This window comes from Betta splendens, chromosome 5 (assembly GCF_900634795.4).
Source record: "Betta splendens chromosome 5, fBetSpl5.4, whole genome shotgun sequence".
Taxonomy (NCBI): Eukaryota; Metazoa; Chordata; class Actinopteri; order Anabantiformes; family Osphronemidae; genus Betta; species Betta splendens.
Window position 1 is genome coordinate 4,088,815 of NC_040885.2, and position 72,089 is coordinate 4,160,903.

A 72,089-nucleotide genomic window follows, 5' to 3' on the forward strand; every position below is an offset into this window, starting at 1 on the left:
CACTTTTTGCGCCTTTGACCTGGCTGGTTACGGCAGGCTGAGTGCCCCTCCCCCACTCATCGTATATCAGCGGAATCAGTGCTTTCTCTTCTACACGGCTACGTTGGCTGTTTTGTTCCAGCATTTACGAGGTTAACTCTAGAGGCCTTTGAGTGGAGGGAGGGGGGGGGGTAGGGTTTGAGGTCATGTGCTAGGGGTTGCCATGGTGGGGCCAATGAACGGAGGTTTACGGCTCAGTTGGTGTCGTTCGAAGCCGAAGCCCGGGAGCCTCCATCTTGAAAAGTTCCCGTTACTTTCGCTTTTGAATTTAGCGAGTTATGGCTCACAGAAGTTGGAAATTTTTTTTTCGCTCACGAGTTGGAGCAGAACACTTGTAGTTTTTGGACCAGTGTGGATGTACCGTGTGTTTTGGATCGAAACGCTTTATTGGATTACATTCTCTGGATCGTAACGAACGAAAAGAGACCAAACACAACGTGATTGAGCGCGATTTGAAGCTCAGAAGTCGTCAAAAGTAAGTGATGGAAATTTTATGGATTTATGGTTTTTGTTTTTTAAACATTTGGTGACTGCGCTGTGGTTGTTGTAGCTGGAAATGGTTTATATGGTCGGAAAGACGAAAGTCTAAGCTTTCCAACGGTGTGCAGCTTGTGTCGCTGAGGTTTAGCAGCTGCGCTGTACACGGTCATAACTCGCATGATGCCCTCAGGTGTCCCTCAGGAGGGACAGTAGAACATGAATGTTCTATGAAAGTTAATTGAATGCTTCCTAATAATCTCACCTAGAGGAGACATGTATAGGCTGAACAGAATTGGACCAAGCACGGAACCCTTTGGTACTCCATAGCTAATCCTTGTGCATGTGGAGAATTTCTCATTAACATGAATAATCTGGAATCTGTTCAACAAATAGGATTTAAACCATTCCAGTGCTGATCCTTTAATTACGATTCTGTGTTCTAGTCTCTGTAATAGAATGTTATGATCAATTGTAAAAGAGAAGATCATTAGTGACTCAGAACCAGAGCTGTTTCTGTGCTATGATGTTTTCTAAATCCCCACTGAGAATCTTCATACAGGTTATTCCTACTCAGGTGGTCAGATAATTGTTTAGCCACAATTGTTTCAAGAACCTTAGAAATAAAGTGTAAATTTGAAATGGGCCTATAGTTGGCTAGTTCTCCAGCGTCGAGAGTAGTTTTTTTCAGTAAAGGCCATCTTCAAAGCCTGTGGTATATAGCCTATATATAAAGATTGGTTGATGTGATTTAATATGGACAAGCTGATTAAGGGTAGAACTTCTTTGAGGAATCTGGTTGGGATTGGATCTAAAAGATAAGTGGACGACTTGGAAGAGTTGATTATTGAGGTTAACTCCATGAGTTATGGGGAAGAAGCTGTCTAGGTAAGACAGAGGATTTGGTAAATTTAAAGTTGATGGATCCAAAGAGTGCTTTCTGTAATTTGGGGGAAGTCGCTGCTAAATGTCTTCTCTATTGGTAATCATTTTATTAGTAGTAGTTCATAAAGTCATTGCTGCTGAGATTTAAGGGGATAGTAGGCTCAACACAGCTATGACTCTTAGTCAGCCTGGCTACAGTGCTGAAAAGAAACCTGGGGTTGTTTTTTTCTCAATTAAGGAGGAATAATAGGTTTTCCTAGCAGCATAAAGTGCTTTTATATATATTTTTAGACTGTCTTTCCATGCAATGCAGTTTACATTTATTTTGTTGGAACGCCACTGCCTTTCTAGCTGTCTGGTCCTGTGCTTTAGGCTGTGTATCTCTGAGTTATACCATGGAGCTAACCTCCTCTGATTCACTGCCTTCTTCTTCAGAGGAGCCACTGTGCCTAACATTGTACGTAGAGAAGCTCCAGCATCATCTACAAGACAGTCAACCTGTTCATAAGGATTTAGGTGATTGTTCTCCTCTGTGTATCTACAAGACATTGAGGCAAAAGATGATGGAATCATGCAGATGGAGCATTTTTTTTCGCTGATTTCGGTCGACTGTCAGTGCCCTTTCTGACGCTGCTCACACACTTATCACACCCTCATGAGCCGACTGTCAACAGCCCCCCTCCTTGGTCTGTCTGGGGAAGGTGTTAAAAATGTTAATGAGGCCACCCCCATTTTAGCACCAAAGACGCAATTCCAGGGTAAAACCAAAAGGTGGAGCTTTAGTATCTGACCTGTAGATCTAAGGTCAATTACTAAGTATAGGCACAGTTCTGAGAACAGGACATAGATATGATAATGTCAGTTCTACACTGTTTGCTAGAGCAGACAGACAAACAGACAGACAGACAGTAGTCTGTCTAAACAGTCAACTAAAAAGTTGAGAAAACTTGAAAAGTTGACTTTATGTCAGTATTGAATGTTGTACTAACTTTTTTAAATCATAGATAAGCATTGGCAGCTCACGCTGCCACAGCTGCCAACCTACCTTCTGGAGGTTTATCAGTTACTGGCTGTATTAGGTTGAATTGGACTTTAGTAATGTACCTAATGAAATTCATAAATTCTCATTCTATAAATTCGGCCATATTCACTTGGATGTAGTATGCGTCAGTCTGCCTGCTTCGGGACCTGTTTTAAATTAAAAAAATTAGCATGTGAATCTTCTAATCAAGCTTAGATGAACATAACAATAGAGAGCCTCTTTTCAGACAGAACGACCACTAGTTAGACTGGTTTCACACCATCCCCTTCTCCCCATCAGAGTCCTGCAGTGCTGTTACCTGATGTGATGTAACCAGATACATTTGTAAACTACTTAAACAGAAGATTCTTCAGAGATCCATCACTTCAAAGAGCCTAGTGGTTAAAACACACAACTTCCCACCCTTTTTAAACAAGCTGTTTTTGTTACTTGGTGGTTTAATTTAAGAAACTTTTAAATCCGGAAAGCCACAAACTTAACACTTTCTTTTTAGCAAGTCTTATTTACAAATTTTATAAACACCCAGATCATTTTCTAAACCAGGTTTTCTAGAAGTTAGGTACATTCTTTTAGAGCAGAAATGTTTCTCAAGGAGCTTCTATATTATACGTCCTTCATGGGGGACGTGGTCTTCACACATTCTCAAAGTCCTTTGTTCAACTGATGAGCCAGTTCTTAACAGGTATGAAGTGAAGCCTATTGTAAATAGAGGATAATGCCTAACTTCACTCAGGCTGAAGGTTCCTGCACTTTTTACATGGTAAGCACTGATGTGCTTTGCCTTGTCTGATTCTTCTCGCCTTGTCAACAGAAAATGGGGTGCACTGATCTTTGTGTTTTGTGTCACTTGAATTTGTGTGGTAAACAAAAGACACCAGAGGCAAGTTTACACCAGGAGTCTCTAGCTGGGAGCTTCTGTGCCCTAAATACTAGGCTGTTGGTCCTTTGAGGGTGACCTACTGTATGGACAGATACTAGATTCCTTCATACAGCATTATGTTAACAAAGCCTTGATTTGAGCGGTACCTTTAAAGTTATGGATCCATGAAGAATTTTCTTGTTAAGCAGTTTACAAATATATCTGATTTTCATGGCTTAGGTGAAGTTGTGTGGAAGTTGAGTCATGTCAACTCTTTTAGTCTGGTGTCCTTCTTGGGGGAGGGTTCATCACACCTACTCACTTTTGTGTCTTTTGTTCACGTAACTAGCCAGTTCTTTGCAAATGTGAAGTGAAGCCAAACTGGAGGATAATATGAAACTTCCCTCAGACTGAGGAAGCTTTTGGTCTTTGTCTGTTGTCATTTATTCCTGGCTGGTTGAAAACAATTGCCAGTAATTTTAGTGCTAATCATTACAATACAGTAATACATAGTATAATTGGAAGAAATAGAATATCCATGTGGATGTTGACTGAATGTTTGTTTTAAAGGGCATTTTATTCAAAACGGCTGTAATTTTACTTAGACATAAATAACTTTAAGTTAACTACTTATGTTTAGGAGTAATTAATAAATCTGAGATATGTAAAAAAATACACTTTATTATCTTACCGTTACTTTGTTCTGTAAGAGGAACTGTTTTGATGTTTATTAAATTCTGATAAGTCAATCCTCTTTGATTTCTTTGTGACTTGTATAGTTTAGGTGGTCGGGGAGCAGACACAGTCTCAATGCGATTACTAAGATTAAGAGTCGGTGGCGACTGTAGAGACTGTGACTCAGTATCCTGGGCTCCACTCTGAGTTGTCAAGGAGTGGGGAGGCTAAGCAACATGGCCATGTTACTAGAGAGCAGAGAGGCTCTGTTTAACGTGGGATGGACGTTGTCTCTTCTAATCAGCCCAGGTTTTCCCCAAAAAGTGCTCTGATTAGCCACAAAGCCCACATCGTTTGCAGGGCACCACCTAGACAACGAGAGTTGGAGCAATGACAGCCGACTATACATGTCATGGCTGGTCACATTGGGGAGGGGTCCAGAGAAAACTACGGAGTCTGACATTGTTTGTCTCCTGCGTGTATTCACGTAACTTCACGTTTCAGACTATGGAGTCACCAATGATCAGAGTGGGTTTCTCAGCGGGTGTGTTGCTGAGTGTGGAAAATCTGTTTGAAACGTGAAGCAGTTGGTGGTGAACCGTGGGCGCCTACCTAAAGCTACGTTTCTTACGAGCCGTAACCCAGTCATTACCCAGCTGCCTGGGGCTGGCCGGGGGACTGGTAGCAGCTAAGCTAGGAGGCGCCGCACCGGCTAAAGGGACCTGGCTAGCTGGCCTGTTTTTTACGGTGCGAAGCCGAGACTCTAAGTCTAACGACCTCGCCTCCAAACCTGCAACTGGCGTACACTTATTACAGATACCATTACCATCACTGAAGGAGGCAGAGGATAAGCTAAACATAAGACACATCGAGCACCGAACAGAGCGAGAGGAAGAGGAAAAGGGAGAAGCCATAGCAGGAAAGTAAGCTAGGAGCTACGCTAGCAGAGAAAACACTTAGATAACAGTAAAAATTAGCAGGACATTTAATGAAAGGAAAGGATGCTTGAGTGTTACAAGGTTGTTTTGCAACTCTTAGCTGTCTCTACCAGATATAAAACGATAATATTTAGAAAAGAGCGGAGAGTAACGCCGTACACACACAGCGGCAGCAAACCTCAGTAACCGGAAGTGACGCGATACGCTTACCGTCAGTCAGCCCCACAACTTATGAAAAAATCTACACTTGGATTAATCAGTCACAAGCTTAAAGTACAGATGAAGCGGCAAATTTTCGCTGCCTCGCTCCTGCTGGATTTCACGCTGATCTTGTCATGACATTAGCATGACTTAGGTACCATTCCACCAAGCCCCCCTACACCAGTCATGACCCCCCACTGTGATGTACCTAATGAGTAGCTGCCCTGTTAACGCCCCCTAAACCTTTTTTAGGAAATGACCTGCAATTGCACATTCCTGCACCAGGGGGAGCAGTAATGTGTAATCCAGGCCCCATTGGTAGACTGGAAGTGCATGAGGTTTGTGTATAAATACACACTCTATTCTCACCCTCAGCGGGTGGTCTCATCCGCTTTCCAAGCTCGGGTCCTCTACCAGAGGCCAGGAAGCTTGAGGGTTCTGCACAGTATCCTTGCTGTTCCTAAGACTGTACTTTTGTGAACTGAGATGTTGGATGTTTTTCCAGGGATCTGTTGTAAGCACTCCTCCAGTTTGGGGGTCACTGCCCCCAGTGCTCCGATCACCACAGGCACCACTGTGGCCTTCATCTTCCAAGCCTTCCAAGCCCAAATCTTCTCTGAGCCCTTGGTATTCCTCTAGTTTCTCATGTTCCTTTTTCCTGATGTTGCCATCGCTTGGTATTGCCACATCCACCACTATGGCTTTCCTCTGCTCTTTATCCACCACCACAGTGTCTGGTTGGTTCGCCATTACCATTCTGTCAGTCTGTATCTGGAAGTCCCACAGGATCTTGGCTCGCTCGTTCTCTACCACCTTGGGAGGTGTTTCCCACTTTGATCTTGGGGTTTCCAGTCCATACTCCGCACAGATGTTCCTGTATACTATGCCAGCCACTTGGTTATGGCGTTCCATGTATGCTTTCCCTGCCAGCATCTTACACCCTGCAGTTATGTGCTGGACCGTCTCAGGGGCCTCTTTCTGGTGTGGTAGATCTGGGCCTCTATGGCTCTGGTTTTCAGGGCCTGCTCCTGTGCAGCCAGGATGAGTGCCTCTGTGCTGTCCTTCAGCCCAGCCCTTTCAAGCCATTGGTAGGATTTGTTGAGATCGGCCACTTCAGTTATATTCTGGTGGTACATCCCGTGCAAGGGCTTGTCCTCCCCCAAAGTCGCATACCGGTGCTCCCTTATTCGAACCCCCGTTAGGGCGAGAAAGCATCCAGTGTGGGTCCTTGGGCAACACTGTATAAGCAACTGCCTACCTCAGTGGGCGAGCAGTGGGCTACTGGAACAAGAAAGAAATGGCTGAGAGGCTCTGTTGGAATGCTACTACTCAAGTAACCCTAGTCAAGGGGTTACATGCAAAGAATGTGCAGTGAATGGGAACGGAGAAACCCACATTCAAGGCTGACGGCGAGGCAACTAGTAGCTCAGTTTTCCAACATCCACATCACAACTTGAGATTGACTGAATGAGCACAGACACGCTGAGCGAGGCAGTGACTGACCTGAAAGATAAGATCATGGCAAGATTGAACAGGCAACTCCAAAGCCAACTACAACGGCTAAGTGAAGTACCATCAGAAAGTCTCATGGAAGATGTGAATGCAGCATTGAGAGCAATCCTAACCAATGAGCTGATATACATTTCAGCATCAGTGATCCTAGAGCTGCTTGGCTATAAGAGCAACCATGGGAGCCATGAGAAACAATACCCACCATGGAAACAAAGGTTGGAGACAAAAATCAAGACAGCTCGGAGGGAAGTGAGCCAAATGACAGAGGTCCAGAGAGGTGCAATGAAAAGACCGATGCCCAAGAGCTACAGCCAGATGCCCATCGCAACACAACCTGCAAAAGTGTACTCTCAATGGCAAGGTAATAACAGCAGAGCAGACCCACCAAGGCTGGAAACTGAACAGTACTGGAAAGGCATATGGGAGAGGGAGGCGTCACACAACAGCGATGCACAGTGGCTGGTGGATCAACCTCCCTGAACAGAATCCAGTGACTATCACAGTGGCAGACATCCAACAAAGAGTCTCAGGTATGAAAAACTGGACAGCCGTGACATGATCCATGCCTACTGGCTAAAGAAGCCCACTGCAACCCATGAGCGCCTGGCAGCACAAATGAACCAGCTGCTAAGGGATGGGACTCACACTGAATGGCTAACCAAAGGGCGATCCTGATAATGAAGGATCCCTCAAAGGGTACAGTCCCATCCAACTACCGGCCAATAACCTACCTTCCCACAACATGGAAGCTCATGTCAGGCATCATCGCAGCTAAGATAAGTGGGCACATGGGTCAATACATGAGCGAAGCACAGAAGGGCATTGGTAAGGAGCCAAACACCAACTCCTGGTTGACAGAACAGTCGCCCAAGACTGCAGAGTGTGACACACCAACCTGTGCACAGCCTGGATCGACTACAAGAAAGCCTATGACTCAATGCCACACACATGGATCACTGAATGCTTGGAGTTGTACAACATCAATAGAACTCTAAGGGCTTTCATTGCAAACTCGATGAGGTCATTCGGACTCGAGAAATGTGGGAGGATGGTAACAAAGAGAGGCAAGATAATCCACACAGAAGGGGTCTCACTCCCAGAAAGAACAATAGCAGACATTGAGGACAGTTACAAGTACCTTGGAATACCACAGGCGAATGGCAACCTTGAACAGGCAACAAGGAATGCGACAACATCCAAATATCTCCAACAAGTAAGGCAAGTCTAAGAAGGCAGCTTATTGGCAAGAACAAATCCCGGGCAATAAATGCCAGTGATCAGATACCCTGCGGGAATAATAATTCCAAAGGAAGAGATCCAGACCACAGATGTTAAGACACGAAAGCTCCTCACCATGCATGGAGGGTTCCACCCCAAATCCAGCACCCTGAGACTGTACGCTAGCCGCAAAGAAGAAGGCCGAGAACTAGTGAGCGTGAGAGCCACTATCCAGGATGAATCACCCAGATCCATCATGATCATGGGAGGACAAGCGCTTACACGGGATGTACCACCAGAACATAACTGAAGTGGCTGGTCTCAACAAGTCCTACTGTGACAAACCGCAGGTTTGTTTCACGCTGAGCAGCACCGGACTGTGCGCACGCGCACACACACACACGCACCAGCTGATTGGCCGCAGAGAGCGGGTGCACACGCAATCGTGCGGGCATTTGGGCATTTCACCACCATCACATCTTGTTACGCCGTTACATCCTAGACTAACCACATACACTTTCACTTTTGTTGGTTTTGGTTTTTTGTTTCATCACTTACGTGTCGGGAGTAGTCGGACTCCCGCGTCGCGCCGGAAAAACCGGACAGCTGGGCGACGCTCACTTTTGACGTCATTGCAGTGTCGCCTCGCCGCGAGGCGCGGGTCCAGCGAAACCACTATTGTTTGTTGTTATTATTTGGTCCTAGTCATTATTTGTGGGGTATTCTTGTGTTATGTATCTGAGAGTTATTGTAGGAATATGGGTGATTGTTTTATACCTGTTTAAAGGTGAATATTGAGGTTATATATGTTTAGTTTCCAGAACTTTCTGGAGAATGGTTCCACCCAGTTGAAGGGGGCGGGGCCAGGCCTTTAAGAAGAGTGGCCAATCTCCCTTGTGGGGGAAAGTAGATTGGATGGAGAGCGAGTTGGTGGGCGAGAAAAAGTATTGACGAAGAGAAGAGACATTCCTTGTATATGAGCAGGGTTTTTTTTGGGTTGATTTCCACATTCATAGTTGTCCTTATAATTCCGTTTTTTCTGTTTGTTGCACCCGCAGGGTTTTGGAGCAACTGTAAATACTGCACCTGATTTTTTTTGCACTGTACTTTTGGACTGAATAAACTCACTATCTGCGAGCAAGCCATCATTCCTTTGGTTGTTTTTTGCACGGCATTCCACGTCTCGAGTGAGCAGCAGAACTCACTTACCACACCTACCGATGGCTTGAAAGGGCTGGGCTGAAGGACAGCACAGAGGCACTCATCCTGGCTGCACAGCAGCAGGCCCTGAAAGCCAGAGCCATAGAGGCCCAGATCTACCACAACAGACAAGACCCAAGGTGTAGACTGTGCCAAGAGGCCCCTGTGACGATCCAGCACATAACTGCAGGGAAAGCATACATGGAACGCCATAACCAAATGGCTGGCATAGTAAACAGGAACATCTGTGAAGAGTATGGACTGGAAACCCCAAGGTCAAAGTGGGAAACACCTCCCAAGGTGGTAGAGAACGAGCAAGCCAAGATCCTGTGGGACTTCCAGACACAGACAGACAGAATGGTAATGGCGAACCAACCAGACATTTTGGTGGTGGACAAAGAACAGAGAAAAGCCGTAGTGGTGGATGTGGCAATACCAAGCGATGGCAACATCAGGAAAAAGGAACATGAGAAACCAGAGAAATACCAAGGGCTCAGAGAAGAACTGGAGAAGGCTTGGAAGGTTAAGGCCACAGATGTGCCTGTGGTGATCGGAGCGGATGAGACCACCCGCGTAGGGTGAGAAGGGAGTTTTGTTTATATAATGAGTACACAAACCTTATGAGTGTCTTAAATGTAAAGTAGTTAACTTAAAGTTATTTATTTCTAAGTAAGTAAAAATTACAGCAGTTTTGAATACAATGCCCTTTAGTCAAACATTCAGTCAAGATCCACATTGATATTTTATTTGTTCTAATTATACTATGTATTACTGTATTGTAATGATTAGCTCTAAATTTACTGGCATTTTTTTTCAACCAGCCAGGACAAAGACCAAAGCTTCCTATGTACAAAGTACATAGTGAAATGTGCTGTACATGTGTTAAATGTGAAATCTGAAGGACTGAGGACACAAGAGCTGTATTTATACCCTGTTACAAACCCCCACATTAGCTTTTGACTGGTCTTTGATATACATGAGTGCAGTAAACCCCCCTTTACTTCCTTTAACAATGTTCCCGTGGTTACTACAGTGAAACCCCCACCATTTGATAACCAAATGCTTGATGACCCCCCAGGAACAACCCTCAGCCAGAGGCACAGCATCTTATGACAAACACAAAATTTCCCACATATGCCAGCTGATATATATAGCATATATTACACTGAATGCCATATTGTGATGGACAGCATTGCTTTAACAAGAGGGGTGTATATATAAAATATATACACTCTTCTTGATTAATGGTTTATTTAATGTTTTATTTAGCTAATCCTAAATATGTGTGATGTTGCTGTGTTGGTGGACAGGTTAAGCTTCTGCTTTGGGGTGTGTGTGCGGGAGGGGGAGGGCGCAACCAGCTGCTAAAACCAAACAAATCTGTTAAGTAAACAATCGATGCAAAATAAATAAGCCGGGATGTACCTTAGGCTAACACATTTATAAATAAACAACTGTTGTACTGTGGTTTACCTTGGAGATTAATACTAATACCAATAATAGTATTAAGGTCCAGTACAGTTGAAAGTGACTAGCGTTTTCACTGCAGTACCATCGCGCTGCCGCTGATGGCTTAGTTATTTTCTGTTTACTGCAAAGTTATAATTGTTCTGTGTAGTTTAGAACAGACCTGCGGCACAGCAGCAAAACCTTCTTGTTTTCATTCTCCTCAGCTTTTTCGTGTCTTTAAATAGCAGGCGTCTCTTAAGAATACGTACAGAACAATCCAGACATCATACAAAACAAAAAGGCAATACACTTTCCAACTTGGCATAGCAAAGGGATAACACATCTGAAACATGTTTTCACAAGAGACAAGTTTACCTCTTTTGAAGAATTAGTGTCCCACTGTGAAATCACTAGTGCCAATTTCTTAGAATACCAACAACTAAAGTCAATACTTAATGCAAAAAGTAAGAATACTCCCATCCACGTGCAACCACCACCAGTAATAGAGCGATTTATTGATATACCAGGGAAAAGGACAGTATCCAAAATCTATATCTTAATTTCCAATGTAGACCAGACAGTGAGCCTTCCGATCTCTAAATGGGAAGCTGATCTCAACATCACCACTAATTACACATTCTGGAATAATATATGTTCTAATTTATTCAGAATGACAAAAAAATACAAATTTACAACTAATACAATACAAAATTCCCAAGGGGCAGAGTGGTTCTCCCGGAGATTCTTTCCTTTGTGAAAACATTTTGTCCAATGCGCTGAGTGACCAGTTGATTAGCTCCATGTTCAAAAATGTTATTCCAGAATAGCAGATCAGGGTGCTCAGAAAAAGACAAGACAAGGACACTGCAAGCAAAAGCAGAGTGGGAGCAGAGAGAAAACACGTCTGCACTCCTCAAGAGGCGGAAGTAGAAGACGTAGAAGACGAGTAGTGCGTTGCTGACTAAAGATTTTTAATCCTGCAGCCGGCAAAAAAAAATCAGGATGCTAGTCTCATTTTAACCACCAGGTGGCGCAGCATTGATTAGAAGCCTCCAAAGCACTACAGCGTAAGTGAGGTCCGACTGTTCATTTCTACCTGTAACATACATATATTACACCAGACCTATTTTAGTGCCCTAGGGAGGAGTGTGAAGGGCTACAACTTGTTGATGGCTTAGCTATTTTCTGTCCACTGCAAAGTTGTAATTGTTCTGTGTGGTTTAAAACAGGCAGCGCCACAGCAGCAACCCATTCTTGTTTTCATTCTCCTCAGCGTTTTTTAAATAGCAGTCGTCTCTTATTAAAAATATGTACACACCCACCACTCTTGTCAGCGCCTCATTGATATGACGGACCCACATGCACAGCTCAGACAGAAATAGCTCAGAAATACTGCATTTAATCATTGAAACATTGTTGGAATTTATTTTGCTGATCTGCTCAAGCCTTGTTAGCTGTGCTATAGCCTTGAAGTTTTCTCCCTTCTGCTCTGCAAGAAATAGGGAGTACCAGTGTGTAGCATCCTTATCTGATTTGCCCAATGCTTGCTTTGTGCAGAGAATATTTCCTACGTACTGTGTGACTATGCACCTCCCAGAATGCAATACATATTATGAGCTGAATCCTTGTCTTCTCTTCAGTGAAAGGAAGTTGCCTTTGCTGTAAACTGCTCACTCCTTGCAAGTAAAATCCTGAAGAAGGTCTCAACTGATTGTGTCTGCTTTATTTAAGATTTACAAAGGGAACTAACAATTTCCCTAACATAATTGGGGGCTCGTCCGGGATCCCAAGATCCTCTCTTTGCCGGGACATCGAGTCGGCGACTGAAGTCTGTGCACAGCCAGGTTTGGAACCTGCAGAAAATCCTGGGAGGTGAATTCCTACGCAGGTCAGACGTCGGCTGGTGGTCCGACGAGGCGAGGTGACGGGATGCTGAACCAGGGCCAGGACACAGATCAGGCGAGTAAAAAAGAGTAAATCCTAAGGTATCTTAAATTCCGTGAGTGGCTCACGAGGTAAAAGAAGACTGGGTCTTCAGAAAAGTTCCGTGACGAGGTCACGAGGTAAAAGAGGACCGGGTCCTCATAAGAATTCCGTGAGTGGCTCACGAGGTAAAAGAAGACTGGGTCTTCAGAAAAGTTCCGTGACGAGGTCACGAGGTAAAAGAGGACGGGGTCCTCGTAAAATAGATTAATGATAGTTTGTCTGATTGAAGCAGCGGCAGAGTGGAAACCTGACGGAGTTAACGTAAACTCTGTGATCAGCTGGATTAAATCAGACTATATACAGTAAACAAGTGTTTGTCAGTCTCTAAGTGAATTTTAACTTCTTAGAGGAAGTCTCAGAGACCTTTTGTGTTGTGTGTCCAATTGAGATCAAAATTGAGAGGTTGGTTTACTGAGACAGCTCTGCCCGCAGGAAGCTAGTTCCTGTAGAAGCTTGGCACAGTCGATGCTCTCTGTCAACACTGTGACTGATCGTTGATCTCAATCCTCGTAATAAAGCAAGTTAAAGAACACTAAGGGTGAAAACCTTGAAGGTGATTCCAAATACATGTCTAAAAGACATTCTCAGTCGACTATAATAATATATACTGGAAAAAGAAATTTGGATTTGATGGAAATTTAAAAAAGTTGTGTTAAAAATTCGATGGATAAAATAACTGTGATAACTGAAACAGTTAAAAGAACGAGATGGGGAATATAATAAAGGGGCCAGTTAAAAAACCCAAGCAATATGCACAACAAGGTTTTGAATTAAAAATAAACACTAAAGTGGTGTAAAACTATGGAATAAATTAAGTGAAGACATAAAAAATATTAATGAAATGATAGAAATATAATAGAAACTATATAATAGATATAATTTAATAATTGTTTTATATTAATATAAAAAATAACCTATAATAGAACAAAAATAATATAATTGATGTGCTTAAATATAAAGGCATGCGTCAATTAAAATATAGGAAAGAACAAGCTCATTGATTAATTAGATGGAATGTTGTGGAAGTGGTGCACGAATATTAACATTCTGTTATAATTCCTTTTTGTTAAAATACTTTATGTGGTGTATGAAACTAACAGTCTATGTTCAGATATTGAATACAAATCAATGAAATGAAGCAAAAGCAACAATGTTTGTTGTAGACAGTGAAGAATGCTGTTGGCAAGATAACAGTGGACAGAGAGGACGTGACAGAAAAAGGTTTAGAGGATGTGGTGGACGACCATTTAGGGTGAGAAAAGTGAGAGTGACGTTGATGAGGAAGAACCTCAAGTAAAAGTGTACTTTGAAAGACTGCATGATTACCCACAAGTGACCCTAACCATATTTGTCAAAAAGGAAATGAAAAGAGTGTATGATTGGAATCCAAAACAAGTGTGAATACAGCTCAATGACGGTGTGAAAGATAATAGCTCTGAACTGGACAACCCAGACTGTGCCCACAGCCCACCTTAGAGGAAATCAAAAATCAGCAACAGCGTGCTTTAGGTTTGTTAGAGAGACGCTGCCCATACTGCACGGCTGAGGCCACAGACCAGCTGACTGTCCACAGAATCATTCTGCTGGAGCAAAGTGATGGGCGAGAGGCCGATGGGGTTCCAGTACCATTGTAGATAACACTGAGGAGGGAGGTGAATGCACTGACACACTCCACAATGAAGATACACACACACGCACGCACACGCAGACGCACTCACCGATGATGTCACAGCTAACAGCAATGAAGAATGCTTGCTATGCTTAGACTCAGAAATGCTCACAGCTAACTGCAATGAAGAACGCTTGTAAGGCTTAGATTCAGAAATGATTTGACAATGTTTTTCAAATGTAGAAAAAAAAACAACTTTATAAGTCATGTCAGAGACAATATTAGACTAATACACTCAGACCTGATGCAGAACAAGAAATGGCACTCGTCATAGACTCCCTGTTAAGAACTAAGATTGATGACTAAGTGTGATGACTCTCCTTGCGATACTCCCATATTCCTAGTAAAGAAAGCTCCTACTTCCGCTGGCTGGAGGATGGTACAAGACCTTCAAGCTACAAATAAGGCTGTACAACCAAGAGCAGTCGTGGTACCAGATCCCTACATTCTGTTGAATAATTTACACCCAGATAAGCAGATCTTCTCAGTTATAGATATTAGTAATGCCTTTTGTAGCATTCCAGTTCCCCCAGGTTCACAATTTTGTTTGCGCTTACTTACAAAGGTCAGCAATGCACGTACACCAGGCTACAATAAGGTTATTGTAAAAGCCCGACTAGTTTCTCAGTGTATGCCAGCAAATCTTGCTAAATTTACACCCCCACACAGTAGTCAGATATTACTGTACGTAGATGATGTTCTGGTGGCGTCACAGACTAAAGAATTATGCAGTAAAGATACTGTAGCACTTCTTTCATTTCGGCCAGAGAACAGTCACAAGGTCAGTAAAAACAAACTGCAACTGTTGAAGAAAGAACTTAAATATTTAGAACAAAGTGGACAAAAATTGACCAAAATAGAGTTTTTAAAAGTAGAGAACCTAGACCAGATTTACAGGACAACCCAATACCTGGTTCTGTATTTGTCTTTGTGGATGGACCAAGCACAAAGTCTGAAACTAGAAAAACGCAAAGTGGCTGTGTGCTTCTGACTGATAGTGAGCCCTTGAAAGCAGAACCGCTACCCCCACACTACAGAGCACAAGCAGCAGGAAATAATCGCACTGACAGAGACATGCAAACTCAGGTCAGATAGTTACCATCTATACTGATAGCAGATACGCACAATGAACTATTCATATATTTACCAGTCAATGGGAAAATACAGGCATGATGACATCAACGGGAAAGACTACATTGCAGGTGTAATGAATGAAATTAATAAAAGATTTGTTAAAAGCTGTGCAACTTCCAGCAAAAATAGCCATTATATGCACTGCACTCTCAAAAGTGAAAAAATAAAGAAATAAAGAAATAAATGGACTCAAAGGACAAACTGCTAGAAAAGTTATTACTATGTTTGACGAGGGGAACCTGTTCTACCAACATCCCTCTATAAAGGAGCAGCAATATTAAGACGTGGGCCTTGCCATGTCTCAACGGGGGGGATGGTAAAGATAATAAACAAATACTATACTGCTTATGGATTTACAAATTATTCTAAAAAAAAATTGTTCCCGATGTATCACATGCACTAAATATAACCCTCAAGGAAATATTGACAAACCAATTTAACAACCCTTCCAATGCCTTCCATATGTCAAAGGTGTTAAAACATCACAAGAAATGTTTTTCTGAAAATGCTTTTCAAGATGTGCCTTGTCCACAGGAGGGACCACTGCAGGTTGGTGACTGGGTGTTCATCAAAGTCATAAAGCGCAAGAACTGGACCCCACCCCAATGGGAGGCCCACACAGAGTGACGCTGACAACACCTACAGCCTGCAAAGTCAAAGGCATCTCCCGGTGGATACACAACACACTGCAAAAGACAACAGGTACAGGCAACCGAGTAGTATTGTCCGTGAGAAAAAACCCAACTGAGGGAGGGGAAAAGTCTGCCTACAAAGGGGGTCAGCAGCATTTAGAGCACTGGTCGTCTCAACGGCAGTGAAGAAACCAGCGGTACCTTCTCTCACTTAGGGGGACATTCTCATAAGGAGATACTATGAGGGGACACTGTCCAGCCATGGGAGTTGTACTAACTGCCCTTGTACTGTTGATTGATGCTAGGACACTCCCTGACCTCATCGAGGATGAGGAGAGACCTCCTGACCAGTATCACACTAACTTGTGGTATCGTTACATGAAGTTTCTTGCTAAACAGAGCACTCATAACTTTACTGAAAGTGGCTGTTATGTGTGTGGAAACATGCCCAAATCTGTTGCAAAACCCCGATGTACAAATTCAGCCTGTAGACCCACAGCGAGAGCAATTATATCCAGACACTTTACGTTCACTGGTGTCACCTGATGCTTTCTATGCCTCTTTCCGAGGTCAAACGAAAGGACTAGTTCCACGTCCTCCACCATACCAGGGTTGTAATTATACACGGTATTTGAGTGCCAACTTCTCCACAGACATCTTATTTGATCATGTTCCTTTTCCTCCTCAGTTCAAGGGACACTGTTTCCAGAGCAGCAGCTTTTCTCTTTTAAAGAATAAGGATTTAGCCATCTCAGTAGGGGAAGTTCCCCTGAAACACTGCCAGACTGTGAAGATGCCTTGCACTCGCAGTGCCACCCATTTCAACACTTCTGAGGCACCAAAGGGAGTTCAGTTTGTCCCTTATTATGATGGTCCTGATTTCATGGGGACTCTTCCACAGTCTGATATCAATTATGTTTGTGGACACACAATCTATGTGCATCTTCCACCCAATTGGGTAGGACGCTGTGCCCCTGTTTATGTTTCAGATGGCTCCTACGTGATAACACCACAGCAGATGACTTCCAAGGGACGGCTACGGAAGCGAGAGATTGATCTGAAGGAAAGTGATCAGATCTGGGGATCAGACGTCCCCATGGACAAGAAGCTCTGGACTACAGGCCAGAAAGTGGCACTATCCCTTTTTCCATGGTTGGGGGTAGGAAAAATCATGCTAAGAGTTGAAACCATAAATTACCGCATGACCCTGTTCTTCAATGTCACGGTAACGGCCCTTGCCAGTATAGATCGTCGTCTCACCGCCCTAACACTCCGTGAGTTACAGGACCGCCTGGTGTTAGATCTGCTCACTGCAAGCCAAGGTGGAGTGTGTGCAATAGTGGGCCCCAAGTGCTGCACATACATTCCAGGAGACGACCAAGACGCAAAGGTCACCCAACAGGCACTCCGTGACCTACAGCACATATCCAATGTGCAGGCGGCTGATGTAGTGAAAGACAAATCCTGGTTTGATTGGTTTAGGTCTGGCACATGGACTGACATTCTGATGAAGATTTTTGGACCGATTCTACTGATTCTTTTGGTTCTGATGCTGATTGTGTTGTGCGTAATTCCCTGTTTGAGGGCCATGATCATCAGGATGGTGAATCAAGGCCTTCTTAGGGTGTGCGCAGTCATGCACTCTCGGCAAATACTCTATACACCTTTGAAGCTCGATAACTGTGAAGAGGATCTCCACGATTTCGACGGAAATGGACGCTAAGCTGTACATATTGTGCTTCTGTGCTTTTGACCCTGCCTACGACGTTGCAACATTTATTTCATGTTTTATGATGACTGCACTGAAAATCGAAAGAAGTTGTGCTGTTCTGATGTATGCATGATTGTCTAATATATGTTTCAATGTTAAACAGGAGGGAAATGTTGGAGAAATACTGCATTTAATCATTGAAACATTGTTGGAATTTATTTTGCTGATCTGCTATAGCCTTGTTAGCTGTGCTATAGCCTTGAAGTATTCTCCCTTCTGCTCTGCAAGAAATAGGAAGTACCAGTGTGTAGCATCCTTATCTGATTTGCCCAATGCTTGCTTTGTGCAGAGAATATTTCCTACGTACTGTGTGACTATGCACCTCCCAGAATGCAATACATATTATGAGCTGAATCCCTGTCTTCTCTTCAGTGAGAGGAAGTTGCCTTTGCTGTAAACTGCTCACTCCTTGCAAGTAAAATCCTGAAGAAGGTCTCAACTGATTGTGTCTGCTTTATTTAAGATTTACAAAGGGAACTAACAATTTCCCTAACACTTGGCGATGATAAATGAGGATTTATTCCCAAACACAGAGTTCAGATCAGGCAGGGTCATACACAGGTAGGCAATACTAAGTAAACAAAGGATCAGGCAGAATCCGTATCGTGGGCAGGCAAGGTTCGTTAAAAAGTAAATCAAGATCACAGTACCATTCCGTCAGAGGCAGGGTACTCGTCAAGCTAGCGTGCAAGGTCGTTACCAGACAGGTTAAAGGAGTAAGGCAAACAGAGCAGACAGGGACTAGACAGAGCCGGTATCTGTGTTCAGTAGCAGGGTCCAAGATAACAATGCTAGACTGGAATACAGGACGCTGGAAGGTGGTGGAAATCACGCAACAATCTGGCAAGGTACTGGGGTACTTAAATTCTCGTTGACTGATTACTGATGAGATGCAGGTGTGGATAATGAGGACCGGTAACGGCAGGGAACAGCTGTGAAGTGTCATGAACAGGAAGTCCTTTCAAAGTAACAGCGGAAGTAGACCTAAGACATGACATGAAACACAGCTGTGGTGTGAGTGGCAGGAAGACCTTCAAAATAAAACCCGAGAATAGAACCAGAACATTACCGACAGGAAGGACTTCAAAATAAAACAAGGAGCAGGACCAGAAACTGTGACAGCTCTAACATCTGATACAACATATTGGCTTCACATAATTCCGTGATTATGCGTCGTAGTTTAATTAATATAATTTGAATGCACATGGCCAAGTAAAGACGTAGAGCGCAGTCCATCTGCGACTACAGCCGCTTATTTAGGTTTTACACTTCCACAACTTGTTAATAATTGTTTTCCAATAGTTGTAGATTTTACGTAAATAACCGTAATAATCATAAGTTATTAAGAAGTTTGTTTTACAGCAGTTGTCAATTGTAATTTTGACAGGACGCCAGAAATCAGCAGATCTACAGCGACGCATTACAGTAACATGTTTGTTCGTACGTGTTTACTCTGTGTTTGCAGAACTGACTTGTTTTGACTACGCGTGTCATTGTAACTGTGTGGATGAGATCACTCTTAATCAGCCCGTGTACATTTCAACATTTTCTTTTCCCATCCGTCCATCCAGCCACTTTCACAGCCGTTTTCGTTTCTCTTGCGATGAGCGGCAAACGGATTTTATTTAATCCGTTAATACAAACCAATAAACCAGGAAAAAATGTTAGTTTTTTACAAAAAGACACGGAATTGGAGTTAATATGTTTTTATTGTTTAGAGACAAACAGAAAACAAAAAAGTCATTCTCTCGTTACCTCTGCTTACAATTTGTTTTGGTCTTAAAAGTTACACAAACACGTGACGTGTTTCGGAGTCATGTGTCCAGACAGAGAGTGACCAATACACAAATGTATGGATGTGCAAATGCAGGCTACGAGAGAAACGGGGGAGTGGCGCACTAGATGTAGCGAGAATTTGGCAGCAGTCTCAGCGGAGAGCTCCAGACTGCCGCTTGAATGAAACACGAGATCGAATGATTTTTGATGTGTTTCATACTCAGATGACTTGGATCTGAGTTTGACCAAGCTTTTGTTTGTCTCATGTTTGCTCACAGTCGCAATAGCAAATTTCACATCCCTTCCCCTCTTTTGTAGAGGCGCATAGACATGCTAATGTGTTGCTACTACTCGATCAGCAGGTGAGAAATACTTCAGCTCTAGGACAATGCTATTTATGTCTAAGTAAGTAGAAGATTACTGCAGTTTTGAATACAATGGTCTTCAGTCAAACATTCAGTCAAGATCCACATGGATATTTTATTTGTTCTAATTATACTATGTATTACTAATAAATAAACAATAAATGACAACAGACAAAGACCAAAAGCCTCCTCAGTCTGAGGGAAGTTCCATATTATCCTCGAATTTGGCTTCACTTCACACTTGCAAAGTACTGGCTTGTTACGTGAACAAAAGACACAAAAGTGAGTAGGTGTGATGAATCCTCCCCCAAGAAGGACACCAGACTGAAAGAGTTGACATGACTCAACTTCCCCACAACTTCACCTGAGCCATGAAAACCAGATATATTTGTAAACTGCTTAACAAGAAAATTCTTCATGGATCCACAACTTTAAAGGTTCCGCTCAAATCAAGGCTTTGTTAACATAATGCTGTATGAAGGAATTTAGTGTCTGTCCATACAGTAGGTCACCCTCAGAGGACCAACAGCCTAGTGGTTAAGGCACAGAAGCTCCCAGCTAAAGACTCCTGGTGTAAACTTGCCTCTGGTGTCTTATATTTACCACACAAATGTAAGTGACACAAAATACAGATATCTGTGCACCCAGGCATCAGTGCCTCAAGAATGGAGAGACGTTGGGCCTGATTTACAGCAGGAAATCAGCATCATCATCTATCATATCAAGTAATAATAAAGGACATCTGAATACTTTAATGTGTTATGAGTTAGGCCAGCTGATATTCTTTCAGTTCTGTGTCATTTCAATCACCTTTACTGCCAAATGTTACCACAGTCGGCTGATTGTGACGGCTCAATACATTTTTAAGTTAACTCAGACTTTTCCTAAAGTAGAAACATTACCAAAGGTGCAGTAAACTTTACCATGTAAAGAGTGCAGGAACCTTCTGTCTGAGTAAAGTTAGGCGCTATCCTCTATTTACAATAGGCTTCACTTCACACCTGTAAAGAACTGGCTCATTGAACAAAGGACTGTGAGAAGGTGTGAAGACCACGTCCCCCACAAAGGACATATAATGTAGAAGCTCCTTGAGAAACATTTCTGCTCTTATTGAATCCATCCAACTTTCAGACAACCTGGTTTAGAAAACGGTCAAACCAACTGGATGTTTATAAAATCTGTAAAAAAAACTTGTTAAAAAAGAAAGCGTTAAGTTTATGGCTTCAGGATATAAACGTTTTTAATATTAAACCACCAACTAACAAAACGGTTTGATTAAAAAACTGTGGGTGGGAAGTTGTGTGGGAAGTTGTGTGCTTTAACCACTTGAAGTGATGGATCACTGAAGAAGAATCTTCTGTTTAAGTAGTTCACAAACGTACAGATGGAGCGGCAAATTTTTGTTGCCTCGTTGCTGCAGGATTTCACACTCATCTTGTCATGACATTAGCATGACTTAGGTATCATTCCACCAAGCCCCCCTACAACAGTCATGACCCCCCACTGTGATATACTTAATGCGTGGCTGCCTTGTTAACGCCCCCTAAACCTTTTTTAAGAAATTACCTGCAATTGATTGGAAGTGCATGAGGTTTGTGTACTATATATATATAATATATATATATATATATATATATATATATATATATAGAGAGAGAGAGAGAGAGAGAACAGAAATGACCGTCTTAAATGTAAAGTAGTTTATAACTGAACTTAAAGTTATTTATGTCTAAGCAAGAAGTAGAAAATTACAGCTGTTATGAATACAATGCCCTTTAGTCAAACATTCAGTCAACATCCACATGGATATTTTATTTGTCCTAATTATACTAACTATTACTGTATGGTAATGATTAGCACTAGAATTACTGGTAATTTTTCTCAGCCAGCCAGGAATAAATGACAACAGACAAAGACCAAAAGCTTCCTCAGTCTGAGGGAAGTTCCATTATTATCCTCCAGTTTGGCTTTACTTCACACTTGCAAAGAACTGGCTTGTTACGTGAACAAAAGACACAAAAGTGAGTAGGTATGATGAACCCTCCCCCAAGAAGGACACCAGACTGAAAGAGTTGACATGACTCAACTTCCACATAACTTCACCTGAGCCATGAAAATCAGATATATTTGTAAACTGCTTAACAAGAAAATTCTTCATGGATCCATAACTTTAAAGGTTCCACTCAAATCAAGGCTCTGTTAACATAATGTTGTATGAAGGAATTTAGTTACTGTCCATACAGTAGGTCTCCCTCAGAGGACCAACAGCCTAGTGGTTAAGGCACAGAAGCTCCCAGCTAGAGACTCCTGGTGTAAACTTGCCTCTGGTGTCTTTCGTTTACCACACAAATTCAAGTGACACAAAATACAGAGATCTGCATACATATGGGTTATGAGTTATGCCAACTGATATTCTTTCAGTTCCGTGTCATTTCAGTCACCTTTTACTGCAAAATGTCACTGCAATCGGCTGATTGTGACTGCTCAATAATTTTCAAGTTAAATTACAGACTTTTCCTAAAGCAGAAACATTACCAAAAGTGCAGGAACCTTCAGTCTGAGTAAAGTTAGGCACTATCCTCTATTTACAATAGGCTTCACTTCACACCTGTAAAGAACTGGTTCATCAGTTGAACAAAGGACTGTGAGAAGGTGTGAAGACAGTGTCCCCCATGAAGGACATATAATGTAGAAGCTCCTTGAGAAACATTTCTGAACTAAAAGAATGTAGTGACCCAACTTTCAGACAACTTGATTTAGAAAATGGTCAAATGAACTGGACGTTTATAAAATCTGTAAATAAAACTTGTTAAAAAGAAAGTGTTAAGTCTATGGCTTTAGGATATAAAAGTTATTTTAAACCACCAACTAACAAAAACAGTTTAATTAAAAACTGTGGGTGAGAAGTTGTGTGCTTTAACCACTAGGCTCTTATAAGTGATGGATGGATGAAGTAGTTCACAAATGTATCTGGTTACAACAGGTAACAGCACTGCAGGACTCTGGTGCTTTGGGGAGAAGGGGGTGGTGTGAAACCAGTCTATGTTCATCTAAGCTTGATTAGAACATTGAAATTTTCCTTTTTTTTAATTTAAAACAACTCCTGAAGCAGGCAGACTGACACACACTACATTCAAGTGAATAAGAATAATATATAGAATGAGAATTTAATAATTTCATTTGTGAAGTCCAACTCAACCTAATACAGCCAGTAACTGATAAACCTCCAGAAGGTAGTTTGGCAGCTGTGGCAGCGTGAGCTGCCGATGCTTATCTATGATTAAAAAAAAGTTAGTACAACATTCAATTCTGATATGAAGTTAACTTTTCAAGTTTTCTCAACTTTTTAGTTCACTGTTTAGACAGACTATTGTCTGTCTGTCTGCTTGTCTGTATGCCCTAGCAAACAGTGTAGAACTGACATTATCAGATCTATGTCCTGTTCTCAGAACTGTGCCTATACTTGCTGTTTGACCCAAACTCTACGGGTCAGATACTAAAGCTCCACCTTTTGGTTTTACCCTGGAATTGCGTCTTTGGTGCTAAAATGGGGGTGGCCTCATTAACATTTTTAACACCTTCCCCAGACAGACCAAGGAGGGGGGCTGCTGACAGTCGGCTGATGAGGGTGTGATAAGTGTGTGATCAGCGTCAGAAAGGTGACTGACAGTCGACTGAAATCAGCGAAAATGAACCGCTCCATCTGTAGAATGAGAATTTAATAATTTCATTCGTGAAGTCCAACTCAACCTAATACAGCCAGTAACTGATAAACCTCCAGAAGGTAGTTTGGCAGCTGTGACAGCGTCAGCTGCAGACGCTTATCTATGAATAAAAAAAAGTTAGTACAACATTCAATTCTGAAATGAAGTCAACTTTTCAAGTTTTCTCAACTTTTTAGTTCACTGTTTAGACAGACTATTGTCTGTCTGTCTGTTTGTCTGTATGCCCTAGCAAACAGTGTAGAACTGACGTTATCTGATCTATGTCCTGTTCTCAGAACTGTGACTATACTTGCTGTTTGACCCTAACTCTACGGGTCAGATACTACAGCTCCACCTTTTGGTTTTACCCTGGATTTGCGTCTTTGGTGCTAAAATGGGGGTGGCCTCATTAACATTTTTAACACCTTCCCCAGACAGACCAAGAAGGGGGGCTGCTGAGAGTCGGCTGATGAGGGTGTCATAAGTGTGTGATCAGCGTCAGAAAGGTGACTGACAGTCGACTGAGATCAGCGAAAATGAACCGCTCCATCTGTATCTGGTTACATCACATCAGGTAACAGCACTGCAGGACTCTGGTGCTTTGGGGAGAAGGGGGTGGTGTGAAACCAGTCTAACTAGTGCTGTGGATTGGTCGTTCTGTCTGAAAAGAAGCTCTCTATTGTTATGTTCATCTAAGCTTGTTTAGAAGATTCAAATGCTCATTTTCTCATTTAAAACAGCTTCTGGAGCAGGCAGACTGACACACATTACATCCAAGTGAATATGGCCGAATATATAGAATGAGAATTTAAGAATTTTATTAGGTAGATTAGTAAAGTCCAATTCAACCTAATACAGCCAGTAACTGATAAACCTCTAGAAGGTAGTTTGGCAGCTGCCTATGCTCATCTATGATAACAAAAAGTAAGTACAACATTCATCTCTGACATGAAGTCAACTTTCAATTTTTCTCAACTTTTTAGTTGACTGTTTAGACAGACTACTGTCTGTCTGTCTGTTTTTCTGTCTGCTCTAGCAAACAGTGTAGAACTGACATTATCATATCTATGTCCCTTTTCTCAGAACTGTGCCTATACTTAGTAATTGACCTTAACTTGACAGGTCAGATACTAAAGCTCCACTTTTTGGTTTTACCCTGGAATTGCGTCTTTGGTACTAAAATGGGGGTGGCCTGAACATTTTTAACACCTTTCCCAGACAGACCAAGGATGGGGCTGCTGACAGTCGACTCATTAGGGTGTGATAAGTGTGTGATCTGACACTGACAGTCGACTGAAATCAGCGAAAATGAACCGCTCCATCTGTAAATGACCAGATTGTGAACAGCTGAGTAAACACGTGACTGAAACGTTAAGTTTTGAATTGAAAAACTACGCCCTGTAGGACCTTGCCCGCGGCGCGGCACGCCAGGAGGAGATGCTATCCATTCTCTAAGGCTTTGGCAGTGCGCCTTGGAGCTCCACAATGCTTCTCGGAGAGTACAGGTGACTGTCGTGCTTTCATTACCCAATGTGAGATTCAATTCGAGTGGTGGCATACGCAGCCTCGCACCTAGCCGGTAGGCCGAGTCTTGGGCCACCGTGGAGTGGCCAAACCGATCTATGTGTATGTCTACGTACGCCAGCTTCTCTGCTGCACTAAAACAGATTTTCCAGGAGGTGACGCCCGGATGAGAAGCGGCGCAGAGGTTAGTTTTGTTGGGGGACCTCATATATTATTCTGTTATTAACAAAATTTATATTAAGGTCATGATCAAACAAAGGAGGTACTGCGGTCTACATGTAATGTCCTCATCCTGATAGTAGTAAGTGGAAACAAAGCGATTTCAAATCTGAGCACCAAAACCAGGCACCAGGCTGGGGAACCATACCTGGCAACCCCGCTGAGATGTCCAAACTCCCCGCTGATACAAGTGACAAACAGTGGAGGAACTTGGACGTCAGCCATCCCCTTATTGGTCTCCGGTAACAGAGACCAATAAGGGGATAAGGGAACAGAGCCAACACATTGGCTGGAGGGGGCAGAACAGCCGTTTATTCTATATACGAACCATAAGAACTTGGAGTATTTCAGGATGGCAAGGAAATTCCCGACAGGCCCGCCGGTCATTGTTCTTTGGGAGGTTTAACTTTCGTCTGTCATATCGCCCAGGGTCCAGCAATGGCAAGCCTGACGCCCTGTCCAGGATTCACGAGGTCCAGGTGCCATCAGCTCATGCGCTGCTGCTGAGTTGGCGCCGCACCTGGCTTCGGGCGCGGAGGATCATGTTAAAGACACAAGCCCGCTTCAAAGACAATGCCGACCTTAAACGTTCTCAGGACTATGAAGTGGGGGACCAAGTTTGGCTCTCCACAGAGGACCTGCACCTTAAGGTCCCTTCACGTAAGTTGGCACAGAAATTTATTGGGCCATTTACCATCATAAAGGTTAATCCAGTCTCTGTCAAGCTCTCCTTGCCCAGGACTCTGGGTATCCATCCCACCTTTTATGTTAGTAGACGCAAACCGTTCCGGAGCAGCCCTTTGGTTCCACCTACTCCTCTTCCGCTGCCTCCTCGGATGGTGGATGGGGGGCTGGCCTACTCGATCAAGACACTCGGCGGGAGTGAGGCCGCCAATACTTAGTGGACTGGGAGGGGTACAGTCCAGAGGAGCATTTGTGGGTTTCCTCTAGACTCATTTTGGATCGCAGCCTCATCCAGGAGTTCCACCGGTCGCACCCAGATTTTCCGGGGCCATCGTCAGCTTAAAGAAGACAGTGACTGACCTGCGGCCCTCCTCCGATCCTCCCTGTTCAGTCATACCCTTTTTCACATTTCAGTCAAGTGATTACTCAGCTGTTCACAATCTGGTCATTTACTCTAGTACTTAAGCACCAGCACTTACCTTAGTTCCCTGCCAGATTGTGAGTTTTGTAACCCATTCTAGAATTCCTCATTTTTGCCTGCCTGTTAACGTCTTGCCTGTTTTTTGACCACGTCTTTGATAATTTGGATCATCCCTCCCGGTGTTTGACCTGATTACCCCTTTTTGACCATCCGCTTGCCTGCCTGTTGTGTACCTTTGCCATTCTGCCTACCTGGTTTTAACATGTGCCTGTACCTTAACTATTCTGAACATTAAGGCTTCTGTTTACTTACCTGGACGTCTCCTGAGCTGTGCATGTGGGTTAGTTATGAGACAAAGAACAATATACACTAAGCTAACTGCTAGCTAAATAAATCATGTAAACATTGTTTACATTATCTGTTATTCCTACATTCTGGAACGTTATCGCATCACGCTGTTACTTTCTAGCCCTCCTACAGAGCTTGTCTAAGGTAAATTATGTGTCTGCCATTTGGTCACGTTTTCTATCGCACCGAGGTCATAAAACGCGATCAGTCATTATTCGTGGCTAAGTCCTTTCAATTATGTTAATTATAAACATCATATCAGCAACACTCATTTCACATCTCACAAGTGCCCTTTATTTTATGACATTATTTGCATTCAAATACACTTTGTGGTTGCAGAGATAAATTCATTTGAATGTAGATATGCCATTTTCCAGAAGACCCCCCAAAACAGGCCTTTGGGTGTAAAAGGAGCTGTTAGGACATCCTATGGGTAAGGAGTTACAGTAGTCCAGCCTAGAGGTAACAAATGCATAGATCAGTTTCTCTGCATCGCTCTGAGAGAGGATGGCAGGAGGGGCTTGTATGATATAAGGCCAGGAGTAGCACCTCTTCAAGTAGAGGAAATATTGCCTGCAGTTGCGTGTAGACCAGCTGCTGGACACATGATAGCTACAGACCTTACCAGCTATTATTTTCTGTGTACTTTCTCTTTAACTTGTTTGTTTACCTACTCTATCTTGGTGATGTATTTTTTGTTGTTTTGTAAATAGTTTTTCTGTAATAAACATTTAAGCCGGTGAGGACTACAACTGTGTCCCTGTGTGTGTGTGTTCTCCATTGTTTGGCCAACCCTTACAAGCATAAACTGAAATTTCACAATAAAATAACCATCAACACTTCATCTAACTACAATTAATAATAATGCAATAATATTTGCTATTGTAGATTTTTTTCATCAACTAGTAGATATGTATTCATGAAAGGTTTCACACAACTTAATTGAGATTTTAAAGTCAAAGTCATAACATCAAGTCAGTCACTCACTCATTATCTTGCTGCTTATTCCTCCAAAAGGGAGATGAGAAAATGCAATAACTGCTTGGTGCCACATACAGTAACTTCACATTTCATCATTTGCCAGTCAATTCTTTAAAAACCTCACAAAATGTGCTGCTTAAATACCCACTGTAGTATCCAGAGACCCATTCAAAAACACCTGTGGTTTAAAGCTACAATCAGATCAACATCTTTGAGGATTTTATATAAGTAGATATTTTAGCCTTTTCAGCTGTAAGATTATGTTCAATGATGAAATAATCCTGATTGTGTAACATGTAGATAGCAGTTGTTTTCTTTCATTAAATGATATTAGGTAACTTACTTTATCTAAGATATGAGAAGCAATAAAAAAGGCTGAATAACAAAATAAGATCATGTCTATAAACCATCATAAGAACTGTGATAATCTGAAGATAACTGCTGTTAAAATAGTCCTTTGATTTCAGCACAAACATGTCACAACTAATCACTAAAGTCGTCTGTGTGTTGATATATATAATTTCAGTTAATGAAGTATTACTACAATGAGCTATATAAATTTTAATCACAGATACATCGAAGTTTTCTGGAGATATGAACGTCCTGTTTCTCTAATTTATTTTTCTGAATAACAAAAAAATTAAGAATAATACAATAAAGAAAATATCATCATGTTACACAACCAATAAAGAATCAATGTTCTAGGCAGAGATACAATGACAAATGTGACAATCACAGAAACATAAAAATTAAAAACACCAACATCTAATCTGTGCACCATTGTGGCAAATTTGACGGCAATTCCCTAATAATCCTTTGATTAACTTTACGACAATGTGATTTACCAACAATGTGATTTATAAGATAAGATGAACAGATCACATCCCCACCACAGCACATCAATTATTGTTTCTATTACATATACAGTATGTAAATAACTGAAAAAAAAAACAAAAAAGTAAAAAAGTATTTGTTGTTTATCGTTTGTTAATAGGGTGTATCACACAGTAAATATTGTAGATACTCATGCTATAGCTGTGAAGACTTTATTGGTACTGGAAATGTGAAAAAGAGCAGCAATACAGTTTAGCTATTAGCAAAACAAAGATTAGTGTACTGAGCAACATTTTATCAAATTAATCTGCCTGTGAACAAAGCACCATTCACACAGAATGATGGTTTGATGCCATAAGCATAAACCATAAGCAGAATATGAAAATCATTTATTGCATTTATAATGTACAGTGGCAATTTTCACAATATCTAATAATATAAGCAAGGTTTCACAATACTAAGCTGTAACAAGGGAATTATCCAAAAATAACTCTGTAGTTCACAACAGTAGGTAATATTTATTATATGTGTACTGTTCACATGGCTGTAAGGACTGAACATTGCCACCAAATTGCAAATTATCTTTGTCAATTAGTTTTAATCCAACTTATGTTTCGAGCACCACATAATGATTTTTTGGTGCCTTTTGATTGAGAGTTTCTACACAAGACTTTGTCCTAGTCTGTTTCATTACCACCACATGAGCAGTCATAGAATAGTTGAAGTCTTGGGCAGTTTTCCTTTTTCTTTCACACCCTCTTCACTGAATTAATTCAAACTGCAGGCTGCATGATCCTCACTAAAAACAGATTTGTTGTTTGTCTTTCATCTTCTCCACAATAAATCTTTAATTTCCTGTTAAGCCACCTTTATTAATTCTAAATATTCTACTATGTTTAGAACTGAACCAACATAGTCTCTTAACAGCAGTTCTACCTACAATGTTTTGCCTTGTCCTACATAAAAGTGGGGCGATTAGGTACGTCATCCAGACTCCCACTATGTCAAAGTCTTATCTGCTGAACTTTGCCACTAGCTATTAGTCATTAATGTGTAAAATATAAATCGGACCCAACTCCATCAACCTCTGGACTCTGCTGCTGTTTGTCTTGAAGAAAGGTAATGCGATATGTAGATTTATAGCATATATTCTCATTTAGCTAAAATTTAAATAATATTTACAGTAAACATTGTAATGTGTTTTTTAGCAACGTTATATAAACCTGCAAATGAGAATTTCTTATTAATTCACTCTTATTTATCAGTTACTCTTCAGAAAATTGGATCGCTAACAAGCACAATTATGAGACTCATTAGAGGTAAAGACATATATTTAATGAATTTGTGCATTTATAAAGCCATTTTTTATGTATCTATTCTTCGCTGAAACTTTTTATAAAATAATGCAAAACCTTTATATTGTTATAATGAAATTATACTACCATTCAGTAGACTAGCAATAGTACAGAGTATAATTTGTAACAAAATTGCATACTCAGTTGAATTGTAAAATATTGTAAATAAATTACTATGGATGTTGTCTCTTGTTTTTCAGTGTTGGGCATCCTGCTTGTTTTACACATTGGTAAGTATTTAGTGTGTCACAGGGTTTGACTCCATCCGTTTTTCATTAAAAGTGTCATTGCTGCTTTGCTTTCATCTTTCTTCAGCTTCATCCAGTAAGCTGGTGTGTCAGATGACCAACTGGGCCCAATACAGGCCCGGCAATGCAAAATTCACTACAGACAACGTTGACCCTTTCCTATGCACCCATGTCATCTACGCTCTGGCCACCATCAACAACTTCAACCAGATCGTTCCCATTGAATGGAATGATGAGCAACAGTTTGGCACACTTTCCAGCCTTAAGAAAGTGTGAGTGCGAACAGTCGGCCAACATTCAGCTGCTGAGCAGTGAACGCTACTTAAGACGCTCTGCTGTACTGCCAAAACAAGACAGAAAGCTGGACTTTACTGTCATGTTTCACAGCTGCTAATCATCTCAAAAAGTTGTTCAAGCTTTGACTTCACTTGTGTTATCCTGCACATAAACTAATCTAACCCAAATCAAAGTTTTTCTTTAAACAATAGAAACTCAAAACATTTTTTGATTTAAGCACAATGTTGTTACACTTATACAAACTGTTACATTTTAGGAAACAGGTTATTGTTGAAATTTCTAGTTAAATTATGCTGTGTCTGTCTTCCTGCAGCAATCCTGATCTAAAAACTCTACTGTCAGTTGGTGGCTCAGTCAATGGAATAAGCCCGTAAGTTCAAATTTCTTCCACATTTTCATACATTACAAACCTTCCTACTGTATATACAGAAGTTCCAAAACAGACATTACAGGTGATTTGTTCAACCCTCCAGATTTATCGGCATGGTTGCCAAACCTGAGAGTCGTGCAGCCTTCATCAAATCAGCCATCAGCTACCTGCGCACTCATAACTTCGATGGCCTGAACCTCGACTGGGAATATCCTGGACACAATGGCAGTCCCCAGGAGGACAAGGAGAGGTTCACGCTGCTGATCACGGTTAGCATCTCCTGTATTATTCACATACAGATGGAGCGGCAAATTTGCGTTGCCTCGTTGCTGCAGGATTTCACACTGATCTTGTCATGACATTAGCATGACTTAGGTATCATTCCACCAAGCCCCCCTACACCAGTCATGACCCCCCACTGTGATGTACTTAATGCGTGGCTACCTTGTTAACGCCCCCTAAACCTTTTTTAAGAAATGACCTGCAATTGCACATTCATGCACCAGGTGGAGCAGTGATGTGTAATCCAGGCCCACAGGCAGATTGGAAGTGCATGAGGTTTGTGTACACAAATATATATAAATATATATTTATATATATATATATATACACACACTCTATTCTCACCCTCCGCGGGTGGTCTCATCCACTTTCCAAGCTCGGGTCCTCTACCAGAGGCCAGGGAGCTTGAGGGTTCTGCGCAGTATCCTTGCTGTTCCTAGGACTGCACTTTTCTGGACTGAGATTTCGGATGTTTTTCCAGGGATCTGTCGTAGCCACTCCTCCAGTTTGGGGGTCACAGCCCCTAGTGCTCCGATCACCACAGGCACCACTGTGGCCTTCACCTTCCAAGCCTTCTCCAGTTCTTCTCTGAGCCCTTGGTATTTCTCTAGTTTCTCATGTTCCTTTTTCCTGATGTTGCCATCGCTTGGTATTGCCACATCCACCACTACGGCTTTCCTCTGCTCTTTATCCATCACCACAGTGTCTGGTTGGTTCGCCATTACCATTCTGTCAGTCTGGATCTGGAAGTCCCACAGGATCTTGGCTTGCTCGTTCTCTACCACCTTGGGAGGTGTTTCCCACTTTGACCTTGGGGTCTCCAGTCCATACTCTGCGCAGGTGTTCCTGTATACTATGCCAGCCACTTGGTTATGGCGTTCCATGTATGCTTTGCCTGCCAGCATCTTACACCCTGCAGTTATGTGCTGCAGTTATGTGCTGGACCGTCTCAGGGGCCTCTTTGCACAGTCTACACCTTGGGTCTTGTCTGGTGTGGTAGATCTGGGCCTCTATGGCTCTGGTGCTCAGGGCCTGCTCCTGTGCGGCCAGGATGAGTGCCTCTGTGCTGTCCTTCAGCCCAGCCCTTTCAAGCCAAGGTAGGATTTGTGCCTGCCTGAGACATTCACTCAGCACGTCATCTGTCGGGGCCTCATCCTTGATGTACTTATGGATCTTGGATGTTTCATCCCGGATAGTTCTCACGCTCACTAGTCCTCGGCCTCCTTCTTGCCGTAGCATTTGTGTTGTATCTCGTCAATCTCAAGTTGTGATAGCAGTTGCCGTTTGTGGGTGTTGGAACACTGAGCTACTAGTTGCTTCGCCGTCAGCCTTGAATGTGGGTTTCTCCGTTCCCATTCACCACACATTCTTTGCATGTAGCCCCTCTGACTAGGGTTACTTGAGTAGTAGCATTCCAACAGAGCCTTGTTCTCGCATCTCAGCCATTTCTTTCTTGTTCCAGTAGCCCACTTCTCGCCAAGGTGCTCTGGTTCCCCAGCACCTGACGCAGACCTTGTTAGCCCTAACGGGGATTCGAACCGGGAACTCCCCGCATGCAAGTCCTGTGACTTTACCAATTGAGCTATCCAAGTAGTTCACAAATGTATCTGGTTACATCACATCAGGTAACAGCACTGCAGGACTCTGGTGCTTTGGGGAGAAGGGGGTGGTGTAAAACCAGTCTAACTAGTGCTGTGGATTGGTCGTTCTGTCTGAAAAGAGGCTCTCTATTGTTATGTTCATCTAAGCTTGATTAGAACATTGAAATGTTCTTTTTTAAATTTAAAACAGCTCCTGAAGCAGGCAGACTGACACACACTACATTCAAGTGAATAAGAATAATATATAGAATGATAATTTAATAATTTCATTAGTGAAGTCCAACTCAACCTAATACAGCCAGTAACTGATAAACCTCCAGAAGGTAGTTTGGCAGCTGTGGCAGTGTGAGCTGCCGATGCTTATCTATGATTAAAAAAGTTAGTACAACATTCAATTCTGAAATGAAGTCAACTTTTCAAGTTTTCTCAACTTTTTTAGTTGACTGTTTAGACAGACTATTGTCTGTCTGTTTGTCTGTCTGCCCTAGCAAACAGTGTAGAACTGACGTTATCAGATCTATGTCCTGTTCTCAGAACTGTGCCTATACTTGCTGTTTGACCCTAACTCTACGGGTCAGATACTAAAGCTCCACCTTTTGGTTTTACCCTGGAATTGCGTCTTTGGTGCTAAAATGGGGGTGGCCTCATTAACATATTTAACGCCTTCCCCAGACAGACCAAGGAGGGGGGCTGCTGACAGTCGGCTGATGAGGGTGTGATAAGTGTGTGATCAGCGTCAGAAAGGTGACTGACAGTCGACTGAAATCAGCGAAAATGAACCGCTCCATCTGTATGATGAAATGTTTTGCAATTTCCTTTAAACTACCAATACATGTAGTGAAATGAAAAACCCTAGATTTGAAAATTTATGGCTGTGGAATGCATCAGTCCTACATCAAATTCAGGCTTGGTTCTTTCATATAGGAACTGTCCAAGGCCTTTGAGGATGATGGTAAAGACAACAGAAGGACTAAGCTGCTGCTGTCAGCCAATGTGGCTGCACTGGCTTCTACCATTGACAGAGCCTATGAAGTGAACAAGATATCACCGTAGGTTGATTTCATTTAGTTAGTATTCCATTTTTAAATATACAATGTTTGTGGTAGGTAATGGTTTAAATAAGCTCTAACAGTTAATTCCATAGACAAATGTTTGACCATTATTTCACATACAGTATGTGGCCAAACTGGCCATAAAACTTTTTTTTCAGATTTTTCAGTGTTGTCAGTGAACACATTAGTCGTCATTCACTCAAATATATATTTGTAGCTGCTCAGTTGTACAGGAATGCACAGTAAGTGCTTTAAGGAAATAGAGATGAAGGGAAGAATGAAATATCACAACAGTGATACATGAACAGACTCTTATTTAAAAAAAAGAATTATGCTATATTACATTAAATCTAAATACGGTATCTTTCTTATTCTGTGTAGTTTCTTATTTTGTGGACATTTCTTCTATTGTCAATCTAAAAATAAAACTTTACACCAACAGCCACTTGGACTTCATCAACCTATTGACCTACGACTTCCATGGATCCTGGGACCCAGTGACTGGACACAACAGCCCACTGTACCCTAGCGCTGTGGATTCTGGCTCACACATTAAGCACAATATTGTAAGATTGGCAAAAAAACACATCTACAGTATATCTGAATTAAAATGTGATGTTGAAAACATTACATTTTAAAAAATGTTGAAAACATCACATTTACATAAGGACTATTTACATATTTTCTTATCTGGCTTTTCATGGTAATTTCATGTTTAGAGTCCATTTGTTACCAAATCCCTAGAATGAATCTGCCTTTGTAGCTACAAGATCAGTACGTAATAGTTTACAGTAAATGCTGAAGAATTTACAGTGAGGTTGGCACATACACAGTTTTGTTGTTTTCACACGTTTATGTTCTTTGTCATTAGGAATCTTCTGTGTCTCACTGGATGGTTTTGGGAGCACAACCTGAGAAACTGTTGCTGGGTTTTCCCACTTACGGGCGCACGTTCCGTCTTTCCACTGGTAATTCCGGCCTTGGAGCACCAGCTAATGGCCCTGCAGAAGCTGGCCCCTATACTCGCACAGCTGGCTTCTGGTCCTACTATGAGGTAGTATATAATCATGTCTATTATATTCATGCTTGATATTGTGAGCTTCCCATTTAGCAATGTGCTTATGTCTTGAAGTTTGACTTAGATAGGCATACCCAGGTTTTGGATTTACTTAGCAAATACTTCAAGGATTTTTGAGATAAAGGCTACAGTGTTGGGTAGAGTGTAGGTTTCTTCTGTATTAAAGCAACCTTGAAAGCTTGTACATAGCATTGTGTTGATGAGTTGGAGGACATCATTACTGGGGTCAACTTAAATTGACTAGTGAAGTAAAGCAGTCTAAATAAGACTGAAGTCAAAGAAACCTAAAGCTATTGTTCATAACAGTTACAGGAAGAGCGACGACAAGCGGTTTGGATTATTGATGAATTATTGATTAGATGATTTGTCATTGTATTCTAAAGGGTTATTGTTGAATTGTAAATAACCTCAATTCACAGATGTTAAAAGTGGAAATGTAAAATAATTCCTTCAACATACAGTATAAACATAGAATAGAACAGAATTCAACACATGACCTCTGTAATGAACCCTTCATTTCGCTGTGCCACCAGGTGTGTGCCTTCCTCCCAAGTGCTACTGTTGAGTGGATCTCTGAACAGGAAGTTCCATATGCCACCTATGCTAATTCCTGGGTGGGCTATGATGACCAGCGCAGCTTTTCTTCCAAGGTAAGAGATCTATTATTACCTGCCATTAAAATGGATGGTTAACTCATCTTGCTTTGTATGTTCTTGTAAAGCTCCTGTCATGTTTTCACAAAATATTTCAAGTCCTCTATTTCAATATCTTTTGCTGATGTGCTTATTGTGCAGGTCCAGTGGATGACAGCCAACAACCTCGGAGGTGCTCACGTGTGGACTCTGGACATGGATGACTTCAGTGGATCTTTCTGCTCAACTGGAGCATACCCTCTTGTCAACCACCTCAGGATGTCCATGGGTAAATACCAACTGATGTAGAATGTTAAGATGAGACAGTGTTGTTATGTGTTGGATTGGCCTCTTTTATATTTGTAACATTTCTACCTCCAACTTGGCAGGCTTTCCCCCGAAACCTACCACCGCTCCACGGCCCACCACTACCAGAGATCCTTTGGCAGACTTTTGCCGTGGTCGCCCTGATGGCCTTTATGAGAACCCAGCTGATAAGACCACCTTCTTCCAGTGCCACTCAGGAAACACTCACCTGCAGCACTGCCAGCCTGGCCTCATTTTCTGGGACTCCTGCAAGTGCTGCCACTGGCCCTGAACAACAGACTCATAAACATAAACTACAACACATCTAAAGTTTATGACTATTAACACATAGTTGCTTTACAGTAAAAACTTATTTTTTGCTGCATTATTCAACTACCACCCTAATGATGCTGAAGAGCAACAAAAAGTAAACCAGTGAGGAGATTGTTGTAATTTCAGGCTTCTTTTATGCAACTCATTTATTTGCAGTACTAAACCAATAAACAGAATTACACTGTATCATTTCATTAGCTAATGAAAGATTTGTTTGTTTAATTGTATAGTTTGTCTTCTAAAAATAAATGTTGCCAATGTTGCCAAACAGTATATACAATTGCATGGTTACAATACAATTATTTTATGCAGTGTTTCCCAGCACTGACTTCTAAGTCCAATGAAAGAGGTTTTTGTTTGTATTTACAAAAGACAAACGCATTTCCGCATTGTGGGATAAATAAAGTCTATCTTATCTTATTGCAAAATAAACTCCCTGAATCTAATCTCTATTTGAAAGAAGCATTTACAGTCACCTGACAAAGTCGTTTTTGTGAAACACAGTCATTACAGCCTGACCCATACAACTTTGTCAATAACCTTTGTGCTGTGTAAAACCAAACCCAGATGTAGTTAATTTATTCACAGAACTTTTCTACTATTTATTTTCCACCTCCTGTGGATAATATGTGTTTCTTTGAGAAGGGGAACCAGTTTCTCCACTTTTGAACATCTGATAATTTCTCAGATGGTTTGCCAAAAACGACAATATTGCATTAATTTTGCAGATGTATGATTTCTTCATCAGCTTTGGTGAGAATGTATTTTTGTGTGTACAAACATGCCCCCCACCCTGATGTCCAAAATTGACATGAAACCTCTAGACTTGTTTATTCATTTTGACATATTTCTTTTACTGTATGTCCCATTAATGGTATCACAGTTATTTTATGGACTATAATTTACGCAATATAAAAAGGAAATATCTCTAATTTAACTTTAATTAGTTACTATATGAATTGGTATGATAATCATGCCATTACAAACTTTGTTCACATGGTGCCAGTAACATATGGTTATTCCACCTAGACAGTGCTAATTGTGTGGCGCTAACAAAGAACTGCAAGGGACGTCAATTGTGTAAATATAATCTGTAGATAAGAATATAACATATTAAAGTCTGATTGATTAAAGACATTATGTGTAATATTGTACTGAGAAAATTCAATGACTATTCATTGTGGTTATGGCTAAAGTAGCAGTTATACTACTGATAATACAGTATGTATTTTTAATTATAATATATATATATATATATATATATACCACTCTATTCTCACCCTCCGCGGGTGGTCTCATCCACTTTCCAAGGTCGGGTCCTCTACCAGAGGCCAGGGAGCTTGAGGGTTCTGCGCAGTATCCGTGCTGTTCCTAGGACTGCACTTTTCTGGACTGAGATTTCGGATGTTTTTCCAGGGATCTGTTGTAGCCACTCCTCCAGTTTGGGGGTCACTGCCCCAAGTGCTCCGATCACCACAGGCACCACTGTGGCCTTCACCTTCCAAGCCTTCTCCAGTTCTTCTCTGAGCCCTTGGTATTTCTCTAGTTTCTCATGTTCCTTTTTCCTGATGTTGCCATCGCTTGGTATTGCCACATCCACCACTACGGCTTTCCTCTGCTCTTTATCCATCACCACAATGTCTGGTTGGTTCGCCATTACCATTCTGTCAGTCTGGATCTGGAGGTCCCACAGGATCTTGGCTCGCTCGTTCTCTACCACCTTGGGAGGTGTTTCCCAGTTTGATCTTGGGGTTTCCAGTCCATACTCTGCGCAGATGTTCCTGTATACTATGCCAGCCACTTGGTTATGGCGTTCCATGTATGCTTTCCCTGCCAGCATCTTACACCCTGCAGTTATGTGCTGGATCGTCTCAGGGGCCTCTTTGCACAGTCTACACCTTGGGTCTTGTCTGGTGTGGTAGATCTGGGCTTCTATGGCTCTGGTGCTCAGGGCCTGCCCCTGTGTAGCCAGGATGAGTGCCTCTGTTCTGTCCTTCAGCCCGGCCCTTTCAAGCCATTGGTAGGATTTGTTGAGATCAGCTACTTCAGTTATGTTCCGGTGGTACATCCCATGTAAGGGCTTGTCCTCCCATGATTATTCCTGCAGGGTATCTGATCACTGGCAGGGCATAGCTGTTTATTGCCTGGGATTTGTTCTTGCCATTGAGCTGGCTTCTTAGGACTTGCCTTACTCGTTGGAGGTATTTGGCTGTTGCCGCAATCCTTGTTGCCTGTTCAAGGTTGCTGTTCGCCTGTGGTATTCCAAGGTACTTGTAATTGTCCTCAATGTCTGCTATTGTTCCTTCTGGGAGTGAGACCCCTTCTGTGTGGATTACCTTGCCTCTCTTTGTCACCATCCTCCCACATTTCTCAAGCCCGAATGGCATCTCGATGTCTGAGCTGTAGATCCTTGTGGTGTGGATCAGCGAGTCGATGTCTCGCTCTTTCTTAGCATACAGCTTGATGTCATCCATATAGAGGAGGTGACTTATAGTGGCCCCATTCCGGAGTCGGTATCCATAGCCAGTCTTGTTTATTATTTTTCTGAGGGGGTTCAGACCTATGCAGAACAGCAGTGGGGACAGTGCATCTCCTTGGTATATACCACATTTGTTGGATACTTGGGCGAGTGGCTTCCCATTGGCTTCAAGGGTGGTTCTTCACAACCTCATTGAGTTTGCAATGAAGGCCCTTAGAGTTCTGTTGATGTTGTACAGCTCCAAGCATTCAGTGATCCATGTGTGTGGCATTGAGTCATAGGCTTTCTTGTAGTCGATCCAGGCTGTGCACAGGTTGGTGTGTCGCGCTCTGCAGTCTTGGGCGACTGTTCTGTCAACCAGGAGTTGGTGTTTGGCTCCTCTGGTATCCTTACCAATGCCCTTCTGTGCTTCGCTCATGTATTGACCCATGTGCCCACTTATCTTAGCTGCGATGATGCCTGACATGAGCTTCCATGTTGTGGAGAGACAGGTTATTGGCCGGTAGTTGGATGGGACTGTACCCTTTGAGGGATCCCTCATTATCAGGATTGTTCGCCCTTCGGTTAGCCATTCAGGGTGAGTCCCATCCCTTAGCAGCTGGTTCATTTGTGCTGCCAGGTGCTCATGGATTGCAGTGAGCTTCTTTAGCCAGTAGGCGTGGATCATGTCAGGGCCAGGTGCTGTCCAGTTTTTCATACCTGAGACTCTTTGTTGCTGTTGTTTGGTTTGTTGTCAAGTGATATTCCTCAGCCCACAAAGAAAACTTTGTCCTTGGTAAGAAAGTCTTCTCTTGAGCAAAACAAGCCAAACACTTTGCAAAAACACTTTGCAAAAACACATAGAAGATACAGTAACTCTGCATTTACTAAGCAACTCTGAGACTACTAAATTGGCCCTATTTATTGAAGCATACCTTGTCCCTAAGGTGATAAAATAAGCCCTGCTTAAATTTGGATCTTTATGTCTGGTAGCTCAGTAGGTCAAACCTTGGCCTTGAAGCAAAAACATTGATCCCCAACTCTGGCACTTTGCCACTGTGGTGTGTCCTTAAGCAGGACACTTCACTGTTGGGGGACCTCTGTCATTAACAGAATTATTATTAAGGTCCCACATGCTCAAACAAAGGAGGCACTGCGGCCTGCATGTAAAGTCCTCATCCTGACAGTAGTGAGTGAGAACAAAGAGATTTCAAATCTCAGCGCCAAAACCAGGCGCCAGGCTGGGGACCTATACTTGGCTCCACCGCAGACATCCAACTCCCGCTGACACAAGGGACAAACGGAGGAGAAACTTGGACGTCAGCCATCCTGATTGGACCAAACGATAGGACGGGCGTGACCAAAAACACGGTTATAAAAGTCGCCGTGATCGAAGACTCGTCCCTTGTTCTCTCCAACCTTGTCTCGGTCCCTTGTTCTCTTCGACTCTCTCCCTTCCCCACCTTGAGCTTCCCTCTGCACGCCTGGAGCCTTCACCGCAGCCAGCAGCTGAACTAACGGGGACGTCGTCACAGAGAACGGGCCTGATCCCCCATCTATTTCCAGCCATCCGACAGGAAACCGCCAGCTTACCTGCCTCACTCGCTGCCGCATCAGCTGATTACGACGCACCGCGACGCACACCTGGACCGGACCGCAACAGCGCAAGCACGCACGCACGCAACGCCGGATCTTCTCACCAGGATTGCGCAGTAAGGCAGAGGCATTCTTAAGTCTGAGCAGAGTAGAACTCTTAGGGGATCAGTAATTGTTTTATTGTTGTGTTGTTTTCTTTTCCTGAACACGCGAGGTTTTATAAGTTAAAAAGAATTACTCTATTCACTTGATCAAAGCCATCACACACTTAGGTATTGACCATCCTTTATCCTAAAAAACAAAAGACATAAAACTTTAAAACAAACCTGGTGCCCCAATTTTGAGGAATATTAATGTTTCTGCATCTGAATGGCCCGCATGTGTGCGTCACGCAGAAGGTTTCTACCTGACACCAGCTTAATCAAAGGTTCCTCACTCTCATTCTAACAACCTTAATCTATAAGACCTATTTCCCTTTAAGCTCTCACTTGAGGGTAGATAAACACAATATCTAACCGTAGCAACAAAAATTCGAATAATTATAGAATGACACTGAACTGTGTTTAAGCTTGCACACTAACAGTCTTCAATGCTTCGCTTCCCACCTCCAAAACACATTTCTTTTACAGTTATACAGGTGAGTCTTTTTGGGGGCCTGTGTCTTTGTTTTGACCTCCTCAGGCTTTTTGTGCTACCTGAGGGCTCAGAGGTAACAGCAGCCTAAGCTGAAGTTTCCTCAGTTTGATTTGGCAGTCCCTCTGGCTGCACGTACAGCCCTCCCTCTGGTTGTGGTATATCCTGCACTTCCACCTTTTTTCTGTTCCCTAAGTCCACCAGCACCTCACTCTGCAGGTCTTCTCCAACAGCCTCCGGTCGACTCTGCAGATGATCTTGAAGCCGACGGATCTGTTGGCCATCCTCCACTGTGAAGGACACCGGTCCTGATTGATGCTCGATGACACCGGGTAGCCAGGTTAATCCCTGGGCAACTTGCTTGCACATCTGGGTGCAGGAGATTCAGATGAGATTTGGGTCTTCTCCCTAGCAACAACTCAGCTGGGGACCTCCCAGTTATCGTGTGCAGTGTTATCTGGTACTGGAATATGAAACGAGACAGCTTTATTTCCAAAGAATGCCCTGACATCTTTCTCAGCCCCTCTTTCCCTCCTGTATTATCTGGCGCCGCCCCCGAGTGGCAGCCTGTTGCAGCAGCTCCCGGTTAAGTTGTAACCATTTACTATATTTCTTATATTTTTCCGCACGTTATTTTTTTCTTCTTGCGTGTATGAGTATGTAAATGTGGGTCCTGCACTATGAGGGTCATACTCGCAGAGTTTTCTCTGTTCTTTTTAATTGTTTTTACACTTTTGGCTCTCGCGTCTGGGAACACCGCACGCAGCCATGGTCCTATTGTTTACACCAGGGATCAGCTGTTAGCATTCTGCGACGCGCTGGCGCTACACCGAGGAAGACCTGAGGTTCCTCGCGAGCTGAAGCGGAGAAGACAGGGAACCCGAGCTGGAGCTCTGTGTCGGGCTAAAAGGAGATGATACCGGCCCACCCTGCCGTCCATCGTCATGGGGAACGTGAGATCGCTTCCTAACAAGATGGATGAGCTAACCGCTCTCACCCAGCATCAGAGGGAATTCCGGCAAGCTAGCGTCATGGTGTTTACAGAAACATGGCTAACAGCGCTAACACCGGACACGGCTGTCACCCTGGACGGATTTCAGCTGACACGAGCGGACAGGATAAAGGAGAGCAGTAAGAGGAAGGGAGGAGGACTGGCAGTATTTGTGAATAACAGATGGTATAAATCCACTCACACCACTGTTGAAAGCAGATCTGTAACAAGGACATTGAACTGTTAGCCATTAGCATGAGGCCATTCTACCCGCGCAGGGAGTTCTCGCACGTTATCACAATAGCTGCGTATATTCCCCCCTCTGCTAACGGTGAAGCTGCGTGTGATGTTCTGCACTCTGTGGTAAATAGACTACTGACCCAGAGCCCTAATGGCCTTCTCCTCATCTCGGGAGACTTCAACCATGCCCCTCCATCGTCCACACTACCAACACCTCCTTACCAGAGATGACAGAACATTAGACTTACTGTATGCCAACACCAAGGGACATACACTTTAACTGCACTCACCCCCTTGGGAAGATCTGATCACAACCTGGTACATCTACTGCCTGTGTACAAACCCGTTGTATGCAGGCAATCAGCTGTCTCCCGACCGATGGAGACCGAGGAGGCTCTGAAGGACTTTTTTGACACTACTGTGTGGGAGGAACTGTGTAGTCCACATGGGGAGGACATTGACTGTTTAACTGACGGACTGTTTAACAGACTATATCAATTTCTGTGAATAAACCCTGGATTACTCCCGAGATGAAGGCCCTCCTGAAGGAGAAGAGGGCTTTTAAATCTGGCAACAAGGTGGAGCTAGTTTTTTATTTATTTATTTATTTATTTTTTGCTCCGATTGTTTACTCAACAGATTTGCTTGGTTTCAGCAGCTGGTTGGCACCCTTAACCCCCTATATATATTCTCTTATATATATTCTATATATACTCTTCTTGTTAAAGCAAAGCTGTCCATCACAATGTGGCATTGCGTCAGCATAATATATGCTGCTTGCTAAACTGCTGGACAGAACAAAAAAAAAAAAAAAAAAAAAAAGGTGGAGCTAAAAGCTGTGCAGAAGGATCTGAGACGCCACATCAGGCAGGGAAAGACGAGCTACAAGGGAACCATCTCTGGATACAAGGAGCCCGGCACTCAGGCTGAGGGAGACCAGGGGTGTGTTCCAGAAAGCAGGGTTGATTAACCTTCTGCTAAACCCTGAACTCTAGGTTGATTAACCCAGAACCTGCTTACCCTGAGTATGTCGGTTCCAAAATACCTGATAAGAGTTAGGTTAATATGATTTAGCGCCGGGTAACCTGGCTGCTGATGGGAATTTCCCCGCTGTGGGACTAATAAAGGCATTCTACTAATCTACCTCCTGTCGGTAGTTAACGCACGTGCACAACGTATATATAAAGACATTGTCAATGGATCACCGAATTCACGAGTGACCATGGAAAAAAGTGCCACTATAATGGCAGCGTATTTCAACAACTAAGTTGGAGGATTTAATGCAGAGAATGAAAAATTTAAGCCGATTATTAATAGAAAAAGCAACACAGCTGCATCGGCGAAGGAAAAAAAAGAAAAAAAAAGTAAATTGAGTTTATTATATAACGGTATATAATTATCGTTATGTTGCCCTCTCCTCTTTTGTTGTAAAGGAAAATTGAACATAACTTCCACATCGTTTTGTACTATTATTCGAATAATATTAGATAATAGTAATATTCTTGTTTAAAATGTGTAATCCTTCTGGAGCAAGAGGAACTCTGTCCCAAGTCAAAAGGAAACACAAAATCCTACAAAAAGGTAAGATTTGATTACACAGTTACAGGATCTATATCTTGCATAGGCTTCTACATTGTTGTAGTACTCTGACTTTATTTCACTTTGATCTTATGGGTTGCATTGTCTTGCAGTCACTGATGGATGGATTGTATTATTTGACCCTCCAGAAAGCACACAGTCTGGGACATTGTGTGAAGCAATGTAAATAATATTCCATTTTATTTTTCAGGACATGAAGAAATGATGAGTGCTTTGGTGCAGAAACAATATTTAAAGTGATTCCGACAAATCATGTTTCTTAATCTGTGGTCTACTTGGTTCACTACTGGATCCTCTTGGTCATCTTCAGCAGGACAAGGAGGGTGGCTCACTTCTCTTATTGTGGCAATGTTGTGAAGGACAACACAATCTACTATAATGACACATGCCCTTAATGGACTGACCCTGAGGCCACATAGACACTGGAACCTCGCCTTCAGGATGCCTGTGGCCATCTCCACCTTGGCCATGTTCTGCTGTGGGCCCGGTTGAACTGTGTCTGTGGTCCAGGCTCAGGTTCAGGGTAGGGTGTCATCAAACATTGTCTCTCTCATTGCCTGAAGGACCTTTAATAGGAATGTGGGTGCTATCGGTGCACTCAATCACGGTTGGACATTCTGAAATGGAAAGTAATAAAGTAATACGTCCGAGGTGTACGTATTAAAATATATGCCATAGATTATCATAGAAAGGACAAACCTGCCACTCAAAAATGTCCTGATGCAAAAAACGAAGACCTACGCACAGAATGCTGGAATAGACTCAACACGGATGCACTGTACAGGAAGGGTCAGAGCAGACTCTACCTGCTGAGGAGACTGCGGTCTTTTGAAGTGAGGGGGACACTCCTGAAGACCTTCTATGACTCTGTGGTGGCATCAGCCATCCTGTTCGGTGTGGTCTGCTGGAGCAGCAGCATCACAGTGGGGGACAGGAAGAGACTGGACAGGGTCATCAAGAAGTCCAGCTCTGTCTTGGGCTGCACTCTGGACACAGTGCAGGAGGTGGGTAAGAGAAGGGTGATGGCTAAACTGACATCCATCCTGGACCAGGACTCTCACCCACTGGAGGACTCACTGTCTGCTCTGGAGAGCAGCTTCAGTAGCAGACTCATCCACCCCCGCTGTGTGAAGGAGAGATATCGTAGATCCTTCCTACCTGCTGCTGTTAGACTGTACAATCAGAACTGTTAACCATGCCCCACTGCAGTCACCCACCCACTGCATCATAGTAACCTGCTCTGCACAATATTTGAGCATATATTTGAATATAGACAAATACTGTCATGTATGGTTGATGATCCAGGACTGGAGCCAGTATGATTGAATGTGTATTTATTAGAGAACACATTTAATATACAGTATATCAGACAATTACACATGCAAGGAATAAATCAGTATCTCCGAAATTAAATTTTAGAACATTTTACCATTTACAGATTAATCGTAACGTACCTGGGAACTCTGGTTTACATGGTTTTGGTTCTAAATACATATTGACCTAATATATTTTTAATTGCTTTTAGTAAGGTGCATGAGATATCAAGTGCTAATGTATAACTAATAGAAATGTAGCAATTGTTTTTTACCTCATAAATTTGACAGTAGTATGTCTGTGTGTATCTCAAGTCGTTGCAGGTATCTAGTCTAGAGAAGTCTTGTCAGCTGGTGCTGGGGACTTCTAGGGTAAAGAGTCCAAGTTGTCATCCCATGTTCCCTGGTCTGGGAAGGGCAGTGTCTCCTGAGGGACAAGGCACCTATGTTGGACTTAGACCACCTGTGAAATACCTAAATTATTGTTTTCGTGGCAATATCTCCATAAAAGTTGAAATATTATAAAAAAATATGTGTATTTTCCCTCATAAAAAATAGTTCAGTGAAACAGGAATAGTCAAAGCCAACTTTATTGTCAACCCATGCACCAGCACTGTAATCCTGGATAACTTACCTTCACAGCTCAATGTGCAGATCACAAAATTAATGGGTAGGATTCATAGTCATGTTGAAAGCATAGTTTTTGGAGTGGACCAGGTACAGTCATGGGCAGTTGGCTGGGGAGATGTGAGGATCTTTTTTTGTCTTCAGCACGTTTTGGACATCAGAAGCAGTGCAGCTGCTGTACAGGTGGAGGATGCAGCTGTTTTCCTGGACACCACTCTAGAAAGTATAGAGAATACAATAGTAGATTAATGAAATGTCCAGTATTTCATATGCATCTCACAACCTTCACAAATGTGGTAGTGGTTTAAAGTGACTAGCGTTTTTATTGCAGTACCGTCGCATCGCCATGGTGCAGCGGGTGCGTCGCTGACTAGAGATTTTTAATCCTGCAGTCGTCTGAAAAAAATCAGGACGCTAGTCCACCAAGTGGCGCAGCGTTTTTTAGAAGCCTCCAAAGCACTACAGCGTAACTCAGGTCCGACTGTTCATTTCGACCTGTAACACTACTATTTTTACTATTAAGTATCTGTTGTGTGCTCAAATGTGGGGAGTATGAAGGGCAACAACTTGTTAATGGCTTAGTTATTTTCTGTTCACTGCAAAGTTATAATTGTTGTATAATTGTAAGTGTGGTTTAGAACAGACCCGCGCCACAGCAGCAAAACGTTATTGTTTTCATTCTCCTCAGCTTTTTCTTGTCTTTAAATAGCAGGCATCTCTTAAGAATGTGTACACACCCACCGTTCTAAAATCTGATACAACATATTGGCTTCACATAATTCCATGATTATGGGTCGCGGTTTAATTAATATAATTAGAATGCGCATGGCCATGTAAAGACGTAGAGCGCAGTCCATCTGCGGCTAAAGCCGCTTATTTAGGTTTTAAACTTCCACAACTTGTTAATGAATGTTTTCCAATAGTCGTAGATTTTACGTAAATAACCGTAATAATCATAGGAATTAGTTTTACAGCAGTTGTCGATCGTAACTTTGACAGGACGCCTGTGACGGTCACCCCGCCACAGTGAGTTTAATGTGTTACCTTTCTGTGTTCTGGGGATTCCTCCTCCAGGTGGGAAGAGCGGGCGCCACCTAAGCAGGGCTTAAATACCACGACCAGGAAGCGGAGGAGGCCAACTGCGCGTGCCTGGAGGGGGAATCTGCCGCTTATGATTTCATTATTAGGCTTATGTTGGGGATTTGCTTAATGGGAGTTACTTAAGTTGTTACGTTGTTTATTGTGTAAATATTATTCGTGTTTAATCTTGTATTTGTATTTAGTTTAGTGGTTGAGGTTGATTGGCGGTTTATTTCTGTTACCTTCTTTGAGCTGTAGGCTAGCCTGTGTCTTTAAAAACCCCTGGTTTGTGTGACATGGAGGTCAGTTATGTTTGGTTTAAGTGGTAATTGCTGTCTGTTTAGTTGACCTCAATTTAGGTTAAAGGGCCCGTTTAGAACTGTTATTTAGGTTGAATTTTGTGACCTGGGAGTTATAGTATTGTGAATCTTGAGTATTTGTTAATAAATTATATTTTTTGTTGGATTCATTCCTGGGTTCCTAAGACTTACTGCGCGGTCCCTCACAACGCCAGAACTCAGCAGATCTACAGCGACGCATTACAGCAACATGTTTGTTCGTACGTGTTCACTCTGTGTCTGCAGAACTGCAGGTTGATTTGTTTTGACTGCGCGTGTCATTGTAACTGAGTGGCTGAAATCACTCTTAATCAGCCTGTGTATGTTTCAACATTTTCATGCGTTTTCGTTTCTCTTGCGATGAGCGGCTAACCGATTTTAATCAAAGCAACGCCTTACAAACCAATAAACCAGGCAAAAATATTAGTTTTTTACAAAAAGACACGGAATTGGAGTTAATATGTTTTATTGTTCAGAGACAAACTGAAAACAAAAAGAGTCGCTCTCTCGTTACCTCTGCTTATAATTTGTTTTGGTCTTAAAAATTACACAAACACGACGTGACGTGTTTCAGAGTCATGTGTCCAGACAGAGACCGACCAATACACAAATGTATGGATGTGCAAATGCAGGCTACGAGAGAAACAGGGGAGTGGCGCACTAGATGTACAGAGGCAGCCGGTAAAAGTGTCTACCCCCACCGTGTTTGGGTTTCAAATCTGCCGCATCAGTGCCGGGTTTGTACTGCGGGAGGAGTGTGTTACGTCCTTCTGGCCTGTAGGTGGCGATTGACTCCCACTTTTGGTCCTGAAACATCGTAGTTGCTTACGTCATATAGCCTCTTGTAGAACAATCAATGATCAGGTCTTGGGTGGCCTAGTGGTTAACGTGCATGGCCACAACGTTTTTTTTTTGTCCGGGGTTCGAGTCTGAGTGGAAGCAGTTTTTTTATTTTAAATTTTGAAAAAACAGTGTCTCATCATCATCATGTGATCACGAGATGACAACGTTGTATTACTTAGTGCATGAATCGCCAAGACCATGAACCGCTGGTCGCGTTATAGTATGAAGTTATGAACGTAAGTAAATTATGGCAAATTATGGCAGTTTAAAACCGAAAATAGGAAGCTGAACGGTGCGCCCTCCCGCGTACAGCGTTCGATTTATGGCAGACAAGCTACTGTAACCCTGATTTCTTGCTGTTGGTACGGGCAATTTTCTTTACGTGGAATGCTTCTTTAATGCACCACACGGCAAGACAGTACGGCACATGTACACTTTTTTCTTTACGCCGCTCTTACCCAACGCGCGTCACATTTTCTTGTCCCCCGTCAACAAGGACAGGTAGGAACTAATGTTGATGACAAATAAAATCACAGTAGCTGAAATGTCACGTTTCCCAAACATAAAATAAAAAAAATAAAAAGGAATACTAACTAAGGTTACACTACTACAATTTAAAAAAGTGAATAAGGATGATCTAAACCAGAGGTCTGCCACCGGTAACACCCACGTTTTAAATGAAAAAAACAAACACTGGGAGCCGCGGAGGGCGGCAATATTATATTATTTGAGAACATTCAACATTTGTTTTTTAATCCAAAGAAGACATAAAAGTCGGGGCTCAGAGATCTAACCGATGCTAAAACATTGTCAAGGCATCGACAAGGACAGCTAACTCGATTTTCCCTGCTTCAAACAGCTGTTTTAACTGAGAGCAACCTGTGCGGCATCACCGGTCAATCTGTAAACGTATTAATTTTTTTTTGTAAATAAAAATAATGTTTGCCCTGTTCAAACCTGCATGGGGAATTCTGAAAGCAGCTGAGCAACTTCGTAGGAACACATTTCATATGGTACAGGTGAAATGAGTAATAACGAAATAAACAGCTGGTTAACTTCGTAGGAACACCTTGTAGTAGGAACTGGTATATTTAGAAAACCCAGTAGTCCTAGTGTTAAGGTGTGTGAACTGGGGAGGAGACGGCAGCAGCGACTGAAGAGCGACTGAATAGAGTTGATGTCTTCCCCGCTGACAGGCGCATTCATTTGATAATGCACGTACCTTGGCTGACAGTTCAGTCAAAAACCATACTGAATCTTTATTAAACCGTCCCTGAATAACAAATATGAACTGCAGTTTCTTCCTTGATTATCCATGATTATTATGAAAGAAGCGCAAATCTTCGCCAGTCCAAATTGTGCAATTAATACTGTGTTTACAATAAAGGTAATAAATAATAATATTAGTATTTTCATTTTAAAAAGCACTGCATATTTTAAACGAATGTCGAAGTGCTACAAATAACTTTGATCAGAAAGCTACGATAAATACATACGTTTATTTTTGCAGAGTAAACGTATGTAGAACAAACTACTTGCTGCATTAATGAGTCTTAGACCTGCAGCTGATCACGTCGCCCGATGCTGCCCAGTCTCTCACAGAGCTTTGTCCCGGAGCTGAAGTATTTCTCACCTGCTGATCGAGTAGTAGCAACACATTAGCATGTCTATGCGCCTCTACGAAGGAGGGGGAGGGGTGTGTAGATTTCCTTTGCGACTGTGAGCAAACATGAGACAAACAAAAGCTTGGTCGAACTCAGATCCAAGTCATCTGAGTATGAAACACATCACATTTCATTCGATCTCGTGTTTCATTCGAGCGGCATTCGGGAGCTCTCTGCTACGACTGCTGCCCCGCGACCCATCCACGGATGAGCTTCCATTAAAAATTAAAAGCAGAGGTTTTTTGTTTTTCGTTTTTCTCTAAACGAAAAAAAACAGCTTAAAATTCAAGTCTGTGTGTTTTTGTTAAAAAATATTTTTGTTCAGTTTATTGGTTTGTAATGCGGTGCTTTTATTCAGGATAGATAGACGGATGGGAAATCAAAGTTTTGAAACGTACACGGGCCGAATAAGTCACATCAGCCACTCATTCAGTTACAAGGACACGCACAGTCAAAACAAATTCTCGCTACATCTAGAGCGCCACTCCCCCGTTCCTCTCGTAGCTCGCATTTGCACATCCATACATTTGTGTATTGGTCACTCTCTGTCTGGACACATGACTCCGAAACACGTCACGTGTTTGTTTAAGAGATTGATGTCTCCACCAAATTATAAGCAGGGGTAACGAGAGAACGACTTTTTGTTTTCCGTTTGTCTCTAAACAATAAAACATATTAACTCCAATTCCGTGTCTTTTTGTAAAAAACAAATATTTTTGCCTGTTTTATTGGTTTGTAAGGCGGTGCTTTGATTAAAATCTGTTTGCCGCTCATCGAAAGAGAAACGAAAACGCCGGTGAAAGTGGCTGGATGGACGGATGGGAAATGAAAATGTTGAAACGTACACGGGTCGAATAAGTGATCTCAGCCTCAGTTGCAATGACACGCACAGTCAAAACAAGTCAAACTGCAGTTCTGCAGACACAGAGTAAACGCGTAGGAACAAACATGTTGCTGTAATGCGTCGCTGTAGATCTGCTGATTTCTGGCGTCCTGTCAAAATTACGACCGACAACTGCTGTAAAACAAATTCCTATGATTATTACGGTTATTTACGTAAAATCTACGACTATTGGAAAACATTCATTAACAAGTTGTGGAAGTTTAAAACCTAGATAAGCGGCTGTAGTCACAGATGGACTGCGCTCTACGTCTTTACTTGCGCATTCAAATTATATTAATTAAACCGCGAAGCATAAACATGGTATTATGTGAAGCCAATATGTTGTATCAGATGTTAGAGCGGTGGGTGTGTACATATTTTTAAGAGACGCCTGCTATTTAAAGACACGAAAAAGCTGAGGAGAATGAAAACAAGAATGTGTTGCTGCTGTTGCGCTGCCTGTTTTAAACCACACAGAACAATTATAACTTCGCAGTGAACAGAAAACAGCTAAGCCATCAACAAGTTGTTGCCCTTCACACTCCCCATGTTTTAGCACACAACAGATACTTAATAGTAAAGACTTAATAGTAAAATAGGTCTGGTGTAATATATGTGTGTTACAGGTAGAAATGAACAGTCGGACCTCAGTTACGCTGTAGTGCTTTGGAGGCTTCTAACCAACGCTGCGCCACCTGGTGGTTAAAACGAGACTAGTGTCCTGATTTTTTCCAGCCGGCTGCAGGATTAAAAATCTTTAGTCAGCGACGCACTCGCTGCGCCGTGGCGACGCGGCAGTACTGCAGTAAAAACCCTAGTCACTTTGAACCGCTGCCACTGTAGCGAGAATTTGTTTTTACTGTGCATGTCATTGTAACTGAATGAGTGGCTGAGATCAGTTATTCAACCCATCTACATTTCAAAATTTTAATTTCCCATTCGCCCATCCATCCACCTTCACCGGCTTTCTCCTTTCTCTTGCTATGGGCGGCAAACAGATTTGAATAAAAGCATCGCCTTACAAACCAATAAACCAGGCAGAAATATTTTTAACAAAAACACACGGAATTGGAATTTAAAACGTTTTTTGTTTAGAGAAAAATGAAAAACAAAAAAACTCTGCTTTTAATTTTTATTGAAGCATATCCGTGGATGGATCAGTCCTAAACTAGCCATTAGTGTTGCTAACCCTACAGCTATTATGCCTGTGATGGTAAACCAGCATCCACCAGCTAACGCCTTGATAGCTGATCCTATCGCCAACCTGACATCAGCCATATCTGAACTCCGGACGGATCTACAGGCTTTACGCCAATCTCACCTTCGACGGACGGATGAACGTGTGGACCGACTTTTACAGCAGGTCTCCAGTCTTCAGGACGAGATGACATCATCTTCATACCCCCCACGTCAGACCTGTGCATCTGTGGACTACGACATCGATACACATCATCATCAGTCGCAGCTCGACGATCTGCTTCACCACAGGGGCAGTTGTACTGCACAACACACACAAAGAAGCCAACAACGCACCCAAGATGTCTGCTGTTCTTCGAGACACCACCACGGCTACCCTGAATATGAACATCGACCCCCAGTCAGGACCTGCTACCAGAGACATTGTAGCTATGCCCAGGGTTGTGAGTTTCACATTCCTCACTCCACACAATATGACAGACATCACAATTTCCAAACATTAGGAAACTCCCAGATTTGGTTGCTCATCTTCAAGGGAGCGCTATCATGATTATAACCATAGACACAGTACAAGGAATGCCCGCTCACCTTCACATAGTCCACAGTACAGGCAGTCAAGTCATCGCAGATACAGCTCTCCTTCTCCATCTTATCAGCCCAGTAGTTCATCTCAATACCACACCTCCCCCTCACGACATGTGCGCTTTTTCCAGTCTCATAGAGAGGAGACCTCCTCCTCACAGCATCAGGGAAACAAGTAGAAGCTGCTGTTGAGGACCAAATGCCAGCTTCACCCCCTACTGTGGACCATTCTGACTGTGCCATTGTTACACCTTTTGTTCAGGTTACACTGGCTAGTACTGAAATTTATGCGTTGGTTGATACAGGATCAGGTCTCTCTCTCATTACAGATGACTGCCGTAAATCCATTCCAACCTTGTTTACGCAGCCTATCAGTAAATCATTCGTGCTAGCCTCATCAGTTACGGGACAACTGTTAGACATACTTGGCTCTGTGACAGCCCCAATATACATTGGAGGCGTGACATTTTCCCATGTTTTCCATGTTGTACGCAATGCTACTCACCCTGTTATTATGGGTTGGGACTTTTTACTTGATCACGTTATTGTCGACATACCACATAAACAATTGGTGCTGCATAACACATCGGTGCCTCGTTTGTCGCCGCAGTTGCTAGTCCCAGTACAAAGTTTGGTGAATAGTATCACTCAGGTGAGTGTCCCAACTCTTTCAGAGATGGTAATTCCGATCTCTGTCAAAAATAATGTTTTAACATCTCCTGTCACTGGCTTGTACGTAGGCATACTGGAACCACACCCATCTCCAGCTGTAACATTAGGTGTCGCCCGGATATTGACGTCTATCCAAGACGGGAGGGGCTTGGTTCGAGTTGTTAACCCAACTCTCTTGAGGCTGGATGCCCATTAGGTCAGCTTTTCTCTGTGTCAGGTAATACACATGATGAGTACGCGTTGGTCTCAGCTTTGACCTCCGCTGATGCTTCCCACCCAATGCCTGCGGTGCATTTGGAGGACACACAGTTAGATGTTGGGAAGCGGATACAGCTCAAGGAACTCCTGACAGAATTTGCTGACATTTTCAGTTCTCATTCTCGTGATTATGGCAAGACTGACTTAATCACACACAGCATTAACACTGGGGATGCTTCCCCAATAAAGCTTCACCCATACAGAACGTCACCAGCTACTCAAGCAATACTACAGGAGGAGGTGAAAAGCCTTTTGGAAAACAATATAATCGAAGAGTCTCACAGTCCCTGGTCAGCCCCAGTTGTGCTTGTCCGGAAGAAGGACGGCACACATCGTTTCTGTATTGATTACAGACGGCTTAATGAGGTTACGATTAAAGACTCACATCCCCTTCCACGTGTCGATGATACCCTTGACAGACTTTCGGGTGCTAAAGTGTTTAGCACAACTGATTTGACTGCTGGTTACTGGCAAATTCCACTTAACCCGCGTGACAAGGAAAAAACAGCTTTTTCTACTGGTAGTGTGCTGTATCACTTCCGCATGATGCCAATGGGCATCTCCAATGCACCCCCCAGTTTTCAGCGGTTAATGGAACTCATGCTCTGTGGTTTACATTGGAGCATTTGTTTGATGTACCTGGACGATATTATTGTCTACAGTGCTGACTTTGAGCAACACTTACGGCACCTACATGAGGCTTTCCAGCAATTCTGCGCAACTGGTCTTAAACTTAAACCATCTAAATGCCAGCTGGCCTGTCACTCTGTCACCTTCCTGGGTCATCGTGTTTGCACTCCTGGAGTGGAGCCTGACCCATCGAACATTGACAAGGTTAAAACATGGCCCATTCCAACATCAGCCAAGCAGATCAGGGCTTTTCTAGGTCTGTGCTCATATTATCGTAGATTCATCAAAAACTTTGCACGGACAGCAGAACACCTGCACCCCCTCACGCATAAGGGTGTTTCTTTTGCATGGTCACCTGAAGCTGATGAAGCTTTCAATGTTTTAAAACATGCACTGACTTCATCACCTATTGTGGCCTTCCCAGACCTTTCAGCTCTCTTCCTACTACACACAGATGCGTCCCTGCATTCTGTTGGTTCTGTCCTCTCACAACAGGTGGACGGGAAGGAACGCGTCATTGCCTACGCCAGTCACGTTTTGTCGGCGCCAGAGAGAAAATGGTCAACCTTTGATCGGGAACTATTTGCCATTGTGTGGTCGGTTCGTCATTTTCGACGCTATTTGGCATGTCACCCATTTACTGTTGTCACAGACCACAAACCTCTGGTTGGGTTGAAGAAACTCCCTCTAGATCGCGATCCCACTGGCAGACGTGCCTGCTGGGCCATTGAATTAGACCTTTACGATTGACAGGTCATTCACCGTGATGGGGCGAAACACCTTAACGCAGATGCCATGTCCAGACGTCCGGACGCTCATCTTGTACAGTCTGGTAACCCTGCGTGGTACGCAGACCACGTAACTACCTCCACAGGAAGACCTAGTTTGACATACTTAAACATGTCCATGGACACCCATGTTCTGGTCACTACGGCCAGGCTAAGACACTAAACAGAGCTATGGAGTCCTTTTACTCGCCGCGCATGTCCTCGGACATTAGCAGGCACTGCTCACAATGCCCTGCTTGTCAATCACGACGCTCCCTGGTGCCCAGACAACAGGCACCCTTCATCCCAATCTCGCCAGAGCGTCCATTCCAGATTGTGGCTGCAGATATAACAGAGTTGCCTATTTCAACCAGAGGCAACCGCTGTGTTCTAGTGATGATGGACCTGTTCACCAAATTTGTCAATCTGTATCCGTTAAAGGATCAGACTGCGGTTTCAGTGGCAGGTCGCATCTTCAACCACTACATTCCACAGCATGGTGTTCCTGAGGCCCTTCACTCAGATGAGGGTAGGCAGTTTGAGTCCGACCTCATGAAACAGCTTTGTACCTTGATATCAGTCAAGAAACTTTGCACGTCCCCTTACCATGCTCAGTGTGATGCTGTGCGGTGCTGTTGAACGTTTTAATCGAACATTAAAAGACGAGTTCTCCAAACTTATTTTTGACTCAGGTTCAGAGTGGGACGAGTGCCTTCCACAAATTGCATTGGCTTATAATACAGCTAAACACACTAGCACAGTAAATTCCCCTTTCATTTTAGCTCATGGCCGGGAAGCCTGTGTCCCCTTGCACACACTACTGCAGGACAATGACACTTACAGTTCAGCTACTGCTGGCACACCTGCCGCATACGCACGCACGTTGTACAAGACGCTAACTTATGCTTATCGTACCGCAGTTGCTTTCCCGGATAAGGTTCAAGATCACCAACGCCTGAACTATGATTGCCATTTGAAATATATACCATACAACAAGGGTTATTTGGTTCTGGTGGATGACCCTGCCCACCGACACAACAAACTAAACCCCCGTTGGGTGGGCCCTTATGAGGTCTTGCGGTCGATATGTCCCTCTGGCAGCTCCACCCCTGTCAATTTTGAGGTTTGTGACGTGACTAAGCCTCAGACCAAAGCCAAGATCATACACTACAACCGTATGAAACCATACATTACTGATCCACAACACACTCCCATACACATCCCCCCTTCGCCTGCTCAGTCAAACACCTTGCACACTCTGTCAGGCCTTCTACCACCCATCACCACACCAGTTCCACCAGTACTCCCAACACCTACAGTTCAGTTGGAACCCTCACCTTTACCTTAGTTGCAGACTCCACCCAAACTACCTTTACCTGAACTCTCGGATTCCTCTTGCTCTGTGGAGAATGGACAGGACTCGAACTCTGAACTGTCACCAGGTGTTTCTATCTCACCTGATACACCACCACCTGCTCCACGTGTGCTTTCCAGGACACGCCAATTGCCTGGTTATTTGAAAGACTTTGCCCTGGCTTCAGTTGTTGTTTATTTTATTATGTGGGCAGATGCATCTTATACTTGGCATTTGATGCTGTTTTGTTGCATGCATGTTATGGATGTTGCCGTGTTTACACAGTTTGATGTTGGTGGCTTGCATTTTTTTTTCTCTTTCTGTATCCTTTTGGCGACGAATGGTTCACCTACTACATGTTTGCTTGTTTTTTATAGTATAGAAATGAGGACTTTTCTTGTGGGGTAAAAGAGTATTATGTAGCAGGTAAATGTCAAAGGTTAAAGGTGCCTGCACCTTTAAAAATATTAGGGACAGGTGATATCGCGGGATTACGTAGGCAGAGAGTTAAGTTGGAAGACAAGGCGGGAAAAGAGGAGTAGAGAAGGAGACACAGGAAGGCCAAGCGGAAAATGAGAATGCGCAGTGTGATTCGGCAATATACATGTTGGAGCTCCTAATAAAGAAGCGAGTCGAGACCACTAACTCTGTGAGTTATTGTCTTTCCCACAAACGCCAGAGAATACACGATCGACGCACCAGGAGGAGAGAACGACGGAGACGGTAGCGATCATATTTGTGCGTCACACTATCAAAAAGAAAAACATAAACATGAACTTGAACAGTGATGCAGTAGGTAAACATTTATTAGTCAGGAACTGCTTTTGCAGTAATATATGATAAAAATCTTTTTACTTGCATAACTGAACCAACTTTGAGGACTTTGGTGATGTACTTGTCCTGCTCAAGTCTTATATAACGGTGTTATCAAGTAAAGGATTACTAATTTATTTTCCTTGATTCACTGCATTATCAGGTGTGTTCTAAAATGCATTAATAGCAATACTGCTTTAAGGGGGAGATACAGGTAATCTACAATAGATGTTATACCTCAGCAGTTTCTTGTGCAATTAGTTGATATGCATGCTGTCCCTAAAACAGCCAGTTGACAAACTGACAGTAGGCGCCACTGTCCTGAGAGAGCGGATGCTAGTAGTAACATCTGTCATGCACAGAATCTTAACCCATTCATCATATTCTCATAATTTGGTTTTGTGCAGCAGATTATCAAACTGCAAACTCATACTTTGTGTTTTTGCATATATCCAAATTGCATGTTAGTGGAAATTAGCACCACAGAATGCGAATTATGATGGAACTTTTGAATCCAAGTGGGCTTGTGCCAAATCTATATATTCAATTATCAATACTTAATACATAATTGATTGATTGTACTGTATTTAGTGGGATGGGCAGTGCTGATCAGCCTGAGACGTTTTGACCTAAACAATCTACTATGTACTGATGGTTACCCTGTACAGTACCATATACTACAGCTTATCACCATGTGTTAGTTGCAGTATGAGGTTTCTTATCTTATTCATTTTGTACCTACATTTTACTTTGCATCATTGATGCTCACCTACCTTTAAAGATACTGGAGGACAATCTGTGTTCTTTCACCCTGCCATGTCGAATTTAAGAAGCTGAACCTCAAGTTCAGTGGCTCCATCACTGTTCCCAAGGTAAGCTTGGACCTAAAGGGTGTAAAGATTTAAAACCTACTAAATTTGCAATTTGCTTTTCTCTGACTGTGATTGATAGTATTACAAAAAACAAATAGATATATTTGTAAATGACTAAATATACTGTAGAGTAAACATGTTTACTGTTAGTGTGAGTTTTTGATCTAACATTATAACATGCTGCACGTAAGATCTATGTTGTTTTATTTTAGATTTTATATCATTTTTGTGTCCTAGAGAACAGAAGCTTGTGCCATCAGGATGATCAAGTTCACTATTTTAGCAGGTAAACAGTGGTTTGTGTCACTGTGTTGTCTGGATAACCAGACAACACATACTACTAAATACTTTATTCCAAATGTAAATAATATAAAATATTTTCCTTGCTCCAGTTGTGTGCCTACTGATGTTTCAGCTGGGTAAGTTCAACTTCAGTAATAATGAAACACATGGTATTTTGCAACTCACTAAGATACAATGCCAAAGATATTTTTTTTTCATTTCTGTACCTACAGCAGAAATTAAAACCTGACTACCTGTCCCAGTGTTATGATTGTAACTGCCCTGCTTGACTTTACACACAACTGACAGTGCATTTTCTCTCATTTAATTTTAGCAACTGCCTCCCAGATGGTCTGCTACTTCACCAACTGGTCCCAGTACAGACTTCGGACTGGGAAATACATGCCCCAAGATGTAGCCCCCTATCTATGCAGCCACCTGATTTATGCTTTCTCCATCATTAACAGTAAAAATGAGTTGGTTACTTATGAATGGAATGATGAGACCCTGTATAAGACCTTCAATAGCCTAAAAAGCAAGTAATAAAAGCTGAGGCTTATATACAAGGTTTAATCATAGCTGTTTTAACTGTTTTAACTGACATTCTGCATAATCATACCATACATCCATTCTTTTTAAGGAACCCCGCCTTGAAGACGTCCCTAGGTGTTGGCGGATGGAAATTTGGCACAACTCAGTTAATTTCTGCTTCTTTCACACTTATTGGAAGCAGTATAATAATATTATTGAGTTCTGATGAACTGCAAACACATTTTGCTAGGTTCTCTATCATGTCCACTCCAGCCAATCGTCAGACTTTCATCCAATCTTCCATCAAATTCCTGAGGAGTCATGGTTTTGATGGTCTAGATCTAGACTGGGAATACCCTGGATCTCGTGGAAGTCCTCCAGAGGACAAGAAGAGATTTAGTCTCCTTTGCCAAGTGGGTCATGAGCTATTAATCACAGTTAACAGATACACCGTAAAAACATATTTTAGAAATTCATTGACTGTTTAATTTGCAGGAAATTGTTGAAGCCTACGGAGTTGAGGCCAAGGCCACTGGCAAACCTCAACTTGTGCTGACCGCTGCAGTTTCTGCTGTAAAAGGAACAATTGATGCTGGATATGAGATTGCTGAGATTGCCAAGTACAGTAATTCATTTGAACTAAGACTCCTGTTTTGTCATTGTTTCAATGATTTTGTGGAACAGTATTGATTGTAATCATTGTTCCACACACTTACAGGTATCTAGACTTTGTCAATATTATGACTTTCATGGTGCCTGGGAAAGAGTCAGTGGACACAACAGCCCTCTGTACCACGGTTCACATGACAGTGGTGACCTCATTTACTTCAACACTGTAAGTTGGGAGTCTTTAATACAATCATTATAGTCACATTGTTTATGGAACCCATATAGTAAAAGTGCTGACTGTTGGAACTTGGGAAGGACTAGTATATGTTGTGTGGGTTGTGTTCAGTCAAAACATTTAACACAATACAATTTCTGAAGGTGTACACTTGTCCCATAATCAAACATTTTAAATTTTTATTTATCATTTTTATGTATAACAAAGGAAACAAACCTTCACAATGTCTCACAGTGTCCTTTTTTCTTTAAACTCTATCACAGGTGTTTATCCTATTATCCTACTGTCTATTTTATCATTGCTTATATGCATCATATCGTTTGTCCCAATCTCAAGACTTTGCAATGAAGTACTGGAGAGACAATGTACCCCAGTACCCCAGTGGAAAAGCTAAGGAGGGGTTTCACTACCTACGGTAGCACTTTTCGCCTGACATCATCAGACAACAGTGTTGGAGCCCCAGTTAGTGGACCTGCCTCAGCTGGTCCATACACACGTGAAGCTGGATTCTGGTCCTATTACGAGGTTTGAAAATAAATAAAACTAACATGTGTGCAAAAAAACGGGCCATTGATCCATGGCATGAGATCATATATATATATATATATATATATATATATATATATATATATATATATATATATATATATATATAGCTCACACGGGTGGTCCCCGGTTCGAATCCCCGTTAGGGCAAATAAGCATCCAGTGTGGGTCCTTGGGCAAGACCCTTCAAGCTACCGCCTACCTCATATCATGAGAGACAATGAACCACATGAGATACCGGCTCAGACGTCGCCCGGTCTAACAAGGTCTGCGTCAGGTGTTGGGGAACCAGAGCACCTTGACGAGAAATGGGCTACTGGAACAAGAAAGAAATGGCTAAGATGCGAGAACAGAGAACTGTTGGAATGCTACTACTCAAGTAACCCTAGTCAGAGGGGTTACATGAATAGAATGTGTAGCGAATGGGAACGGAGAAACCCACATTCAAGACTGACTGCGAAGCAACTAGTAGCTCAGTGTTCCAACATCCACAAACGGCAACTGCTATCACAACTTGAGATTGAAGAGATACAACACAAATGCTACGGCAAGGGGGAGCCAGGACGCCAGGTCAGAGGGGAGGTTTCACCATCTCCCCAACCGAAAATTGGGTACGAAGCCCCAATAAGCACAGATACGCTGAGCGAGGCAGCAACTGACCTGAAAGATAAGATCATGGCGAGATTGAACAGGCAACCCCGAACCCCACTACAACGGCTAAGTGAAGTACCATCAGAAAGTCTCATGGAAGATGTGAATGCAGCATTGAGAGCGATCCCTACCACAACAATCACAGAAACCAATGAGCTGATATACGCTTCAGCATCAGTGATCCTAGAAGTGCTTGGCTATAAGAGCAACCATGGGAGCCATGAGAAACAATACCCACCATGGAAACGAAGGTTGGAGGCAAAAATCAAGGCAGCTCGGAGGGAAGTGAGCCAAATGACAGAGGCCCAGAGAGGTGCAATGAAAAGACCGATGCCCAAGAGGTACAGCCAGATGCCCATACCTGAAGCACTCGAAACTGCCAAGCAAAGGCTACAAGCCTTGGCCAGCCGCCTAAAGAGATACACCAGAGATAACGAAGCCAGACGAATAAACCGGCTGTTCGCAACACAACCTGCGAAAGTGTACTCTCAATGGCAGGGTAATAACAGCAGAGCAGACCCACCAAGGCTGGAAACTGAACAGTACTGGAAGGGCATATGGGAGAGGGAGGCATCACACAACAGAGATGCACAGTGGCTGGTGGATCTGAGGGAAGACCACAGCAACCTCCCTGAACAGAACCCAGTGACTATCACAGTGGCAGACATCCAACAAAGAGTCTCAGGTATGAAAAACTGGACACCACCTGGCCCTGACATGATCCACACCTACTGGCTAAAGAAGCTCACTGCACTCCATGAGCGCCTGGCAGCACAAATGAACCAGCTGCTAAGGGATGGGACTCACCCTGAATGGCTAACCGAAAGGCGAACGATCCTGATAATGAAGGATCCCTCAAAGGGTGCAGTCCCACACAACTACCGGCCAATAACCTGCCTCTCCACAACATGGAAGCTCATGTCAGGCATCATCGCAGCTAAGATAAGTGGGCACATGGGTCAATACATGAGCAAAGCACAGAAGGGCATTAGTAAGGATACCAGAGGAGCCAAAAACCAACTCCTGGTAGACAGAACAGTCGCCCAAGACTGCAGAATGCGACACACCAACCTGTGCACAGCCTGGATCGACTACAAGAAAGCCTATGACTCAATGCCACACACATGGATCACTGAATGCTTGGAGCTGTACAACATCAACAGAACTCTAAGGGCCTTCATTGCAAACTCGATGAGGTTGTGGAGAACCACCCTTGAAGCCAATGGGAAGCCACTTGCCCAAGTATCCATCAAATGTGGCATATACCAAGGAGATGCACTGTCCCCACTGCTGTTCTGCATAGGTCTGAACCCCCTCAGCCAAATAATAAACAAGACTGGCTATGGATACCGACTCCGTAACGGGGCCACCATAAGTCACCTCCTCTACATCGATGACATCAAGCTGTACGCCAAGAGTGAGCGAGACATCGACTCACTGATCCACACCACCAGGATCTACAGCTCGGACATCGGGATGTCATTCGGGTTCGAGAAATGTGGGAGGATGGTGACAAAGAGAGGCAAGGTAATCCACACAGAAGGGGTCTCACTCCCAGAAGGAACAATAGCAGACATTGAGAACAGTTACAAGTACCTTGGAATACCACAGGCAAACGGCAACCTTGAACAGGCAACAAGGAATGCGGCAACAGCCAAATACCTCCAACGAGTAAGGCAAGTCCTAAGAAGCCAGCTCAATGGCAAGAACAAATCCCAGGCAATAAACAGCTACGCCCTGCCAGTGATCAGATACCCTGCGGGAATAATAAGGTGGCCAAAGGAAGAGATACAGACCACAGATGTTAAGACACGAAAGCTCCTCACCATGCATGGAGGGTTCCACCCCAAATCCAGCACCCTGAGACTGTACGCTAGCCGCAAGGAAGGAGGCCGAGGACTAGTGAGCGTGAGAGCCACTATCCAGGATGAAACATCCAAGATCCATAAGTACATCAAGGAGAAGGCCCCGACAGATGACGTGCTGAGTGAATGTCTCAGGCAGTGGAAAACAGGATGAGATGCTGGAAGAGGGACCATGGGAGGACAAGCCCTTACACCGGAACATAACTGAAGTGGCTGATCTCAACAAATCCTACCAATGGCTTGAAAGGGCCGGGCTGAAGGACAGCACAGAGGCACTCATCCTGGCTGCACAGGAACAGGCTCTGAGTACCAGAGCCATAGAAGCCTAGATCTACCACACTAGACAAGACCCAAGGTGTTGACTGTGCAAAGAGGCCCCTGAGATGGTCCAGCACATAACTGCAGGGTGTATAATGCTGGCAGGTAAAGCATACATGGAACGCCATAACCAAGTGGCTGGCATAGTATACAGGAACATCTGCGCAGAGTATGGACTGGAAACCCCAAGGTCAAAGTGGGAAACACCTCCCAAGGTGGTAGAGAACGAGCGAGCCAAGATCCTGTGGGACTTACAGATACAGACAGACAGAATGGTAATGGCAAACCAACCAGACATTGTGGTGATGGATAAAGAGCAGAGGAAAGCCGTAGTGGTGGATGTGGCAATACCAAGCGATGGCAACATCAGGAAAAAGGAACATGAGAAACTAGAGAAATACCAAGGGCTCAGAGAAGAACTGGAGAAGGCTTGGAAGGTGAAGGCCACAGTGGTGCCTGTGGTGATCGGAGCACTTGGGGCAGTGACCCCCAAACTGGAGGAGTGGCTACAACAGATTCTGGAATAAAATCCGACATCTCAGTCCAGAAAAGTGCAGTCCTAGGAACAGCAAGGATACTGCGCAGAACCCTCAAGCTTCCTGGCCTCTGGTAGAGGACCCCAGCTTGGAAAGTGGATGAGACCACCCGCGGAGGGTGCAATGCATCGCGCATTTAGACGTTTTGCGGTTCTCAGGTACCCTCCAACCAGTGCCGCCACGGTCCCCAATATCATAGTTTCTCTTCGCCTGTGATAGTTAGCGGGACATAAACGCGCATGGGTGTAACTTACCGTCCTCCGGATACCGCTGAGACACCACCGCACCAACCCCGGACTGGGAGGCGTCCACCTCCACCACGAACTGACGGGAGGGGTCCGGCATCCGCAGGATGGGCGCTGAGATGAAGCTCTGTTTGAGTCGATTGAAGGTGGAGTCGGATTCTGGAGTCCACTGGAACCTGACCCTGGGAGAGGTTAGAGCGTGCAGAGGCGAGGCAACAGTACTCAACCTACGGATGAACCATCTATAGAAATTGGCAAACCCCAAGAAGCGCTGGACGTCCCGTCGACTTCGGGGAGTAGGCTAGGCCTCAACAGCTTGTGTCTTGGCCGAGTCCATTTGGATCTGCCCCTGTGATATGACGAAACCGAGGAACCTACCGCTACCGTTGTGACATGGAACTCACACTTCTCAGTTCTAGGAGATGCTGGAGCACCCGTCGTACGTGGGCGCGATGCTCCGCCTCAGACTGTAAAAAAATTAGAATGTCGTCAAGGTATACAAAGACAAAGTCATTTATCATGTCCCCCAGGACCTCATTAACCAATCCCTGGATGACTGCGGGCGCATTGGTTAGTCCAAACGGCATCACCAGGTATTCGAAATGGCCGTTGGGAGTGTCGAATGCGGTCTTCCATTCACCCCCCTCCCGGATCCGCACCAGATGATAGGCATTTCGGAGGTTCAACTTGGTGAATATTCGGGCCTCCGATAACACCTCAAACGCCGATGCCAACAAGGGGAGCAGGTAGGAGTCTCGGACCGTGACGGCATTCAGCTCCCGGTAATCAATGCAGGGCCGAAGCGATCCGTCTGTCTTCCCCACGAAGAAAAACCCAGCTCTTGCCAGGGAGGACGAGGGACGGATCAGACCAGCTGCCAAGGAACTCTCCAGATATTCTTTCATTGCTGCCCTCTCCTTCGGCGAGAGTTGGAAAAGCCTCCTCCCCTAGGAGGAGTAGCGCCCGGCTTCAGGTTGATGGCGCAGTCGCGGGATCGGTGAGGTGGGGGTGACATGGCACGATGCTTATTGAACACAGCACGAGGTCCAGGTAACAATCAGGCACCCCGACTATATCCGCCGGGTCCGTGCAATTTCCCCCTTCGTCAGGAGATGGCGCCAAATCCAACATCTTGTCCGACCTAAAACAACTCGTGTTGGATCCTCCACCCCATTCCTCGATCGCTCCGCTTCGCCAATTTATTCGTAAAGTTCGTGCCGGCGAAGCCAGGTGTGTCCAAGGATTACTGGGTGATGACAGTTTGGTGCTACCAGGAAAGTGATCTCCTCTGATGTGATGCGTGATGCTCCAGAGCGGACGGTCGTCTAACGCCGCAGTCTCCCGCAGTACTGCCAAGGGCTGTGTGGGCACCCCCAACCGCTTCGCCAATAAGGCTGTCATCTGCACCTGAATTGATCAGCATGGCCTGTTGAATGGACCGACGGCCGAACTGCAGCGTGACGAGCAGGAGCGAGCAAGTGGGGGCATTTTCGAACACAGCTTGGCTCACCATTAGCCTCCGGCTTAATGGCGAGCCTGCCCTTTTAGCGGACAGCCTGCTGCGAAGTGGCCGGGTTGGCTGCAGTACAAGCAAAGACCCAGGCTCTGTCGTCGTCTCTTTTCCTCGCCAGTCAGTCGGGCGAACCAGCTGCATCGGCTCCTCCGCTGACAGCGGCGACCCGAAAGCGAAAAACAATCGCGGTGCGTGGCTCCGGCGTCCGCTCACGGAGTTCCGTGCGTTGCGTTCCCCTGTGCGGCGCGCTTCTCGATCGGGCTCCTTCCGCTTCACAGTTCCGCGACTCCGCCAGCTGCTTCTGTTCGCTGCTCCTCAGTCGCCGTTCGATGCAGATGGCCAGCTCTATTAGCGCGTCTAACCCCCTCGGAAGCTCTCTTGCCGCTAAGCAGTCCTTCACCCGGCGGGGAAGACCTCGGATGAAAACGCAGTGGTGTCCCAGCCTGCCTCCGCCGCTAACATACTTGGAAGTGCTCCGGTGCCCCTGTCGGATGTTTACCAGTCTCTGAGCCACCTCTCGCCAGGGGGTTACCTTCTGGAAAATCTGCTTGAGCGCCGTAGAGAAGCTGTCAAATGAACTCAAACACACAGACTTGTTCTGCCACTCAGCTGCCGCCCAGACCTCGGCAGCTCCGGAGAAGTGGGAAATCGCGTACACCACATTGGATCGCTTCGTCTGGAACCGTGGTGCGTTCAGCTCAAAATAAATCTCACACTGGGTGATGAACTTCCTGCAGTCACCTGATTCTCCGGAGAAGCGTTGTGGGGCTCCCAAGCTGACGACAATCGGTGGAGCAGACGCTACCGGCTCCGGTTCTAGTGGAATCGAGGTCGCGTGGATCTCGGCCAGACTCCTGACCAGCTGAGTGAGCTTCGCCACTGACCTCTTGCCCCGCAGCACAGCAGGTCAAATCCTGGAGGGCGGCGTCTGTCTTTCTGTCCAGCTCCTTGAGCCGTTGCACCTAAGCCTGGAGAGCGGAGCGCACAGACTCTGTGCCAGCTGGGTCCATCTCTGGCCAGATTGTTCTGTCAGGTGGGCGGATGAATCGGACCCACATGCACAGGAGACTAAGAGGTGCATTTGATCCAATTTAATAGACTTACAGGTTTCCAGGAAAACAAGGTTCACAGGAAAACAAGCAAGGTGGCAAGCAGGAGCAGGCAGGATCAGGCGAAGGTACCAAAGGGGTAGGCTAAGACAAGGTCAACAAACAGGCAAGGTCTGGCAACAAGATCTACTGTACACACAGGAATCGCTGGAAAGAGGACATGCATCACTACAATCTGGCGGAGGTCTGAGGTGAGTACTGGTGGTTAAATACCTGAGCTGATTGTCTATTGCTGACAGGTGATGTGAAAACCGACCGATAGTAAAGCTAACACATGACATTGAAGATCAACAAAAACCGGAAGTAGTGCTAAATAAAACAGGAAATGACAATAATGCAAATGTCCACACTGAAACTGTGACAAATATATGCTGCTTGTTGAACTGCCAGACAGGACAAAAAAAAAAAGTTTAAAACCAAAATAGGCAGCTGTAGTCCCAGATTGGCTGCTCTGAACGTCTTTACGAGGCCATATGCACAATTATATCACTATTATATATTATATTATGAATTATATTAATTAAATCGGGACCCATAACCACAGAAATATATGAAGAGATTATATTGTATCAGACGTTCCAGTAGACATGATACAGTGGGTGTGTTAAGAGGGTGTGCTGTTTAAAGACGTGTAAAAAGCTGAGGAGAATGAAAACAACAATGTTTTGCTGTTTTGCTGCTGGTGCAGGTCCATCTTAAACTAGACAGAGCAATTCTTAATAAGAGCAAAGATGAGGAATTGAACTCACACCACCAAGAAAAACATCACTCACCCTAATTACTGGGCTATCTGATGATATGGGAATTGGCCTGAGTAGGCATCATAAATAAGTCAATATGAATTCAACAGTATGTATTTCATAAGAAAATAAAAAGTACTCGCCACATTTGACCACACAACAGATTCTTCATGATCAGAATCAAAAAAGTTTGCACAGGACAACGAAGGAATTTTATGTGAATTTTATCCCTCTTGTGGCAAAAAACAAAACAAATTACTTACAATTTTAATTATAGTTATTTACAAATAAAAAAATAATAAATAAACTGCAGGTCGATATGTCACATACAGCAGTGATGCTTGCTGCCCGTTTTTTGAGTTTGGCCTGGTACAGGTGTTAAATGGAAGGGAGCTCAGTCCCAATGATCTTCTCTGCTGACCACCCGCTGCAGTCTGTGTCTGTCCTGCTTGGTAGCTGAGCCAAACCACACAGCGATAGAGGTGCAGAGGACAGACTGGATGATGGCCATGTAGAAGATGGTCAGCAGCTCCTGGGGCAGATTGAACTTCCTGAGCTGTCTTAGGAAGTAGAACCTATAGACACCTAACAGTGTCTATTTGGGGGGGCTAATTCCGGTTTAAAACCTTCCTTTTTGATAGAGCTTAGAGTTAGAGATGGTTCAGGTAACTGGCAATGATTGTTAGTCACATGAACCATCTCTTGGTTAAGCTGCAATAGACATAGACTGCTGGGGGACTTAATTTAAACACTGAGCTCCTCTGTTTCCTTCTATCTCTTCTATCCATAGAATAGAATAACCCCTATCATTATTCCATGTTTAATTAACCTTGTCTCTTTCTTTCCTGTAGTTGTGCTTCTCCCCCCTCTCTTTCTCCCACTCTGTCCTCACCTACAAGTATCATTGGACTCAGAGCTGTGTCTGTGATGGGCAGCTGCGGATGGAACCACCTTGCCTGTGTCGAGTCCCTGGTCCAACCATCCTGCCTGTGCTGTGTTGTTGCTTGTTTGTTGTTGCTGTTCTTTTCTCTCTCTTTCTATCCCTTCACCCCAACCAGTTGAGGCAGTTGGCCACCCACATTCAGCCTGGTTCTGCTGGAGATTTCTTCCTCGTTAGAGACAGAGTTTTACCTCTCCACTGATGCTGTTAAATTGTAATTATTACAATTCAAGGCCTGGTTGTTTTGGGGATTTGTTGGGTTTAGCTATGTAAGGTCTTAAACCTAACCTTGTAAAGTGCCTTGAGATAACTTTGTGATTTGGCACTATATAAATAAATTGAATTAAATTAATTAATTAATCGCATTTTCACTATGGCCAATTGCATTCAAATGTTTAAATCTGCATAAAAGTGGCTGTTTTTGTGTCAGAAAGAACATAAATTTTCAGTTGACCGATTGTAAAGGAGTCAATATCAAGGTTATATTTTAATCTTTTGTCGTCCTGACAACAGTAACACTCCAATATAAACTGATATAAAGTAAAATATCAGGTTATCAGATTAAAAATACAATTACAGAAATATGCCCAATGACCTAAATTACATCCTGTGCGTCAGGTTCACCCAGAGTGTTGCAGTAAGTAAATTATTTTCTATATATGGCTTAAACTCGACAGGATCTTATCAAAACACTGTTTAATACTCATCACATTTATTGCCCTGTTTTATCTAAAGGCTGCTAAACTTTGTCCTTTCTCTCTGTGTAGTCAACTATATAAAAGGTCAAGTTCTGCAGCTGTTATTTGCTGTCTTGGTGGAGTCGTCTGGTGAGTTTACAAGAAAAAACAACTTTTCTAAGTTATTCTTTTAACATGTATTGTCTTTCGTTTATTTTTTGTCTTTTAGAGTAAACAAGTGAGTTCAAAATGACCAGACTTACAGTTATAGCAGGTATCGTATAAATAGATTAGACATATATAATAGAATTTTACAATTCTCTTGATTGCTCTAATCCACCCTCTTTTACATTTTCCAGCCATATGTCTGGCAATATGCCAGATGGGTAAGTATCTTTGACATATCTTGTTTACTTAATGTCAAAACTGGAATCACTGTTACTTTAAAGTTCCTTTGTTCCAAACCAGGGTCTGCCAGCCGAATGGAATGCTACTTCACCAACTGGTCCCAGTATAGACCTGGTGAGGGCAAGTTCCTGCCAAAAGATGTGGACCCCTTCCTTTGCACTACCCTGATCTATGCCTTCTCAATCATCAACTACAACAATGAGTTGGTCACCTATGAGTGGAATGATGACATCCTCTACAAGTCTTTCAACGAACTGAAAAAGAAGTATGTGGCCATGGTTGAAATAAGTTGGTGTTTGTGTAGTAGTCAGACTGTGCAGCAGTCACTACAGCTGTAGTGTTTATGCCAATACTGTAGAGTACTGGCATAAATTAAGAATTGTGGAGCCTTATTTGTCTACAAGATGATTCCTATTTTTTTTGTTATAAATTACTACAGATAAGTTATTGTTTGCAACATGATATTTGGCTGCAGTGGCTCAAGCGTCCATCAGTCTTTCGTGGATTCGTGGTTTCCTGACTCCTCTGGGTCAGGTTCACTGAACCCCAAGTTGCCCCCAGTGGGTCAGCTTATACCACCAGTGTATGAATGAAACTCAAAGCATTTTTACCATTTACTATATTGCCCCTAATACCAAGCAATGTGATGGTCCATAATTCTTTTTTTGTTTGTTTGTTTTTTGGCTCCTACAGCAACTAAATATAGAGCCCTAGAATAAAATGTTGACCCTAACCTAAAACCTATTTAAAAGCAACTGCTACTGTAGCTTGTATAAAGTGTGGTGGTGATCTAAGATCTTTGCTGTTTGCAGGAATCCTAGTCTAAAGACTCTTCTGGCTGTCGGTGGATGGAACTTCGGCTCAGCACAGTGAGTAACATTGTATAGATTACCTGCAAGGTCCGCTATTGATATTCAATCAGCTACACTGCTGAAAAAATATACATGTTTATAGACCAAATAAATGCAAAGTACCTATGTACAAAAAAACTGTTTCTAATAGGAATTAAGAATAATTATTATAAAGTAAAAAAAAAGTTACTTTTTGTATGATTGTACCTAAACAACTATACCTAGACTAAGACAAATATTCCACGCAGGTTTTCCATCATGGTGTCTAATGAAGCTAATCGTCAGAGGTTTATCCAGTCTACAATCAAATTCCTAAGAACTCATGGATTTGATGGTCTGGATCTGGACTGGGAGTACCCTGGTTCTCGTGGAAGTCCCCCAGAGGACAAACAAAGGTTCACTCTTCTCTGCAGGGTGTGTAGAGATCTTTAGTGCATATCTCAGGTCCTTTGATGTACTTCTCTTTGACTTCCTTATTGTTGTGTAATATCAGGAGCTGGCTGTTGCCTATGCAGCTGAAGCCAAGGCCACTGGCCAACCTCAGCTGATGTTGACTGCTGCTGTTCCTGCTGGAAAAGGAAATATTGATGCTGGATATGAGATCGCTGAAGTTGCCAAGTGAGTGTTATCTGTTGAATAGATCTTGTCAGAGAAAGGTGCTACTATGTATTTTTATTGTTTCCGCTTTTTCCTCTTTCCAGGGAACTGGACTTCCTCAATGTGATGACCTATGACTTCCATGGAACTTGGGAACAGTTTACTGGGCATAACAGCCCCCTGTTCCGTGGCTCACAGGACTCTGGTGACCTGATCTACTTCAACACTGTAAAAAGACGTTTGATGCTTATAAAAGTCAATTTAAAGGGTGTTGTTTAAAGGTATATATTTCACAACTTATATCACTTTTTGTAGGATTATGCTATGAAGTACTGGAGAGACAATGGAGCTCCGTTAGAGAAGCTGAGGATGGGCTTTGCTGCTTACGGTCGTACCTTCCGTCTGACATCTTTAAACACTGGTGTTGGAGCCCCAGCTAGTGGCCCTGCATCAGCCGGTCCATTCACACGTGAAGCAGGATTCTGGTCCTACTATGAGGTGTGTCAAGGTTTCAAATGAGGTTTCATCTAAGGGGGAAGGTAATCCAATGTGATGACTTAATGGTTTATGTTTTCCATTTTATAGATTTGTAACTTTGTGAAGGACACCCCCATTCAGTGGATTGAGGACCAGAAAGTCCCATATGCCACAAAGAACAATGAGTGGGTTGGATTCGACACCAGGGAGAGCTATGATATTAAGGTATTTACGTGTGCAGTAGCATACAACATTTCAGGTACTACATGTTTCTGTCACCAAATAGTGTTTATTGTTGTCAAACAGGTGAGCTACCTGCAGGAGCAAGGGTTCGGTGGTGCCTTTGTGTGGGCCCTTGATTTGGATGACTTTACAGGACAATTCTGCGGACAAGGAAAACACCCACTGTTGTCTCATCTCAACAAAATTCTCAATATTGGTAGGTTTTTAGTAATCTTCTCACAATAATATCAGATGTCTTGACTGGAAGCAATTTTCCCACAGTTCTTATATTTACATATAATTGTGTTTTATAGAGAGACAGACAGATTGTACCACAATAAAATTAAAATATAAGATGCTGTTTTACTTATACAAATATCTTTAACGACTATTTATTGTAAACTTTAATAACAAAATTATTACATAACAATGTTACTTACAGTAATAAAGTAAAAAAGTAATGTATTGTGCTGTTCTAATTAATAAATTCATAGTTGTGTACATTTACATGTTCATTTCTTCTGTATGTACATTTACGATGTACATTTCTTCTGCTTCCTTTCTCCAGAGATGCCCACACTGCCCCCAACTACCAGCCCTGACCCAAATCTTACCACCAAATCCACAACCACAACAACCACAACAACCACTCATGCTCCAGGACCTGGCTTCTGCAATGGCAAACCCGATGGGCTGTACGCCAATCCAGATGACAAGGCAACTTTCTACATGTGCGCTGGGGGGATCACACACTTGGAATATTGTGGTGCTGGATCTGTCTTTAATGACAAGTGCAAGTGCTGTGCCTGGCCCTAAGTCTCAAGTGGACACAATGTGTAAAACCATGGCTAAAAGACCTGCTTTAGAACAGGCTCCCACAGCGTTTCTTTATCCACTGTGTACAGCATTATTTCTTTAATGTGTGTATAATCAGTGTATAAATGCAATGTATTTAATTTTAATGTAACATTTTACAGATATTACCTCACATGCTACCAACAGGACACCTGTCAAAACCCATACTACAGTTCACAAACATTTTTCTCTCTTTAAAAACTGTCATATATTCATCAGTGTGAAAATACTTATAAAATAAAAAGCATTAAAGATACAGAGTCTTTACTGTATAATGAGAGCTTTTATTCAGTTAAATAGAAAGAGGAGAGGAGGCAAGACTCTGCAAGAATAGCTCAAGAAATTCAACAAGGCGGCGCAACACCGGCAGTAAAC

The 72,089-nt window shown here is 43.1% G+C and overlaps 3 protein-coding genes and 1 pseudogene across 3 annotated transcripts; all 4 read left to right on the forward strand.

Annotated features, from left to right (window-relative positions):
* Positions 1-263: 263 nt before the first annotated feature.
* Positions 264-18,130, forward strand: LOC129604155 (syncytin-2-like). The gene is made up of 2 exons (XM_055509202.1): positions 264-514; positions 15,819-18,130. The coding sequence occupies exon 2, from the start codon at positions 16,347-16,349 to the stop codon at positions 17,637-17,639; it is 1,293 nt and encodes a 430-aa protein (XP_055365177.1). The 5' UTR covers positions 264-514; positions 15,819-16,346; the 3' UTR covers positions 17,640-18,130.
* Positions 18,131-29,831: 11,701 nt separating this feature from the next.
* On the forward strand, positions 29,832-36,495 carry chia.1 (chitinase, acidic.1). The gene is made up of 11 exons (XM_029152138.3): positions 29,832-29,862; positions 30,099-30,128; positions 30,214-30,418; positions 30,757-30,813; positions 30,917-31,082; positions 33,621-33,745; positions 34,191-34,314; positions 34,620-34,802; positions 35,360-35,476; positions 35,621-35,747; positions 35,848-36,495. Exons 1-11 carry the CDS (start codon positions 29,847-29,849, stop codon positions 36,054-36,056), a joined length of 1,359 nt encoding a protein of 452 aa, XP_029007971.1. The 5' UTR covers positions 29,832-29,846; the 3' UTR covers positions 36,057-36,495.
* Positions 36,496-57,768: 21,273 nt separating this feature from the next.
* LOC114856285 (acidic mammalian chitinase-like) lies at positions 57,769-59,695 on the forward strand (annotated as a pseudogene).
* An 8,687-nt stretch (positions 59,696-68,382) lies between these two features.
* LOC114856284 (acidic mammalian chitinase-like) lies at positions 68,383-71,958 on the forward strand. Its single transcript, XM_029152137.3, has 12 exons — positions 68,383-68,454; positions 68,534-68,578; positions 68,664-68,690; positions 68,773-68,977; positions 69,525-69,581; positions 69,812-69,977; positions 70,057-70,181; positions 70,265-70,388; positions 70,476-70,658; positions 70,746-70,862; positions 70,944-71,076; positions 71,428-71,958. The coding sequence occupies exons 2-12, from the start codon at positions 68,554-68,556 to the stop codon at positions 71,673-71,675; spliced, it is 1,410 nt and encodes a 469-aa protein (XP_029007970.1). The 5' UTR covers positions 68,383-68,454; positions 68,534-68,553; the 3' UTR covers positions 71,676-71,958.
* Positions 71,959-72,089: the final 131 nt, after the last annotated feature.

Bases quoted from the DNA above. Each gene is read 5' to 3' on its own strand.
- LOC129604155 (XM_055509202.1), top strand. From the start codon at position 16,347: ATGTGTGTGGAAACATGCCCAAATCTGTTGCAAAACCCCGATGTACAA.
- chia.1 (XM_029152138.3), top strand. The intron at 31,083-33,620 runs GTTAGCATCTCC...TCTTTCATATAG, and splicing joins GGTTCACGCTGCTGATCACG to GAACTGTCCAAGGCCTTTGA. The intron at 33,746-34,190 runs GTAGGTTGATTT...TTACACCAACAG, and splicing joins GAAGTGAACAAGATATCACC to CCACTTGGACTTCATCAACC.
- LOC114856284 (XM_029152137.3), top strand. From the start codon at position 68,554: ATGACCAGACTTACAGTTATAGCAG. The intron at 68,579-68,663 runs GTATCGTATAAA...TACATTTTCCAG, and splicing joins CAGACTTACAGTTATAGCAG to CCATATGTCTGGCAATATGC. The intron at 70,659-70,745 runs GTGTGTCAAGGT...TCCATTTTATAG, and splicing joins GATTCTGGTCCTACTATGAG to ATTTGTAACTTTGTGAAGGA.